General features: G+C 42.6%; 4 protein-coding genes across 8 annotated transcripts in view; all 4 read left to right on the plus strand.

Annotated features, from left to right (window-relative positions):
• The first annotated feature begins 3,953 nt into the window (after positions 1-3,953).
• Positions 3,954-9,882, plus strand: LOC311149849 (aerolysin-like protein). Its single transcript, XM_084187090.1, has 4 exons — positions 3,954-4,114; positions 5,776-5,806; positions 8,257-8,768; positions 9,139-9,882. Exons 3-4 carry the CDS (start codon positions 8,286-8,288, stop codon positions 9,586-9,588), a joined length of 933 nt encoding a protein of 310 aa, XP_084043216.1. The 5' UTR covers positions 3,954-4,114; positions 5,776-5,806; positions 8,257-8,285; the 3' UTR covers positions 9,589-9,882.
• Positions 9,883-29,367: 19,485 nt separating this feature from the next.
• On the plus strand, positions 29,368-32,312 carry LOC311149847 (aerolysin-like protein). Its single transcript, XM_084187088.1, has 2 exons — positions 29,368-29,933; positions 30,300-32,312. The coding sequence occupies exons 1-2, from the start codon at positions 29,451-29,453 to the stop codon at positions 30,747-30,749; spliced, it is 933 nt and encodes a 310-aa protein (XP_084043214.1). The 5' UTR covers positions 29,368-29,450; the 3' UTR covers positions 30,750-32,312.
• A 9,096-nt stretch (positions 32,313-41,408) lies between these two features.
• On the plus strand, positions 41,409-59,819 carry LOC311149846 (aerolysin-like protein). Of its 5 annotated transcripts, XM_084187084.1 has the most exons (6): positions 41,412-41,579; positions 43,049-43,079; positions 49,829-49,874; positions 50,046-50,181; positions 57,127-57,638; positions 58,012-59,819. In XM_084187084.1, the coding sequence occupies exons 5-6, from the start codon at positions 57,156-57,158 to the stop codon at positions 58,459-58,461; spliced, it is 933 nt and encodes a 310-aa protein (XP_084043210.1). In that variant the 5' UTR covers positions 41,412-41,579; positions 43,049-43,079; positions 49,829-49,874; positions 50,046-50,181; positions 57,127-57,155; the 3' UTR covers positions 58,462-59,819. The 5 variants fall into 5 exon arrangements, with proteins under 5 accessions (XP_084043213.1, XP_084043209.1, XP_084043210.1 ...); XM_084187087.1 differs by lacking the exon at positions 50,046-50,181 and having other exon boundaries at positions 41,409-41,575; XM_084187086.1 differs by lacking the exon at positions 50,046-50,181.
• Positions 59,820-70,389: 10,570 nt separating this feature from the next.
• The window catches only part of LOC311149850 (aerolysin-like protein), a 5,143-nt gene continuing 3,443 nt past the window's right edge, over positions 70,390-72,089 (plus strand). Inside the window, exons 1-2 of the mRNA XM_084187091.1 lie at positions 70,390-70,559; positions 72,035-72,089. The exon at positions 72,035-72,089 is cut by the window's right edge and continues 1,288 nt beyond it. The gene's annotated coding sequence lies outside the window, so the exon portion shown is untranslated. The remainder of the gene's footprint in view (positions 70,560-72,034) is intronic.

A 72,089-nucleotide genomic window follows, 5' to 3' on the forward strand; every position in this document is an offset into this window, starting at 1 on the left:
TGTGCAAAGCTCTTAGAGACTTACCCAAAAAGACTCACAGCTGTAATCACTGCCAAAGTATTGACTCAGGCGTGTGAATACTTATGAGATATTTCTGTATTTCATTTCCAATAAATATGTTAAAAATGTCTTCAAACATGTTTTCACTTTGTCATTATGGGGTATTGTGTGTAGATGGCTGAGAAAAAAATAATATTTAATCCATTTTGAATTCAGGCTGTAACACAACAAAATGTGGAATAACTCAAGGAGTATGCATACTTTCTGAAGGCAGGAGGTCATTAAGAGGTCATTAAGAGGTCAGCAAAAAGGAAGAGCTCAGCAATCATCCATCAAACACATCAATCATCCATCAAACGCATCAAATCATCCATCAAACGCATCAATCATCCATCAAACGCATCAATTATCCATCAAATGCATCAATCATCCTATTTTGCCCCTGCAATCTACTGTATACTCTCTTAAGTCATTCTAGATTCTGTGTTATCTGAGAAAATGGAGTGTTACTTTCACCCCGTGTTACTTTTGGCCCGGCTCTCCCCTACATTGATCCAACAGGTGGAGTAGGCTATAGTAATTTATGACAGTATGGAGTATGAGTGTGTATGAGTACTATGAGTATGGAACGTTTTACTCACTCCCAGCCCAATTTGACAGCATTTCTCTTCCCCGTGAAAATGTCCCTCCATCTCAAAGTGATTAGGGCGTGGGTCTCCTCTTAACATTAGCCTACACATTAGATTTTATGATGGATTTTCAGCTTGCATATCCATGTAATACACAGACGTGAACAGTATGAGTTACAGCCATAGGCCTAAGTGTTTGAAATAAATTGGAGCAAAATATGTAAATTATATTGATTTGTGATTACACTATCACAGCTTATTCTGACTATTAGGCAAAGCCGTGATCCACTTTACATGTGATTATCAGCCATGATACAACAAGGGTCCTTCCTTCAGCATCTCTGGTCATCTTCTGAATTAACTTTCCTTCTGGACTGTTGCTTCAATGTGACTAGGGATAAGTGGAGTTATGCTTTAAGCTTACGGGATCCTTTGCTGTACAAAACTCTGTAGCTCAGTTGGTAGAGCATGGCGTTTGCAACGCCAGGGTTGTGGGTTCGATTCCCACGGGGGGCCAGTGTTACGTTCCCCAGTTTCTATGTTGTGGTTTGTGTATTTTCATGTAGGTATTTCAGGAAATGGGTTCCTGAAATTCCCCAACAAGCAGCTGATTGATTTGAAAGACATTGATGATTGGAGAGCTGACCCCTCGTCAGGACGCAGCTGTCTCCAATTTACCAACTCCTCCTGAAGCTATATAAGCCCCAGTTGCTCAGAAAAGGCAGGAAAAGGGGGAACCAGAATTGCTGAGAGTTACAGCATGTTGGTTGTATGCTAAGAGTTTGGTACGTACTGTGTTGTTGTTGCTCTGAGAACCAATTGTGTTAGTTTGTGGCTCAGAGTTTCTTTAATGTCCTGAGTTAGTTTTTTTTCTCAGGTTTTGTTGTTGAACCAGTTTGTGCTATTTTTGTAACAGCCAGTATGAAATTTTTTTTTATGTATGCACTCACTAACTGTAAGTCGCTCTGGATAAGAGCGTCTGCTAAATGACAAAAAAAAACAAAAAAACTATAGTATGAGTAGAGAAAGGTGTTGTTGCATATTGGTGAGCATGTTTGGGCAAGTGACTGGAAACCCCAGATATGCTCTCTGGCTCAATAGCAAGAAGAGGAAGTGGTGGCCAAGAGTGGTTGAAACTTTTGACACACATTTGTCATTTTCAGGCTGTCCTAACTTCAAATTCCTAAAAACGTATATCAACTATAACTATATAAATATCTGTAGCTTATATTAAGTTGCATACATTTGCATTAAATAACTTGAACCATTCATGTTTCTGTTGATTTGAATAATTAATGCTACAGGTCGAAATGTATGAAAGTGAACCATGTGTCAACATCGCAATGTTGCGCAACCACAATATTTTACCTTACAATATTAAAAATCAGACTAAAATGGATCACACAATAGCTATATTAAACATAATTCTCATCTTACTTTAAATGGGAAAGTTTATTTATTAATTTAACCTTTGTTTTATCGGGGAGTCGTAGGAAATGTTTTTCACCATTTTTAATGACTATTCATGCTTAGCCCAACCAATCAGGTGCGATCCAGCTGCCCTTGTCATGCGCGCTCCTCGTACCTTGATTCTCTTCGTATAAACGGACAAGTCAAAATGCTTACAAGTTTCCATGACTTCACATAAGGTCATTGACCACCAGAATCATAAAGATATTTTTAACCACTAACCTGTAAATAAAAGCTTATGTAAGAAGCTGATCCATCAAGTCAATTGATTAAGGCATAATTCTAATGGATGTATAATTTACATTCAGTCACTGGTTGATATTTTGCTAACATTATGAAAGCAATATGAACAAGAGGAGACAATGGCCTGTGTTTAAACGTTTACTTTATTTTATTCCAGGTCATCAGTTTCTATTGTGTTACTTTCGCCCCGTGTTACTTTTGGCCCGGCTCTCCCCCACAGTGATCCAACAGGTGGAGTAGGCTATAGTAATTTATGACAGTATGGAGTATGAGTGTGTATGAGTACTATGAGTATGGAACGTTTTACTCACTCCCAGCCCAATTTGACAGCATTTCTCTTCCCCGTGAAAATGTCCCTCCATCTCAAAGTGATTAGGGCGTGGGTCTCCTCTTAACATTAGCCTACACATTAGATTTTATGATGGATTTTCAGCTTGCATATCCATGTAATACACAGACGTGAACAGTATGAGTTACAGCCATAGGCCTAAGTGTTTGAAATAAATTGGAGCAAAATATGTAAATTATATTGATTTATGATTACACTATCACAGCTTATTCTGACTATTGGGCAAAGCCGTGATCCACTTTACATGTATGTGATTATCAGCCATGATACAACAAGGGTCCTTCCTTCAGCATCTCTGGTCATCTTCTGAATTAACTTTCCTTCTGGACTGTTTCGGCAAACTTCGATTATTATCTGATATTGGCTGTAATTCATTGTGATGGAACATTTCTCTAAACGCTTCCGCAAAAGGATACATCCATGTAGCCTCGGTAAAAGGTGGTAGGAAAGGATGACTGAAGCTCCGTTCCTTAATGCCTTTTACAATTTGAATGGTCCTTTCCTCGCTGCTGCTCAGAATCTTCCGGGTCAACTAGCAAGGAAGGAAGGTTCCTTCAGTTCACGAGACTATTCAAACACAGCCAGAGTGTTCACAGGAAATAAGAGAAAGGAAGGTCTCCATGTCAGCCATTTTCTTAACTTGTCATAAAAGTTTTGAAAGATTGTAAATTAATTGCTTTAGTGTGATAGGATATGTGGAGTTAGGCTTTAATCTTATGGGATGTTTTGATGTACAAAACCACACTCTTAGAAAAAAGGATTCCAAAAGTGTTCTTCGTCTGTCCCCATAGGAGAAACCTTTATGGTTCCAAGTAGAACCCTTTTGGATTTCATATAGAACCCTCTGTGTAGACGTTTCTTCATGGAACTCAAACGGGTTCTACCTGGAACCAAAAGGGTTCTACCTGGAACGAAAAATGGTTCTTCAAAGGGTTATCCTATGGGGAAAGCCAAATAACCATTTTAGGTTCTAGATAGCACCTTTTTTCCCCCTAAGAGTGGGGAAATGTGTTGTAGCATATTAGTGAGCATGTTTGTGAAGTGACTGGAAACCCCAGATATGCTCTCTGGCTCAACAGCAAGAAGAGGAAGTGGAGACTAAGAGTGGTTGAAACATATGTCATGATCAGCACAATACAATGTCTTTATCAGGGTGTAACGGTCGGTTTCAATGTAATAGCAAACTACTTATGACATATCATTGTATGGGCGTGGGGGGAGTTTTGCTGCTTTATAAGAGAGTGCTGCTCCACTCCAGAGACACGTATTCCGCTGTTGCGTCTTTGGTGTTAAACAAATGAACTGAGTCTTGACTCTTTTCTGGTAAACAAGTTTATTGCATATCGAAATCAGACCTATCAGTTTACTTCAATCAAGATCTTCTATAGTCATCCTTAACACTGAGGCCTGCACAGAATTGTATGTAAGTACAAGATGTTCCTAAACTGATCTTGCTATATGAGGAAATATTTCAGAGCTACATTTTTATTTTGACCAATTAATGAACAAAACATTTCAGGGAACAAATGCTTCCTATATTCTGAAACAGTTGCTTAAAATCAGTTATAGTCTAGCTGAACAAGCATGGTATGGGTTTGTTGTCACACACAATGAAATTGGGGAGGGGACTACGGAGCGGTCTCTGTCAGTCCATTCGTTCATACATTTGTTTGTACGTTAGTCACACACAATGTCTCAGACAGGACGATTTTGACAAAACTTGCTGAATGATTCATCTTGCCGTAGAGTTCCGGCATTTATAAAAATTACACTGATTGGCCTAAGGTGGGAGCCATGGTAATTAACTGCAATTGGTTAGTCACACGCAATATCTCAATTGGCCCAAGGCGGGGTGCTGCATCATTCGTTGGGGACGACATGTTTACTGTTGCCTTGTTTTCACATGGTTGACTTTGGCCTCCTATTGTTAGGTTTGAATGCAAAAGTATCATGTCAGTATGATGTTTAATGTGAGTAGACTGTTGAGTCTAGTGCTTTACAACAAGCTGTGTCTTCATCTTGATTACACTGATTGACACATCTAGTGTTGGGTACTGAAATGTCAGGTTCCAAATTCTTGAACTAATTGTTATAATTCATCACGTATATTTCTGTTTAAATCCAATTATTTGTACACATTAGTCAGGTACTTCCGTATTAGGGACACGATTGGCTGGAACGATTTTTCAGGGAGCGATGGCATAGTGAGAGGGAAGTCATAGAAGCTGGATCTTCTCTCAGAAGCATTTTACATACTGATAGCTGACAGTGTGTGATGACAATTTCACCAAATTGTTTCATAAAAATCTTACCTAATGCAGCTTTAACATGAAAGCTTTCTTATATCAGATAATCTATATCCATCTTTGAAACTGAGGCCTGCATAAGCATTTAACAACTCATCTTGCTATGTGAACAAAATATCTAATGTTGATTTTATTACTAATTAACTGGACAGATACTTTAAAAGGTTGACAGACCCTGTTCTATATTAGACAGTGTCATAATATATTAATGCATACCTGTGAATACTGCAGCCTGTCTTAAATAATATTGTTCTATATTATGATATAGTAATACATACTTGTGAATACTGCAGTCTCTGTCTTTGTGACGAGTACTGAGGATACAAAGACGCAGGAATCAACAATGTAAAGGTTTACTGAACACTGAGCAAGAGAACAACAAAGAGTGACGACACGACACTAACAATCACACACAACACAACACTGAACAGCCCATGGCTATATAGGGGTGGTGATGAGATGATGAGGTGCAGGTGCGCTGGAGGTGATCAGGGTGCGTTGGGTTTCCATTCCGGTGTTGCCGAGGTTGTGCGCTCAGACCGGTGGCTCAGTAGACCGGCGAATCAGAGCGCTGGAGGGGAGCAATGGGAGGAGACGTGACAGTCTTAAAGAATATTGTCCTATATTATAATATATTAATACATAACTGTGAATACTGCAGCTTGTCTTAAAGAATAATGTTCTATATTATAATTTATTAATGCATACCTGTGTATACTGCAGCCTGTCTTAAAGAATATTGTTATATATTAATTCAATTCAATCTTTATTCTTTCAGATATTTCAAAGCAACACCTTTGTTTGGAGAAGTGAGTTTCAGCACCATAAACACCTCATATTCTGAAATGGTATCTATAACTTTCATACTCATCATTATAGGGCAGATTATCATATTCTGACATGGTATCTATAACTTTCATACACATCATTATAGGGCAGATTATCATATTCTGATGTGGCATCTGTAACATTCATACTCATCATTTTAGGGCAGATTATCATATTCTGATGTGGCATCTTTAACATTTGTACTCATCATTATTCATGATTATTCGTCATTGTAGCAACATCAGAGTACATTTTAGAAGTGCATAGAGACGTGCTCACTTACACAACAATATGTTTATAGACATCATTACACATAAGTCACCATGTTGATCAGGAAGAAGCAGCAGGAGTTACAGTGGGGATGTGCTGGGAGTAGGAGAGGGACTCCATGGTGACTCTGAGGTTCCTAGCTGAGTGGGTGTGATAGATTCCAGATGAATAGAGATCAGAGGAGGGTGGAGGATGAGGAGGAGTTTAAGGAGCAATTTATGAATGTGTCATTTCTTAGTGACCTGAGGATTGTGGTGCGATTTCGTCACCCTAGACCAGAGCTACCGTCCTGTAGGTTTTCGCTCCAATCCCAATCTAGTCCACCTAATTTTAATAATGAACTGGTTGATAAGCTGAATCAGGTTATTTACAACTGGGGTTGGTGTGAAAACCTACAGGAGTGTAGCTCTCCAGGAACAGGGTTGGAGAGCCCTACCCTTGACTGATGTGTTGCTCGACCTCTAGTTCTTACCATGATAAAATACACTGCTCAAAAAAATAAAGGGAACACTTAAACAACACATCCTAGATCTGAATGAATTAAATAATCTTATTAAATACTTTTTTCTTTACATAGTTGAATGTGCTGACAACACAATCACACAAAAATTATCAATGGAAATCAAATGTATCAACCCATGGAGGTCTGGATTTGGAGTCACCCTCAAAATTAAAGTGGAAAACCACACTACAGACTGATCCAACTTTGATGTAATGTCCTTAAAACAAGTCAAAATGATGCTTAGTAGTGTGTGTGGCCTCCACGTGCCTGTATGACCTCCCTACAACGCCTGGGCATGCTCCTGATGAGGTGGCGGATGGTCTCCTTAGGGATCTCCTCCCAGACCTGGACTAAAGCATCCGCCAACTCCTGGACAGTCTGTTGGTGGATGGAGCGAGACATGATGTCCCAGATGTGCTCAATTGGATTCAGGTCTGGGGAACGGGCAGGCCAGTCCATAGCATCAATGCCTTCCTCTTGCAGGAACTGCTGACACACTCCAGCCACATGAGGTCTAGAATTGTCTTGCATTAGGAGGAACCCAGGGCCAACCGCACCAGCATATGGTCTCACAAGGGGTCTGAGGATCTCATCTCGGTACCTAATGGCAGTCAGGCTACCTCTGGCAAGCACATGGAGGGCTGTGCAGCCCCCCAAAGAAATGCCACCCCACACCATGACTGACCCACCGCCAAACCGGTCATGCTGGAGGATGTTGCAGGCAGTAGAACGTTCTCCACAGCGTCTCCAGACTCTGTCACGTCTGTCACGTGCTCAGTGTGAACCTGCTTTCATCTGTGAAGAGCACAGGGCGCCAGTGGCGAATTTGCCAATCTTGGTGTTCTCTGGCAAATGCCAAACGTCCTGCACGGTATTGGGCTGTAAGCACAACCCCCACCTGTGGACGTCGGGCCCTCATACCACCCTCATGGAGTCTGTTTCTGACCATTTGAGCAGACACATTTGTGGCCTGCTGGAGGTCATTTTGCAGGGCTCTGGCAGTGCTCCTCCTGCTCCTCCTTGCACAAAGGCAGAGGTAGCGGTCCTGCTGCTGGGTTGTTGCCCTACTACGGCCTCCTCCACGTCTCCTGATGTACTGGCCTGTCTCCTGGTAGCGCCTCCATGCTCTGGACACTATGCTGACAGACACAGCATACCTTCTTGCCACAGCTCGCATTGATGTGCCATCCTGGATGAGCTGCACTACCTGAGCCACTTGTGTGGGTTGTAGACTCCGTCTCATGCTACCACTAGAGTGAAAGCACCGCCAGCATTCAAAAGTGACCAAAACATCAACCAGGAAGCTAGGAACTGAGAAGTGGTCTGTGGTCACCACCTGAAGAACCACTTCTTTATTGGGGGTGTCTTGCTAATTGCCTATAATTTCCACCTGTTGTCTATTCCATTTGCACAACAGCATGTGACATTTATTGTCAATCAGTGTTGCTTCCTAAGTGGACAGTTTGATTTCACAGAAGTGTGATTGACTTGGAGTTACATTGTGTTGTTTAAGTGAATTTTGAGCAGTGTATATCCCTTGGTTATCGATTTCTCCTTTAATCTTGTTCCTTGATTTTCTTTTGGTTCTTTGAATGTCTGAATCAGTTCTCCTTTGAGTTGGAGTCTGCATACATTTATCTGTGCAAATTTCTATTTGAGGTTACGGGACTTACGCACACACACTCCACATGGCAACCAGACTGTACATTATCGGTGGTGGAGGAGGCGCACCATTTGAATTCCACGGCATGAACAACGGTGCCACCCTCAAGAAGATCGGAGTGGCGGTGGAAGGCTGGCAGATCAAAGCAGTGCGGGCAGAGCTGACCGACGGGCGCGTGGCAACCTTTGGAAATGCGCACACTTTCAATGAGTTTGAGTTCGACCTCGGCGAGCACATCACCAAGCTGTCACTGTGGGGTAACGGCGCTGGCACACGTCTGGGTGCCATCAAGTTCACGACGAGTAAGAACCGGCAGTTCTTTGAAAAAATGACTAGCTGGTCCCTGAAGACTGAGTACACCATAGATGTGGGGTCCGGAATCTGCCTGGGGCTGGAGGGGAGGTCTGGCTCGGATATCGACTGCATGGGATTCCTCTTCATCAACCCCATCAAGTCGTCCGTGCTGACCGACATGGAGTATCCCACCCTGTCCCTCCTCAAACCCCAGGTGAGCTCTGCTATAGACGTGTGTAGATGGCTAAGGAAAACTCTACCGATGCTCAAACTTTAAGGGGGCTGTCCACTTTAAAACATGTAATCCAATACGGGGGTCGACATTCTTTGGTGCATCAGGCATCTCATTTCTAGGACAGTTATGTATTTTGTTTAAAATAGCCTCAACACCCAAATGTTTTTTTATACCATATGCATTTTTAAAATCAGGCCAAGACTGCACACACACACATATTAGTTATTATCATTGGCCTTCTAAAAATCAATTGATCAGTTCCTCACTGATGATTAGTTCTTAAATTGTCTTTGTCTTGTTTGAACAATTTCTATCTGTGTGTGTGTGTGTGTGTGTGTGTTGATTTTAGGTGACCCCAGAATATGTGAAGTCCGTGTCTCACCAAAACGACACGTCCTTGGTTCAAGAAGAGTCCATTACATACAGCAAGACCCTGACTAAGACTTCCTCCTGGTCGGTCAGCAACAAGATAGAGACCACCTTGAACGTGTCGGTCAAAGCGGGGATCCCGGATCTGGTCGAGGTGTCATCAGGGTTCAGCTTGACCGTGGGAGTGGAGCATTCCACCAGTCTGGTGAAGACAGAGACCATAACAGAAGCGGATACAATCCAACTGAAGATCCCGCCGTGGAAGACCTTGGATGTTGATATCACAGTGGGGAGAGCAAATATCGACCTCGACTACAGGGCCACAGTGAAAGTCACCTGCATGAATGGCAGCCAGCTGGTCTTCCCATCCAACGGGACCTACAATGGTGTGACTTACACTTCAGCGAAGGTATCCATAAAGGAGAGATGAGTCAAGTGTATGACATCATGAATAATAAGCACAGTGATAGAATGTGACACCATTGCTGATTCTTTGTGTGCCTTTTGTGTCCCATGACATGTTAACACATATTTTGTATGAATTATTGAACAACATTCATTACAAAAATGTTTATTATATGGTTAGTCCCCCATTTACCATAAGAAACAATGTTATGTAACTATAACTTCATTTCATGAATAATAAACCATTTGTCTTGTGTGTCAGTAATCTATCGCCATGTCCCCAGTTAAAGTTGATTGAACTTCCATTGGATATACATTCATAAAATGCACAAATCTTCAAATATTTTAATTATCATTACATTGAGTTGTTCTCTTTCTAACAAATTGTTTATCATGATTAATTTATTATTTAATATATGAATCATCCAATGTGTTTGTAAGCACACACACACATTAATACACATTCATGACACAAACATCACAACTGCTGCTAACATACTCTTATTGTGATTGCTAAATACTGCACAATTTGAACAATCCCCACTTCCACAAAAGACGTGTAAATATTGGACTATAAATTGTGGAGTCTATCAGCAGCATCTCAGCTGCATATCAGTTACAATTTAACAGCATATTTGTTGTAATTCTAGTAACTATCTGTAGATATGCTTTGGGACTATCCAAATAAAGGGAAACACAAGTTGAGCTTAGTTGACATCTACAGACTATCTACTTCACATTCAACTATGTATCAACTGATGAGCACGTTCAGTGCATTTACAGTACTAACACTAGTAACCCTCTGTAGATCTGCATTGGGACTATCTAAATGAAGTGAAAGACTGGTTAAATTAATATGCAATAATCACTCAACACATCCAAATGTGCAACTGTTGGGATGACTGAAATTACCTTTTGACAGTGGAGCACCTGGGGGAATATACTGAACCAAAATATAAACGCTACATGTAAAGTGTTGGTCCCATGTTTCATGAGCTGAAATAAAAGATCCCAGAAATGTTCCATATGCACAAAAAGCTTATTTCTCTAAAATGTTGTGCACAAATTTGTTTAAATCGCTGTTAAATGAGCATTTCTTCTTTGCCAAGATAATCCATCCACCTGACAGGTGTGGCATATCAAGAAGCTGATTAAACAGCATGATCATTACACAGGTGCACCTTGTGCTGGGGACAATAAAAGGCCACTAAAATGTGCAGTTTTGACACACAACAAAATACCACAGATGTCTCAAGTTTGAAGGAGAGTGCAATTGGCATGCTGACTGCAGGAATGTCCACCAGAGCAATTGCCAGAGAATTGAATGTTCATTTCTTTACTATAAGCCGCCTCCAACGTGGATTTAGAGAATTTGGCAGTACCTCCAACCGGCCTCACAACCGCAGACCGCATGTATGGCTTCGTATGGGTGAGTGGTTTGCTGATGTTAACATTGTAAACAGAGTGCCCCATGGTGGTGGGGTTATGGTATGGGCAGGCATAAGCTACAGACAACGAACACAATTGCATTTTATCAATGGCAATTTGAATGCACAGAGATACCGTGATGAGATGCTGAGGCCCATTGTCGTGCCATTCATCCGCCGCCATCACCTCATGTTTCAGCATGATAATGCACGGCCCCATGTCGCAAGGATCTGTACAAAATTCCTGGAAGCTGAAAATGTCCCAGTTTATCCATGGCCTGCATACTCATCAGACATGTCACCATTGAGCGTGTTTGAGATGCTCTGGATCAACGTGTACAACAGAGTGTTCCAGTTCCCGCCAATATCATCTCCCGAGTGGCGTAGTGGTCTAAGGCACTGCATCGCAGTGCTAGCTGTGCCACTAGAGATCCTGGTTCGAATCCAGGCTTTGTCATAGCCGGCCGCGACCGGGAGACACATGGGGCAGTGCACAATTGGTCCAGGTTAGGGGAGGGAATGGCCGGCAGGGATGTAGCTCAGTTGGTAGAGCATGGCGTTTGCAACGCCAGGATTGTGGGTTCGATTCCCACGGGGGGCCAGTATGAAAAAAATTATAATGTATGCACTCTCTAACTGTAAGTCGCTCTGGATAAGAGTGTCTGCTAAATGACCAAAAATGTAATATCCAACAACCTTGCACAGCCATTGAAGAGGAGTGGGACAACATTCCACAGGCCACAATCAACAGCCTGATCAACTCTATACGAAGGATATGTGTCGTGCTGCATGAAGCAAATGGTGGTCACACCAGATACTGACTGGTTTTCTGATCCACGACCCTACCTTTTTTTTAAGGTATCTGTGACCAACAGATGCATATCTGTATTCCCAGTCATGTGAAATCCATAAATTAGGGACTAATGAATTTATTTCAATTGTCTTTGCTGTTGCTGATGAAGAAACGAATCAATCAATCAATCAATCAATCAATTTTATTTTATATAGCCCTTCGTACATCAGCTGATATCTCGAAGTGCTGTACAGAAACCCAGCCTAAAACCCCAAACAGCTAGTAATGCAGGTGTAGAAGCACGGTGGCTAGGAAAAACTCCCTAGAAAGGCCAAAACCTAGGAAGAAACCTAGAGAGGAACCAGGCTATGAGGGGTGGCCAGTCCTCTTCTGGCTGTGCCGGGTGGAGATTATAACAGAACCATGCTAAGATGTTCAAAAATGTTCATAAGTGACAAGCATGGTCAAATAATAATCAGGAATAAATCTCAGTTGGCTTTTCATAGCCGATCATTAAGAGTTGAAAACAGCAGGTCTGGGACAGGTAGGGGTTCCATAACCGCAGGCAGAACAGTTGAAACTGGAATAGCAGCAAGGCCAGGCGGACTGGGGACAGCAAGGAGTCACCACGGCCGGTAGTCCCGACGTATGGTCCTAGGGCTCAGGTCTCTCAGTTGGCTTTTCATAGCCGATCATTAAGATTTGAAAACAGCAGGTCTGGGACAGGTAGGGGTTTCGTAACCGCAGGCAGAACAGTTGAAACTGGAATAGCAGCAAGGCCAGGCGGACTGGGGACAGCAAGGTGTCAGCATGCCCGGTAGTCCTGACGTATGGTCCTAGGGCTCAGGTTCTCAGAGAGAAAGAGAGAACGAGAGAATTAGAGAGAGCATACTTAAATTCACACATGACACTGGATAAGACAGGAGAAGTACTCCAGGTATAACCAACTAACCCCAGCCCCCCGACACATAAACTACTGCAGCATAAATACTGGAGGCTGAGACAGGAGCGGTCCGGAGACACTGTGGCCCCATCCGAAGAAACCCCCGGACAGGGCCAAACAGGAAGGATATAACCCCACCCACTCTGCCAAAGCACAGCCCCCGCACCACTAGAGGGATATCCTCAACCACCAACTTACAATCCTGAGACAAGGCCGAGTATAGCCCACAGAGGTCTCCACCACAGCACAAACCAAGGGGGGGCGCCAACCAGAGGCATAATGAATCAGAGGCATAATGTTAAAATCTTTTCATTAACAAAAATCACAACTTTGTCTGTCAAGATTTTTGGCCTAATGGCTACAGGCTGCCAGTGCAAATCGGGGTGAGAGAGAGTGAGTGAGTGACTGAGTGAGTGACTAAGTGAGTGATTAAGTGAGTGAGTGAATGAGTGAGAGAGAGAGAGGGGGACCAGTATGAAAATGTATGCACTCACTAACTGTAAGTCGCTCTGGATAAGAGCGTCTGCTAAATTAGTAAAATGTATAAGAGAGAGAGAGAGAGAGAGAGAGAGAGAGAGAGAGAGAGAGAGAGAGAGAGAGAGAGAGAGAGAGAGACAGAGAGTGAGAGAGAGAGAGAGAGTGAGAGAGGGAGAGAGTGAGAGAGAGAGAGTGAGAGAGAGAGAGATTGCAGCACCAATGTAATGTAGTTTAATTCAACCAACCCAAAGTTGTTGTATCCATTGTAAACGTTACCCTGACAAGTGTGTGTGCCTCCACCACGTGCATCTTATACCCAAACTTCTATAGTATCACAGTACCATAATTGGCACACGAGACGCTGTAATGGGACATTTTAATTGTATGTGTCCACATAATTGAGCATGTGACTAACCTTGTGAAACTGTGTGAAACTGTCCTATAATGATGTCCTGTTCTTGGGAGTATCTGTGTTGCAAACCAGCTTTCAAATGCGTCCTTGAATAAATAAAGTCCCGACCCAAGAACAGGAAACTATAAAGATATGTGCTCATCACCCAATGCTTCTGAATTCAGACTGTCTACACTGTGCTGTGTGACTCTGTTTCCTCTGAGCTCAGAAATAAAGAATCTTAGTTTGACTTGGACTCCAGCAAATGCTTATTTGATAATATCCACCACAATGCACACAAACACACACAAGGACGCACGTTTTAGACAGAACACAGGGTGCAGTCACTCAAACCTGCTCCAACTTTGCTGAACCTGATAAAGGGTTACGAAAATCTCATGTTGAACATTTTGTCAAATTGTGGTATACACAATACTAGTAAAGTTTCAGTATACAGTAAACACTACAGTAAACACTACAGTAAACACTACATGCCCCACTACAGTAAACACTACAGTAAACACTACAGTAAACACTACAGTAAACACCACATGCCCCACTACAGTAAACACTACAGTAAACACTACGTGCCCCACTACAGTAAACACTACAGTAAACACTACATGCCCCACTACAGTAAACACTACAGTAAACACTACGTGCCCCACTACAGTAAACACCACAGTAAACACCACAGTAAACACTACGTGCCCCACTACAGTAAAGACTACAGTAAACACTACGTGCCACACTACAGTAAACACTACGTGCCCTACTACAGTAAAAACTACAGTAAACACCACAGTAAACACTACATTAAACACCACAGTAAACACTACGTGCCCCACTACAGTAAACACTACAGTAAACACCACACTAACACCACAGTAAACACTACATGCCCTACTTTAATAAACACTATGTGCCCCACTACAGTAAACACTACAGTAAACACTACGTGCCCCACTACAGTAAACACTACGTGCCCTACTACAGTAAACACTACAGTGAACACTACGTGCCCCACTACAGTAAACACTACAGTAAACACTACGTGCCCCACTACAGTAAACACTACGTGCCCTACTACAGTAAACACTGCAGTAAACACTACAGTAAACATTACAGTAAACACTACAGTAAACAATACAGTAAACACCACAGTAAACACTACATTAAACACCACAGTAAACACTACGTGCCCAACTACAGTTAACACTATGTGCCCCACTACGATAACACTACATGCCCCAGTACAGTAAACACTACGTGCACTACTACAGTAAACACTATGTGCCCCACTACAGTAAAAACCACAGTAAACACTAGGTGCCCTACTACAGTAAACACTAAAGTAAACACTACGTGCCCCACTACAGTACACACTACAGTAAACACCACAGTAAACACCATAGTAAACACTATGTGCCCCACTACAGTAAACACTACGTGCCCTACTAGAGTAAACACTATGTGCCCCACTACAGTAAACACTATGTGCCCTACTACAGTAAACACTATGTGCCCTACTACAGTAAACACTACAGTAAACACTACGTGCCCCACTACAGTAAACATTACAGTAAACACTACGTGCCCCACTACAGTAAACACCACAGTAAACACCACAGTAAACACCACAGTAAACACTACGTGCCCCACTACAGTAAACACTACGTGATCCTACTACAGTAAACACTACGTTCCCTACTACAGTAAACACTACAGTAAACACCATGTGCCCCACTACTGTAAACTCTACAGTAAACACTACATGCCCCACTACAGTAAACACCACAGTAAACACTACAGTAAACACTACAGTAAATACTGCGTGCCCCACTACAGTAAACACTACGTGCCCTACTACAGTAAACACTACGTGCCCTACTACAGTAAACACTATGTGCCCTACTACAGTAAACACTACAGTAAACACTACGTGCCCTACTACAGTAAACACTACTGTAAACACCACAGTAAACACTACATGCCACACTACAGTAAACACTACAGTAAACACCATGTGCCCCACTACTGTAAACTCTACAGTAAACACTACATGCCCCACTACAGTAAACACCACAGTAAACACTACAGTAAACACTACAGTAAATACTGCGTGCCCCACTACAGTAAACACTACGTGCCCTACTACAGTAAACACTACGTGCCCTACTACAGTAAACACTATGTGCCCTACTACAGTAAACACTACAGTAAACACTACAGTAAACACTACGTGCCCTACTACAGTAAACACTACTGTAAACACCACAGTAAACACTACATGCCACACTACAGTAAACACTATGTTCCCCACTACAGTAAACACTGCAGTAAACACTACGTGCCCCACTACAGTAAACACTACATGCCCTGCTACAGTAAACACTATGTGCCCCACTACAATAAACACTACAGTAAACACTACGTGCACCACTACAGTAAACACTAGAGTAAACACTACAGTAAACACTACATGCCCCACTACAGTAAACACTACGTGCCCTGCTACAGTAAACACTATGTGCCCCACTACAATAAACACTACAATAAACACTACGTGCACCACTACAGTAAACACTACAGTAAACACCACAGTAAACACTACAGTAAATATTACGTGCCCCACTACAGTAAACACTACGTGCCCTACTACAGTAAACACTATGTGCCCTACTACAGTAAACACTATGTGCCCCACTACTGTGAACACCACAGTAAACTCTACATGCCCCACTACAGTAAACACCACAGTAAACACCACAGTAAACACCACAGTAAACACTACATGCCCCACTACAGTAAACACTACGTGCTCTACTACAGTAAACACTATGTTCAACACTACAGTAAACACTACAGTAAACACTACGTGCCCCACAGTAAACACTACATGCCCTGCTACAGTAAACACTATGTGCCCCACTACAATAAACACTACAGTAAACACTACGTGCACCACAACAGTAAACACTACAGTAAACACTACATGCCCCACTACAGTAAACACTACAGTAAACACTACGTGCCCCACTACAGTACACACTACAGTAAACACCACAGTAAACACCATAGTAAACACTACGTGCCCCACTACAGTAAACACTACGTGCCCTACTAGAGTAAACACTATGTGCCCCACTACCGTAAACACTACGTGCCCTACTACAGTAAACACTATGTGCCCCACTACAGTAAAAACTACAGTAAACACTACGTGCCCCACTACAGTAAACATTACAGTAAACACTACGTGCCCCACTACAGTAAACACCACAGTAAACACCACAGTAAACACCACAGTAAACACTACAGTAAATACTACATGCCCCACTAGAGTAAACACTACGTGACCTACTACGGTAAACACTACGTGCCCTACTACAGTAAACACTATGTGCCCCACTACTGTAAACACCACAGTAAACACTACATGCCCCACTACAGTAAACACTACAGTAAACACCATGTGCCCCACTACTGTAAACACTACAGTAAACACTACATGCCCCACTACAGTAAACACCACAGTAAACACTACAGTAAACACTACAGTAAATACTGCGTGCCCAACTACAGTAAACACTACGTGCCCTACTATAGTAAACACTACGTGCCCTACTACAGTAAACACTATGTGCCCCAATACTGTAAACACCACAGTAAACACTACATGCCACACTACAGTAAACACTATGTTCCCCACTACAGTAAACACTGCAGTAAACACTACGTGCCCCACTACAGTAAACACTACGTGCCCTACTACAGTAAACACTATGTGCCCCAATACAGTAAACACTACATGCCCTGCTACAGTAAACACTATGTGCCCCACTACAATAAACACTACAGTAAACACTACGTGCACCACTACAGTAAACACTAGAGTAAACACTACAGTAAGCACTACATGCCCCACTACAGTAAACACTACGTGCCCTGCTACAGTAAACACTATGTGCCCCACTACAATACACACTACAGTAAACACTACGTGCACCACTACAGTAAACACTACAGTAAACACCACAGTAAACACTACAGTAAATACTACGTGCCCCACTACAGTAAACACTACATGCTCTACTACAGTAAACACTATGTTCCCCACTACAGTAAACACTACAGTAAACACTACGTGCCCCACTACAGTAAACACTACATGCCCTGCTACAGTAAACACTATGTGCCCCACTACAATAAACACTACAGTAAACACTACGTGCACCACTACAGTAAACACTACAGAAAACACTACAGTAAACACTACATGCCCCACTACAGTAAACACTACGTGCCCAACTACAGTAAACAATACAGTAAACACTACAGTAAACACTACATGCCCCACTACAGTAAACACTACAGTAAACACTACGTGCCCCACTACAGTTAACAATACAGTAAACACTACAGTAAACACCACAGTAAACACTACATGCCCCACTACAGTAAACACCACAGTAAACACTACATGCCCCACTACAGTAAACACCACAGTAAACACCACAGTAAACTCCACAGTAAACACTACATGCCCCACTACAGTAAACACTACGCGCCCTACTACAGTAAACACTATGTGCCCCACTACAGTAAACAACACAGTAAACACTACAGTAAACACTACAGTAAAAACTACGTGCCCCACTGCAGTAAACACTACAGTTAACACCACAGTTAACAGCACAGTAAACACCACAGTAAACACTACGTGCCCTACTACAGTAAACACTATGTGCCCCACTACAGTAAACACTACGTGCCCCACTACAGTAAACAATACAGTAAACACTACAGTAAACACCACAGTAAACACTACATGCCCCACTACAGTAAACACCACAGTAAACACTACATGCCCCACTACAGTAAAGACTACATGCCCCACGACAGTAAACACCACAGTAAACACTACGTGCCCCACTACAGTAAACACTACGTGCCCTACTACAATAAAAACTACGTGCCCCACTACAGTAAACACTACAGTAAACACTACGTGCCCCACTACAGTAAACACCACTGTAAACACTACAGTAAACACTATGTGCCCCACTAAAGTAAACACTACAGTAAACACCACAGTAAATACTATGTTCCCCACTACAGTAAACACCACAGTAAACACCACAGTAAACACCACAGTAAACACTACAGTAAACACTACGTGCCCCACTACAGTAAACACTACGTGCCCTACTACAGTAAACACTACGTGCCCTACTACAGTAAACACTACGTGCCCTACTACAGTAAACACTATGTGCCCAACTACAGTTAACATTACAGTAAACACTACGTGCCCTGATACAGTAAACACTATGTGCCCCACTACAATAAACACTACAGTAAACACTACATGCCCCACTACAGTAAACACAACATGCCCCACTACAGTAATCACCACAGTAAACACCACAGTGAACACTAAATGCCCCACTACAGTAAACACTACAGTAAACACTACATGCCCCACTACAGTAAACACTAAATGCCCCACTACAGTAACCACTACAGAAAACAGTACAGTAAACACTACACAAAACACTACAGTAAACACTACGTGCCCCACTACAGTAAACACTACAGTAAACACCACAGTAAACACCACAGTAAACACCACAGTAAACACTACATGCCCTACGACAGTAAACACTACGTGCCCTACTACAGTAAACACTATGTGCCCCACTACAGTAAACACTACAGTAAACACTACAGTAAATACTAAGTGCCCCACTGCAGTAAACACTACAGTAAACACCACAGTAAACACCACAGTAAACACTACATGCCCCACTACAGTAAACACTACGCGCCCCACTACAGTAAACACTACGTGCCCCACTACAGTAAACACTACAGTAAATAGTACAGTAAACACCACAGTAAACACTACATGCCCCACTACAGTATACACTACACTTAAAACAACAGTTAACAGCACAGTAAACCCCACAATAAACACTACGTGCCCTACTACAGTAAACACTATGTGCCCCACTACAGTAAACACCACAGTAAACACTACGTGCCCCACTACAGTAAACACTACAGTAAACACTAAATGCCCCACTACAGTAAACACTACAGTAAACACTATGTGCCCCACTAAAGTAAACACTACAGTAAACACCACAGTAAATACTATGTTCCCCACTACAGTAAACACCACAGTAAACACCACAGTAAACACCACAGTAAACACTACAGTAAACACTACGTGCCCCACTACAGTAAACACTACGTGCCCTACTACAGTAAACACTACGTGCCCTACTACAGTAAACACTACGTGCCCTACTACAGTAAACACTATGTGCCCAACTACAGTTAACATTACAGTAAACACTACGTGCCCTGATACAGTAAACACTATGTGCCCCACTACAATAAACACTACAGTAAACACTAAATGCCCCACTACAGTAAACACAACATGCCCCACTACAGTAATCACCACAGTAAACACCACAGTGAACACTAAATGCCCCACTACAGTAAACACTACAGTAAACACTACATGCCCCACTACAGTAAACACTAAATGCCCCACTACAGTAACCACTACAGAAAACAGTACAGTAAACACTACACAAAACACTACAGTAAACACTACGTGCCCCACTACAGTAAACACTACAGTAAACACCACAGTAAACACCACAGTAAACACCACAGTAAACACTACATGCCCTACGACAGTAAACACTACGTGCCCTACTACAGTAAACACTATGTGCCCCACTACAGTAAACACTACAGTAAACACTACAGTAAATACTAAGTGCCCCACTGCAGTAAACACTACAGTAAACACCACAGTAAACACTACATGCCCCACTACAGTAAACACTACGCGCCCCACTACAGTAAACACTACGTGCCCCACTACAGTAAACACTACAGTAAATAGTACAGTAAACACCACAGTAAACACTACATGCCCCACTACAGTATACACTACACTTAAAACAACAGTTAACAGCACAGTAAACCCCACAATAAACACTACGTGCCCTACTACAGTAAACACTATGTGCCCCACTACAGTAAACACCACAGTAAACACTACGTGCCCCACTACAGTAAACACTACAGTAAACACTAAATGCCCCACTACAGTAAACACTACAGTAAACACCACAGTAAACACCACAGTAAACACTACAGTAAACACTACATGCCCCAGTACAGTAAACACTACAGTAAACACAACATGCCCCACTAGAGTAATCACCACAGTAAACACCACAGTAAACACTAAATGCCCCACTACAGTAAACACTACATGCCCCACTACAGTAAACACTACAGTAAACACTAAATGCCTTACTACAGTAACCACTACAGAAAACACTACAGTAAACACTACAGAAAACACTACAGTAAACACTACGTGCCCCACTACAGTAAACACCACAGTAAACACCACAGTAAACACTACATGCCCCACTACAGTAAACACTACGCGCCCTACTACAGTAAACACTATGTGCCGCACTACAGTAAACACTACAGTAAACACTACAGTAAATACTACATGCCCCACTACAGTATACACTACAGTTAAAACTACTGTTAACAGCACAATAAACCCCACAGTAAACACTACGTGCCCTACTACAGTAAACACCAAGTGCCCCACTAAAGTAAACAATACAGTAAACACATCAGTAAACACCACAATAAACTCCACAGTAAACACTACAATAAACACTACATGCCCCACTACAGCAAACAATACAGTAAACACTACAGTAAACACCACAGTAAACACTACATGCCCCACTACAGTAAAGACTACATGCCCTACTACAGTAAACACCACAGTAAACACCAAAGTAAACACTATAGTAAACACTACGTGCCCCACTACAGTAAACACTACGTGCCCTACTACAATAAACACTACGTGCCCCACTACAGTCAACACCACAGTAAACACTACGTGCCCTACTACAGTAAACACTATATGCCCCACTACAGTAAACACTACAGTAAACACTACATACCCCACTACAGTAAACACTACAGTAAACACTACGTGCCCCACTACAGTAAACACCACAGTAAACACTACGTGCCCTACTACAGTAAACATTATGTGCCCCACTACAGTAAACACTACAGTAAACACTACGTGCCCCACTATAGTAAACACTACAGTAAACATTATGTGCCCCACTACAGTAAACACTACAGTAAACATTATGTGCCCCACTACAGTAAACACTACAGTAAACATTATGTGCCCCACTACAGTAAACACTACAGTAAACACTACGTGCCCCACTATAGTAAACACTACGTGCCCTACTACAGTAAACACTATGTGCGCCACTACAGTAAACACCACTGTAAACACCACAGTAAACACTACTGTAAACACTACAGTAAACACTACGTGCCCCACTACAGTAAACACTACAGTAAACACCACAGTAAATACTATGTGCCCCACTACAGTAAACACTACAGTAAACACCACAGTAAACACTACGTGCCCCACTAGAGTAAACACTACGTGCCCTACTACAGTAAACACTACGTGCCCTACTACAGTGAACAGTACATGCCCTACTACAGTAAACACTATGTGCCCCACTACAATAAACACTACAGTAAACACTACATGCCCCACTACAGTAAACACTACAGTAAACACTAAATGCCCCACTACAGTAAACACTACAGTAAACACCACAGTAAACACCACAGTAATCACAACAGTAAACAGTACATGCCCCACTACAGTAAACACAACTTGCCCAACTACAGTAATCACCACAGTAAACACCACAGTAAACACTAAATGCCCCACTACAGTAAACACTACAGTGAACACTACATGCCCCACTACAGTAAACACTATAGTAAACACTAAATGACCCACTACAGTAACCACTACAGAAAACACTACAGGAAACACTACACAAAACACTACAGTAAACACTACGTGCCCCACTACAGTAAACACCACAGTAAACACCACAGTAAACACCACAGTAAACACTACATGCCCCACTACAGTAAACACTACGCGCCCTACTACAGTAAACACTATGTGCCCTACTACAGTAAACACTACAGTAAACACTACAGTAAATACTACGTGCCCCACTGCAGTAAACACTACAGTAAACACCACAGTAAACACCACAGTAAACACCACAGTAAACTCTACATGCCCCACTAAAGTAAACACTACGCGCCCCACTACAGTAAACACTACGTGCCCCACTACAGTAAACACTACAGTAAACACTACAGTAAATACTACGTGCCCCACTGCAGTAAACACTACAGTAAACACTACAGTAAACACCACAGTAAACACTACATGCCCCATTACAGCATACACTTAAAACTACAGTTAACAGCACAGTAAACCCCACAGTAAACACTACGTGCCCTACTACAGTAAACACTATGTGCCCCACTACAGTAAACACCACAGTAAACACTACGTGCCCCACTACAGTAAACACTACAGTAAACACTAAATGCCCCACTACAGTAAACACTACAGTGAACACCACAGTAAACACTATGTGCCCCACTACAGTAAACACCACAGTAAACACTACGTGCCCCACTACAGTAAACACTACAGTAAACACTAAATGCCCTACTACAGTAAACACTACTGTAAACACCACAGTAAACACTATGTGCCCCACTACAGTAAACACTACAGTAAACACTATGTGCCCCACTACAGTAAACACTACAGTAAACACTACATGCCCCACTACAGTATACACTACAGTTAAAACTACAGTTAACAGCACAGTAAACCCCACAGTAAACACTACGTGCCCTACTACAGTAAACACTATGTGCCCCACTACAGTAAACATTACAGTAAACACTACGTGCCCTGATACAGTAAACACTACGTAACCTACTACAGTAAACACTATGTGCCCCACTACAGTAAACACCACAGTAAACACTACGTGCCCCACTACAGTAAACACTACAGTAAACACTAAATGCCCCACTACAGTAAACACTACAGTAAACACCACAGTAAACACCACAGTAAACACTACAGTAAACACTACATGCCCCACTACAGTAAACACTACAGTAAACACAACATGCCCCACTACAGTAATCACCACAGTAAACACCACAGTAAACACTAAATGCCCCACTACAGTAAACACTACATGCCCCACTACAGTAAACACTAAATGCCTTACTACAGTAACCACTACAGAAAACACTACAGTAAACACTACAGAAAACACTACAGTAATCACTAAGTGCCCCACTACAGTAAACACCACAGTAAACACCACAGTAAACACTACATGCCCCTCTACAGTAAACACTACGCGCCCTACTACAGTAAACACTATGTGCCCCACTACAGTAAACACTACAGTAAATACTACGTGCCCCACTGCAGTAAACACTACAGTAAACACTACATGCCCCACTACAGTATACACTACAGTTAAAACTACAGTTAACAGCACAGTAAACCCCACAGTAAACACTACGTGCCCTACTACAGTAAACACTATGTGTCCCACTACAGTAAACACCACAGTAAACACTACGTGCCCCACTACAGTAAACACCACAGTAAACACTACGTTCCCCACTACAGTAAACACTACAGTAAACACCACAGTAAACACCACAGTAAACACTACAGTAAACACTACATGCCCCACTACAGTAAACACTACAGTAAACACAACATGCCCCACTACAGTAATCACCACAGTAAACACCACAGTAAACACTACATGCCCCACTACAGTAAACACTACGCGCCCTACTACAGTAAACACTATGTGCCCCACTACAGTAAACACTACAGTAAACACTACAGTAAATACTACGTGCCCCACTGCAGTAAACACTACAGTAAACACTACATGCCCCACTACAGTATACACTACAGTTAAAACTACAGTTAACAGCACAGTAAACCCCACAGTAAACACTACGTGCCCTACTACAGTAAACACTATGTGCCCCACTAAAGTAAACAATACAGTAACCAATACAGTAAACTCCACAGTAAACACTACAGTAAACACTACATGCCCCACTACAGTAAACACCACAGTAAACACTACATGCCCTACTACAGTAAACACCACAGTAAACACCACAGTAAACACTACATTAAACACCACAGTAAACACTACATTAAACACTACGTGCCTCACTACAGTAAACACCACAGTAAACACTACGTGCCCCTGAAAATGTGTTTGCCTCCTCCACACACAAATGTCCAATATATATATATATATATATATATATATTTTACCATTACTATTGAATGTAACAAGGTACTGTTGTCCTGCAACAAGAAAAACATGTTCATCCACTTGTCTTAGTTGGAAGGTAAGTAACTTCCCCTTCCTCTTCATCTCTGTGACCTTTACTTGAATATCACCCACCATCTTTTCTGTTGCCAGGGATGAGTTCAGTTTGACAGAATGGTGTGCAACGTTTAATTCAAAGGAAACAGTACTGAACGACCAGTTGAAGAACAGTGTGATCACGGTGACCCAGAGAGCGATTGTGTATGTGTACGTTTGGAACAACCAAGACTCTTCCTATAGCTGGCCGCCTGGTCAAACTGAGCAGTATGCATACTTTCTGAAGGCAGGAGGTCATTAAGAGGTCATTAAGAGGTCAGCAAAAAGGAAGAGCTCAGCAATCATCCATCAAACACAATCATCCATCAAACGCATCAATCATCCATCAAACGCATCAATCATCCTATTTTGCCCCTGCAATCTACTGTATACTCTCTTAAGTCATTCTAGATTCTGTGTTATCTGAGAAAATGGAGTGTTACTTTCACCCCGTGTTACTTTTGGCCCGGCTCTCCCCTACATTGATCCAACAGGTGGAGTAGGCTATAGTACTTTATGACAGTATGGAGTATGAGTGTGTATGAGTACTATGAGTATGGAACGTTTTACTCACTCCCAGCCCAATTTGACAGCATTTCTCTTCCCCGTGAAAATGTCCCTCCATCTCAAAGTGATTAGGGCGTGGGTCTCCTCTTAACATTAGCCTACACATTAGATTTTATGATGGATTTTCAGCTTGCATATCCATGTAATACACAGACGTGAACAGTATGAGTTACAGCCATAGGCCTAAGTGTTTGAAATAAATTGGAGCAAAATATGTAAATTATATTGATTTGTGATTACACTATCACAGCTTATTCTGACTATTAGGCAAAGCCGTGATCCACTTTGCATGTGATTATCAGCCATGATACAACAAGGGTCCTTCCTTCAGCATCTCTGGTCATCTTCTGAATTAACTTTCCTTCTGGACTGTTTCGGCAAACTTCGATAATTATCGGATATTGGCTGTAATTCATTGTGATGGAACATTTCCCTAAACGCTTCCGCAAAAGGTTACATCCATGTAGCCTCGGTAAAAGGTGGTAGGAAAGGATGACTGAAGCTCCGTTCCTTAATGCCTTTCACAATTTGAATGGTCCTTTCCTCGCTGCTGCTTAGAATCTTCCGGGTCAACTAGCAAGGAAGGAAGGTTCCTTCAGTTCACGAGACTATTCAAACACAGCCAGAATGTTCACAGGAAATAAGAGAAAGGAAGGTCTCCATGTCAGCCATTTTCTTAACTTGTCATAAAAGTTTTGAAAGATTGTAAATTAATTGCTTTAGTGTGATAGGATATGTGGAGTTAGGCTTTAATCTTATGGGTTGTTTTGATGTACAAAACCACACTTAGAAAAAAGGATTCCAAAAGTGTTCTTCGTCTGTCCCCATAGGAGAAACCTTTATGGTTCCAAGTAGAACCCTTTTGGATTTCATATAGAACCCTCTGGGTAGACGTTTCTTCATGGAACTCAAACGGGTTCTACCTGGAACGAAAAATGGTTCTTCAAAGGGTTATCCTATGGGGAAAGCCAAAGAACCATTTTAGGTTCTAGATAGCACCTTTTTTCCCCTAAGAGTGGTGAAATGTGTTGTTGCATATTAGTGAGTATCTTTGTGAAGTGACTGGAAACACCAGATATGCTCTCTGGCTCAACAGCAAGAAGAGGAAGTGGTGACTAAGAGTGGTTGAAACATGTCATGATCAGCACAATACAATGTCTTTATCAGGGTGTAACGGTCTGTTTCAATTTAATAGCAAACTACTTATGACATATCATTGTATGGGCGTGGGGGTTGTTTTGCTGCTTTATAAGAGAGTGCTGCTCCACTCCAGAGACACGCATTCCGCTGTTGCGTCTTTGGTGTTAAACAAATTAACTTCACTCTGAGTCTTGACTCTTTTCTGGTAAACACGTTTATTGCATATTGAATCAGACCTATCAGTTTACTTCAATCAAGATCTTCTATAGTCATCCTTAACACTGAGGCCTGCACAGAACTGTATGTAAGTACAAGATGTTCCTAAACTAATCTTGCTATATGAGGAAATATTTGAGAGCTACATTTTTATTTTGACCAATTAATGAAGAAAACATTTCAGGGAACAAATGCTTCCTATATTCTGAAACAGTTGCTTAAAATCAGTTATAAAGTCTAGCTGAACAAGCATGGTATGGGTTTGTTGTCCCACACAATGAAATTGGGGAGGGGACTACGGAGTGGGCTCTGTCCGTCTGTTCGTACGTTAGTCACATACAATATCTCAGACAGGACAATTTTGACAAAACTTGCTGAATGATTCATCTTGCCGTAGAGAGCCGGCATTTACTAAATTACACTGATTGGCCTAAGGTGGGAGCTATGGTAATTAACTGCAATTGGTTAGTCACACGCAATATCTCAATTGGCCCAAGGCGGGGTGCTGCATCATTCGTGGGGGATGACATGTTTACTGTTGCCTTGTTTTCACATGGTTGACTTTGGCCTCCTATTGTTCGGTTTGAATGCAAAAGAATTATGTCAGTATGATGTTTAATGTGAGTAGACTGTTGAGTCTAGTGCTTTACAACAAGCTGTGTCTTCATCTTGATTACACTGATTGACACATCTAGTGTTGGGTACTGAAATGTCAGGTTCCAAATTCTTGAACTGCAGCAAAGGTGAACTGAGACAGGAAGTTCTTCATGCCAGCCATTTTGTTCCGTTAAAGCTGCAGTAGGTAAGTCTGTAGAAAGCAGACTTTGCTAGCAATCGTGCAAAAAAGTTAGCTGGAAAGTTGGCGATTGTCAACATAGGTGACTGGTGCTATCTTGGCAAAAAAAACATGTATCTGGCTCCAACTTCTGCTCGTTTGAGTTGAGTCCCTCGCGAGCTGAGAAGGAGGCGAGGGACTCAACTCTCTCACGTCATAATATATTAATGCATACCTGTGAATACTGCAGCCTGTCTTAAATAATATTGTTCTATATTATGATATATTAATACATACTTGTGAATACTGCAGTCTTTGTGATGAGTACTGAGGATACGAAGACGCAGGAATCAACAATGTAAAGGTTTACTTAACACTGAGCAAGAGCACAACAAAGAGCGCGTACATGACACTAACAATCACACACAACACAACACTGAACAGTCCAGGGCTATATAGGGGTGGTGATGAGATGATGAGGTGCAGGTACGCTGGAGGTGATTAGGGTGCGTTGGGTTTCCATTCCGGTGTTGCCGAGGTTGTGCGCTCAGACCGGTGGCTTAGTAGACCGGCGAATCAGAGCGCTGGAAGGAAGCAATGGGAGGAGACGTGACAGTCTTAAAGAATATTGTCCTATATTATAATATATTAATACATAACTGTGAATACTGCAGCTTGTCTTAAAGAATAATCTTCTATATTATAATTGATTAATGCATACCTGTGTATACTGCAGCCTGTCTTAAAGAATATTGTTATATATTAATTCAATTCAATCTTTATTCTTTCAGATATTTCAAAGCAACACCTTTGTTTGGAGAAGTGAGTTTCAGCACCATAAACACCTCATATTCTGACATGGTATCTATAACTTTCATACTCATCATTATTAGGGCAGATTATCATATTCTGACATGGTATCTATAACTTTCATACTCATCATTATAGGGCAGATTATCATATTCTGACATGGTATCTATAACTTTCATACACATCATTATAGGGCAGATTATCATGTTCTGATGTGGCATCTGTAACATTTGTACTCATCATTATTCATGATTATTCGTCATTGTAGCAACATCAGAATACATTTTAGAAGTGCATAGAGACGTGCTCACTTACACAACAATATGTTTATAGACATCATTACACATAAGTCACCATGTTGATCAGGAAGAAGCAGCAGGAGTTACAGTGGGGATGTGCTGGGAGTAGGAGAGGGACTCCATGGTGACTCTGAGGTTCCTAGCTGAGTGGGTGTGATAGATTCCAGATGAATAGAGATCAGAGGAGGGTGGAGGATGAGGAGGAGTTTAAGGAGCAATTTATGAATGTGTCATTTCTTAGTGACCTGAGGATTGTGGTGCGATTTCGTCACCCTAGACCAGAGCTACCGTCCTGTAGGTTTTCGCTCCAATCCCAATCTAGTCCACCTAATTCTAATAATGAACTGCTTAATAAGCTGAATCAGGTTAGTTACAACTGGGGTTGGTGTGAAAACCTACAGGAGTGTAGCTCTCCAGGAACAGGGTTGGAGAGCCCTACCCTTGACTGATGTGTTGCTCGACCTCTAGTTCTTACCATGATAAAATATATCCCTTGGTTATTGTTTTCTCCTTTAATCTTGTTCCTTGATTTCCTTTTGGTTCTTTGAATGTCTGAATCAGTTCTCCTTTGAGTTGGAGGCTGCATACATTTATCTGTGCAAATTTCTATTTTTGGTTACGGGACTTACGCACACACACTCCACATGGCAACCAGACTGTACATTATCGGTGGTGGAGGAGGCGCACCATTTGAATTCCACGGCAGGAACAACGGTGCCACCCTCAAGAAGATCGGTGTGGCGGTGAAAGGCTGGCAGGTCAAAGCTGTGCGTGCGGAGCTGACCGACGGGCGCGTGGCAACCTTTGGAAATGCACACACTTTCAATGAGTTTGAGTTCGACCTCGGCGAGCACATCACCAAGCTGTCACTGTGGGGTAACGGCGCTGGCACACATCTGGGTGCCATCAAGTTCACGACGAGTAAGAACCGGCAGTTCTTTGAAAAAATGACTAGCTGGCCCCTGAAGACTGAGTACACCATAGATGTGGGGTCCGGAATCTGCCTGGGGCTGGAGGGGAGTTCTGGCTCGGATATCGACTGCATAGGCTTCCTCTTCATCAACCCCATCAAGTCGTCCATGCTGACCGACATGGAGTATCCCACCCTGTCCCTCCTCAAACCCCAGGTGAGCTCTGCTATAGACGTGTGTAGATGGCTAAGGAAAACTCTACCGATGCTCAAACTTTAAGGGGGCTGTCCACTTTAAAACATGTAATCCAATACGGGGGTCGACATTCTTTGGTGCATCAGGCATCTCATTTCTAGGACAGTTATGTATTTTGTTTAAAATAGCCTCAACACCCAAATGTTTTTTTATACCATATGCATTTTTAAAATCAGGCCAAGACGGCACACACACACATATTAGTTATTATTAATGGCCTTCTAAAAATCAATTGATCAGTTCCTCACTGATGATTAGTTCTTAAATTGTCTTTGTCTTGTTTGAACAATTTCTATCTGTGTGTGTGTGTGTGTGTGTTGATTTTAGGTGACCCCAGAATATGTGAGGTCCGTGTCTCACCAAAATGACACGTCCTTGGTTCAAGAAGAGTCCATTACATACAGCAAGACCCTGACTAAGACTTCCTCCTGGTCGGTCAGCAACAAGATAGAGACCACCTTGAACGTGTCGGTCAAAGCGGGGATCCCGGATCTGGTCGAGGTGTCATCAGGGTTCAGCTTGACCGTGGGAGTGGAGCATTCCACCAGTCTGCAGAAGACAGAGACCATAACAGAAGCGGATACCATCCAACTGAAGGTCCCGCCATGGAAGACCTTGGATGTTGTCGTCACAGTGGGGAGAGCAAATATCGACCTCGACTACAGGGCCACAGTGAAAGTCACCTGCATGAATGGCAGCCAGCTGGTCTTCCCATCCAACGGCACCTACAATGGTGTGACTTACACTTCAGCGAAGGTATCCATAAAGGAGAGATGAGTCAAGTGTATGACATCATGAATAATAAGCACAGTGATATAATTTGACACCATTGCTGATTCTTTGTGTGCTCTTTCTGTTATTATGATCATCTTTGAGTGATTCTGATTGAACCCAGTTGACTCAGCTCTTTCTGTTATTATGATCATCTTTGAGTGATTCTGATTGAACCCAGTTGACTCAGCTCTTTCTGTTATTATGATAATCTTTGAGTGATTCTGATTGAACCCAGTTGACTCAGCTCTTTCTGTTATTATGATCATCTTTGAGTGATTCTGATTGAACCCAGTTGACTCAGCACTTTCTTTCTTTCTCAGCAGAGGGTATAACAACGGGTGGGTCATTCCTACAATCCGGTGCCTTTTGTGTCCCATGACATGTTAACACATATTTTGTATGAATTATTGAACCAAATTCATTACAAAAATGTTTATTATACGGTTAGTCCCCCATTTACCATAAGAAACAATGTTATGTAACTATAACTTTATTTAATGAATAATAAACCATTTGTCTTGTGTGTCAGTAAGCTTTCGCCATGTCCCCAGTTACCTAGGTTACCAGTTACCTAGGTGTCTGGTTAGACTGTAAACTCAACTTCCAGACTCACATAAAGAATCTCCAATCCAAAGTTAAATCTAGAATCGGCTTCCTATTTCGCAACAAAGCCTCCTTCACTCATGCTGCCAAACATGCCCTCGTAAAACTGACTATCCTACCGATCCTTGACTTCGGCGATGTCATTTACAAAATAGCCTCCAACACTCTACTCATCAAATTGGATGTAGTCTATCACAGTGCCATCCGTTTTGTCTCCAAAGCCCCATACACTACCCACCACTGTGACCTGTACGCTCTTGTTGGCTGGTCCTCACTACATGTTCGTCGTCAAACCCACTGGCTCCAGGCCATCTATAAATCACTGCTAGGCAAATCCCCGCCTTATCTTAGCTCATTGGTCACCATAGCAGCACCCACCCGTAGTCTGCGCTCCAGCAGGTATATCTCACTGGTCACTCCCAAAGCCAACACCTCTTTTGGCCGCCATTCCTTCCAGTTCTCTGCTGCCAATGACTGGAACGAATTGCAAAAATCTCTGAAGCTGGAGACTCTTATCTCCCTCAATAACTTTAAGCATCAGTTGTCAGAGCACCTTACCGATCACTGCACCTGTACACAGCCCATCTGAAATTAGCCCACCCAACTACCTCATCCCTATATTGTTATTTATTTTGCTCTTTTGCACCCCAGTATCTCTATTTGCACATAATCTCTTGCACATCTAGCATTCCAGTGTTAATACTATTGTAATTATTCTGCACTATAGCCTATTTACTGCCTTACCTCCATAACTTGCTACATTTGCACACACTGTATATATATTTTCTGTTGTATTTCTGACTTTATGTTTTTTACCCCATATGTAACTCTGTGTTGTTGTTTTTTATTGCACTACTATGCTTTATCTTGGCCAGGTCGCAGTTGTAAATGAGAACCTGTTCTCAACTGGCTTACCTGGTTAAATAAAGGTGAAATAAAAAAATAAATAAAAAAGTTTATTGAACTTCCATTGGATATACTTTCATAAAATGCACAAATCTTCAAATATTTTAATTATCATTACATTGAGTTGTTCATCATGATTAATGTATTATTTAATATATGAATCATCCAATGTGTTTATTAGCACACACACACATTAATACACATTCATGCTAAACACATCACAACTGCTGCTAACATACTCCTATTGTTATTGCTAAATACTGGACAATTTAAACACTGCACAATTTAAACAGTCCCCACTTCCCCAAAAGACGTGTAAATATTGGACTATAAATTGTGGAGTCTATCAGCAGCATCTCAGCTGCATATCAGTTACAATTTAACAGCATATTTGTTGTAATTCTAGTAACTATCTGTAGATATGCTTTGGGACTATCCAAATAAAGGGAAACACAAGTTGAGCTTAGTTGACATCTACAGACTATCTACTTCACATTCAACTATGTATCAACTGATGAGCACGTTCAGTGCATTTACAGTACTAACACTAGTAACCCTCTGTAGATCTGCATTGGAACTATCTAAATGAAGTGAAAGACTGGTTAAATTAATATGCAATAATCACTCAACACATCCAAATGTGCAACTGTTGGGATGACTGAAATTACCTTTTGACAGTGGAGCACCTGGGGGAATATACTGAACCAAAATATAAACGCAACATGTAAAGTGTTGGTCCCATGTTTCATGAGCTGAAATAAAAGATCCCAGAAATGTTCCATATGCACAAAAAGCTTATTTCTCTAAAATGTTGTGCACAAATTTGTTTACATCGCTGTTAAATGAGCATTTCTCCTTTGCCAAGATAATCCATCCACCTGACAGGTGTGGCATATCAAGAAGCTGATTAAACAGCATGATCATTACACAGGTGCACCTTGTGCTGGGGACAATAAAAGGCCACTAAAATGTGCAGTTGACACACAACAAAATACCACAGATTTGAAGTTTTGAAGGAGCGTGCAATCGGCATGCTGACTGCAGGAATGTCCACCAGAGCAATTGCCAGAGAATTGAATGTTCATTTCTTTACTATAAGCCGCCTCCAACGTGGTTTTAGAGAATTTGGCAGTACCTCCAACCGGCCTCACAACCGCAGACCGCATGTATGGCTTCGTATGGGTGAGTGGTTTGCTGATGTTAACATTGTAAACAGAGTGCCCCATGGTGGTGGGGTTATGGTATGGGCAGGCATAAGCTACAGACAACGAACACAATTGCATTTTATCAATGGCAATTTGAATGCACAGAGATACCGTGATGAGATGCTGAGGCCCATTGTCGTGCCATTCATCCGCCGCCATCACCTCATGTTTTAACATGATAATGCACGGCCCCATGTCGCAAGGATCTGTACAAAATTCCTGGAAGCTGAAAACTTCCCAGTTCTTCCATGGCCTGCATACTCATCAGACATGTCACCCATTGAGCGTGTTTGAGATGCTCTGGATCAACGTGTACAACAGAGTGTTCCAGTTCCCGCCAACATTTTAATTGTATGTGTCCACATAATTGAGCATGTGACTAACCTTGTGAAACTGTGTGAAACTGTCCTATAATGATCTCCTGTTCTTGGGAGTATCATTCTGTGTTGCAAACCAGCTTGCACATGCGTCCTTGAATAAATAAAGTCCCGACCCAAGAACAGGAAACTATAAAGATATGTGCTCATCACCCAATGCTTCTGAATTCAGACTGTCTACACTGTGCTGTGTGACTCTGTTTCCTCTGAGCTCAGAAATAAAGAATCTTAGTTTGACTTGGACTCCAGCAAATGCTTATTTGATAATATCCACCACAATGCACACAAACACACACAAGGACACACGTTTTAGACAGAACACAGGGTGCAGTCACTGAAACCTGCTCCAACCTTGCTGAACCTGATAAAGGGTTACGAAAATCTCATGTTGAACATTTTGTCAAATTGTGGTATCACAATACTAGTAAAGTTTCAGTATACAGTAAACACTCCAGTATACACTCCAGTAAACACTGTGCCCTACTACAGTCAACACTACAGTAAACACTATGTGCCCCACTAGAGTAAACACTACGTGCCCTACTACAGTAAACACTACGTGCCCTACTACAGTAAACACTACGTGCCCTACTACAGTAAACACTACGTGCCCTACTACAGTAAACACTATGTGCCACACTACAGTAAACACTACAGTAAACACTATGTGCCCCACTACAGTAAACACTACAATAAACACTATGTGCCCAACTAGAGTAAACACTACGTGCCCTACTACAGTAAACACTACAGTAAACACTATGTGCCCCACTACAGTAAACACTACGTGCCCCACTACAGTAAACACTACAGTAAACACCACAGTAAATACTACGTGCCCCACTACAGTAAACACTACAGTAAACACTACGTGCCCTACTACAGTAAACACTATGTGCCCCACTACAGTAAACACCACAGTAAACACTATGTGCCCTACTACAGTAAACACTATGTGCCCCACTACAGTAAACACTACAGTAAACACTACGTGCCCCACTACAGTAAACACTACAGTAAATACTACAGTAAACACTATGTGCCCCACTACAGTAAACACTACAGTAACACCACAGTAAACACCACAGTAAACACTACAGTAAACACTACGTGCCCCACTACAGTAAACACTACAGTAAACACTACAGTAAACACTACATACCCCACTACAGTAAACACTACATGCCCCACTACAGTAAACACGACAGTAAACACCACAGTAAACACTATGTGCCCCACTACAGTAAACACTACAGTAACACCACAGTAAACACTACAGTAAACACTACGTGCCCCACTACAGTAAACACTACATGCCCCACTACAGTAAACACGACAGTAAACACTACATGCCCCACTACAGTAAACACTACGTGCCCTACTACAGTAAACACTATGTGCCCCACTACAGTAAACACTACAGTAAACACGACAGTAAACACTACATGCCCCACTACAGTAAACACTACAGTAAACACTACATGCCAAACTACAGTAAACCCTACAGTAAACACTACAGTAAACACTACGTGCCCTGCTACAGTAAACACTATGTGCCCCACTACTATAAACACTACAGTAAACACTACGTGCACAACTACAGTAAACACTACAGTAAACACTACATGCCCCACTACAGTAAACACTACATGCCCCACTAAAGTAAACACTACAGTAAACACTACATGCCCCACTACAGTAATCACTACATGCCCCACTACAGTAAACACTACAGTAAACACAACATGCCCCACTGCAGTAAACACTACAGAAAACACTACGTGCCCCACTACAGTAAACACCACAGTAAACACCACAGTAAACACTACATGCCCCACTACAGTAAACACTACGCGCCCTACTACAGTAAACACTATGTGCCCCACTAAAAGTAAACACTACAGTAAACACTACAGTAAGCACTACGTGCCCTACTACAGTAAACACTATGTGCCCCACTACAGTAAACACTATGTGCCCCACTACAGTAAACACTATGTGCCCCACTAAAAGTAAACACTACAGTAAACACTTCGCGCCCTACTACAGTAAACACTATGTGCCCCACTAAAAGTAAACACTACAGTAAACACTACGTGCCCCACTACAGTAAACACTACGCGCCCTACTACAGTAAACACTATGTGCCCCACTAAATGTAAACACTACAGTAAACACTACGTGCCCTACTACATGTAAACACTATGTGCCCCACTACAGTAAACACTATGTGCCCCACTACAGTAAAAACTATGTGCCCCACTACAGTAAACACTATGTGCCCCACTAAAAGTAAACACTACAGTAAACACTACGTGCCCTACTACAGTAAACACTACAGTATACACTACAGTAAACACCACAGTAAACAATACATGCCCCACTACAGTAAACACCACAGTAAACACTACGTGCCCCACTACAGTAAACACTACGTGCCCTACCACAGTAAACACCACAGTAAACACTACAGTAAACACTACATGCCCCACTACAGTAAACACCACAGTAAACACTAAACACTACAGTAAACACTACAGTAAACACTACGTGCCCTACTACAGTAAACACTACAGTAAACACTACGTGCCAGACTACAGTAAACACTACGTGCACCACTACAGTAAACACCACAGTAAACACCACAGTAAACACTACGTGCCACACTACAGTAAACACTCCAGTAAACACTACGTGCCACACTACAGTAAACACTACAGTAAACACTACATGCCACACTACAGTAAACACTACAGTAAACACCACAGTAAACACCACAGTAAACACTACGTGCCACACTACAGTAAACACTACAGTAAACACTACATGCCACACTACAGTAAACACTACAGTAAACACCACAGTAAACACCACAGTAAACACTACGTGCCACACTACAGTAAACACTCCAGTAAACACTACGTGCCACACTACAGTAAACACTACAGTAAACACTAGATGCCACACTACAGTAAACACTACGTTCCCCTGAAAGTGTGTTTGCCTCCTCCACACACAAATGTTCAATATATATATATATATTTTTTACCATTACTATCGAATGTAACAAGGTACTGTTGTCCTGCAACAAGAAAAACATGTTCATCCACTTGTCTTAGTTGGAAGGTAAGTAACTCCCCCTTCCTCTTCATCTCTGTGACCTTTACTTGAATTTCACCCACCATCTTTTCTGTTGCCAGGGATGAGTTCAGTTTGACAGAATGGTGTGCAACGTTTAATTCAAAGGAAACAGTACTGAACGACCAGTTGAAGAACAGTGTGATCACGGTGACCCAGAGAGCGATTGTGTATGTGTATGGTGTGTGCGATTTGTGTTTCAATGTCACAACCATATACAGTTCCTTTTTCCACAATCTGTTACGTTACATCCTTATTCTAAAATTGACAAAATAAAAAAATGTCCACATCAATCTACACACAATACCTCATAATGACAAAGCAAAATCAAGTTTTTAGAAATTAGCGCAAATGTATTAGAAATAGACAAACAGAAATACCTTATTTACATAAGTATTCAGACCCTTTGCTATGAGACTCGAAATTGAGCTCAGGTGCATCCTGTTCCATTGATCATCCTTGAGATGTTTCTACAACTTGATTGGAGTCCACCTGTGGTAAATTCAATTGATTGGACATGATTTGGAAAGGCACACACCTGTCTATATAAGGTCCCACAGTTGACAGCACATATCAGAGCAAAAACCAAGCCATGAGGTCAAAGGAATTGTCCGTAGAGCTCAGAGACAGGATTGTATCGAGGCAAAGATCTGGGAAAGGGTACCAAAAAATGTCTGCAGCATTGAAGGTCCCCAAGAACACAGTGGCCTCCATCATTCTTAAATGGAACACATTGGTCTCCTGCCCCACCTGTATGTCCAGTCTATGAAGCAGAGTTAAGTCTTTAGGGACTTCTCTGATCAGTTTACACGCAGACGCCACACTCCTTCTTATAAGTCTGCCACACCCATTCGATATTCGGAATGTGTTAGCCATACGCAACTGCTTGGCATCCGACCGCAAGGGCGCTACAGAGGGTAGTGCGTATGGCCCAGTACATCACTGAGTTGCCCGCCATCCAGGACCTCTATACCAGACGGTGTCAAAGGAAGGCCCAAAAAATTGTCAAAGACTCCAGCCACCCAAGTCATAGACTGTTCTCTCTGCTACCACACGGCAAGCGGTACCAGAGAGCCAAGACTGGGACCAATATGCTCCTGAACAGCTTCTACCCCCAAGCCATAAGACTGCTGAATAGTTAATCAAATGGCTAGACAGACTATTTGCATTGACCCCCTTATTTTATTTATATTTATTCTTATTTTTTGCACTGACTCTCTTGCACAGGCTCGATGTTCACTCAGTGGACTCTAACCACACACACACACACACACACGCACGCACACGCACACGCACGTTCCTTCACACTCTTCACATATGCTGCTGGTACTCACTTTACCCCTACCTACATGTACATATTAGGTCAATTACCTCGACTAACCCGTACCCCTGCACATTGATTCGGTTATTGTGTTACTATTTTTCCATTAGATTATTTAGCACATTTGTCTTACTTACTTTTTAAAAACTGAACTGCATTGTTGGTTAAGCACTCACGAGTAAGCATTTTACAGTAAGGTCGTCAACTGTATTGTATTTTATTTGAACATCAAGAGAACATCCTGTCACGACGTCTTTAGAGTTAAGCAGGGTGGACACTACACGACTTTCAAAATCCTAACATCGCTGAGCCTCTCACATTAAACGACCGTCTTTCCTGTAGTTTGTTTCATGTTGCCAGCGTAGTGGTGAGCACACTAAACGATGTGGCACAGACGGTGGTCACACACTACAACATTCTTCAATGTGGTTAGATTTAACATAGCTACGAGCTGTGGCTCAAAGCAGACTCATAAACGTTCAGTCAGACATTCACGCTTGCCATACAGAGTTGAAATATCTAGCCAACATTTTGAATTGAATAACATTTCTTGTGAACTTCAGACCTGTAACGACTTGACACCTTGACTCTGGTTTAAGGAAAGTACAAACGCATACTAGTAGTAGTCATCCCTCCTTCTCGAGTCTACACATTCTGGGTGACGCGAAACAACGTCATCATCTCACTGACTTCTTCTCTGGCGAGCTCTCAGTGTTGCCAACTTAGCGACTTTGTCGCTATATTTAGCGAGTATTCAGACCCCACTAGCGACACATTTTCAAAAAATCGACTAGCGACAAATCTAGTGTTAGAAATTGCGTAATTCAAATCTGGTATTGGAATAAGAATCAAGAGATCTTCAATCCAAGCTAAATTTATTATATGCAAAATGTATGTATGATAAGTATGTTGGTTCGTATACGGGCTCACTGAAATACCTCGCAGGGCAGACAGAGAACTAAATCCATTGTTACATGTTCTTCCTCAAATACTCTGACAGAGAGAGAGTTCCCACCTCTCTGCTGGCCAATCAGAGTAGATGCTGAGCGTGGTTTAGACAAACTCAGCCTATCCGTTGACGCACCCCTGTTGCCAGGCATAAGTCCTTATCATAACAACCTGTCTTGGTGAGAAGAGCCAGCTCCCCTAGACACCATTCCTACGTCCAAGGATGGTTCACAGATCACAAAGAACCAGTATAGTCTAGTATTTGGAGACACAAATTATTAACTTATCTCCTAAAACAGCTCTTCACATCAATCACAGCTTGCCAGGTGACACAACCTACATTAGCCCAGTCAAGAATAGAATGAAGAATGCATTCTTTCTAAGTTAGTCATCCCATCATTTATGAGAATAATAAATCTCCCACAGCAGACAGAGAACTAATCCATTGTTACAGGTTCTTCTTCAAATACTCTGACAGTTTTTAGTTACCGCTCTCTGCGAACATTTCCCTAAACGCTTCCGCAAAAGGTTACATCCATGAATTAACTTTCCTTCTGGACTGTTTCGGCAACCTTAGATAATTATTGGATATTGACTGTAATTCATTGGATCAGCTGGTAGAGCACGGCGCTTGTAACGCCAAGGTAGTGGGTTCGATCCCCGGGACCACCCATACACAAAAATGTATGCACGCATGACTATAAGTCGCTTTGGATAAAAGCGTCTGCTAAATGGCATATTATTATTATTATATATTAAACGCTTCCGCAAAAGGTTACATCCATGTAGCCTCGGTAAAAGGTGGAAGGAAAGGATGACTGAAGCTGCGTTCCTTAATGCCTTTCACAATTTGAATAATCCTTTCCTCGCTGCTGCTCAGAATCTTCCGGGTCAACTAGCAAGGAAGGAAGGTTCCTTCAGTTCACGAGACTATTCAAACACAGCCAGAGTGTTCACAGGAAATAAGAGAAAGGAAGGTCTCCATGTCAGCCATTTTCTTAACTTGTCATAAAAGTTTTGAAAGATTGTAAATTAATTGCTTTAGTGTGATAGGATATGTGGAGTTAGGCTTTAATCTTATGGGATGTTTTGATGTACAAAACCACACTCTTAGAAAAAAGGATTCCAAAAGTGTTCTTCGTCTGTCCCCATAGGAGAAACCTTTATGGTTCCAAGTAGAACCCTTTTGGATTTCACATTGTTGGGTTCTATTTTTCTCATAATTGGATCTGTATGTGATGAATAGCTTGGAAGGAATGCATTAATGAACTGTACTGATATAAATTGTTTCACATAACAGGCTGTTGTTATTCATGTAAGGAACGTTAGGGGTAGGACAGATAAGACTTGTATTTCTTACAGATACGAACACTCTCTCTTTGTAGTCTGTGAAACTGTCCTTGAACATGGAGTACAGTGGAATGGTGTCTTTTGGGTGCTGACTCCGCAGGTTATTATCATAGCAACTATGCCTGGCAACAAATGGAGTGCCGAGGAGTTGGGACCAACCCCTGCGCCAACGGATTGGCTGAATGGAGTCTGGACCACACTCAGTCCTTTGCTCTGGTTGGCCAACAGAAGAGGTGGAGGCTTTCTGTCAGAGTATTTGAGAAAGAATCTGTAAACAATAATTCTAGTTCTCTGTCTGCCCTGCGTGGTTTTTCAGTGAGCCCGTATACGAACCTTCATACTTATCATACATACATTTTGCATATAATAAATTAAGCTTGGATTGAAGATCTCTTGATTCTTATTCCAATACCAGATTTGAATTACGCAATTTCTAACAATATAGAACCCTCTGTGTAGACGTTTCTTCATGGAACTGGTTCTTCAAAGGGTTATCCTATGGGGAAAGCCAAAGAACCATTTTAGGTTCTAGATAGCACCTTTTTTTCCCTAAGAGTGGTGAAATGTGTTGTTGCATATTAGTGAGCATGTTTGTGAAGTGACTGGAAACCCCAGATATGCTCTCTGGCTCAACAGCAAGAAGAGGAAGTGGTGACTAAGAGTGGTTGAAACAAGTCATGATCAGCACAATACAATGTCTTTATCAGGGTGTAACGGTCTGTTTCAATTTAATTGCAAACTACTTATGACATATCATTGTATGGGCGTGGGGGTTGTTTTGCTGCTTTATAAGAGAGTGCTGCTCCACTCCAGAGACACGCATTCCGCTGTTGCGTCTTTGGTGTTAAACAAATTAACTTCACTCTGAGTCTTGACTCTTTGCTGGTAAACAAGTTTATTGCATATCGAAATCAGACCTATCAGTTTACTTCAATCAAGATCCTCTATAGTCATCTTTAACACTGAGGCCTGCACAGAATTGTATGTAAGTACAAGATGTTCCTAAACTAATCTTGCTATATGAGGAAATATTTGAGAGCTACATTTTTATTTTGACCAAGTAATGAAGAAAACATTTCAGGGAACAAATGCTATATTCTGAAACAGTTGCTTAAAATCAGTTATAAAGTCTAGCTGAACAAGCATGGTATGGGTTTGTTGTCCCACACAATGAAATTGGGGAGGGGACTACGGAGCGGGCTCAGTCCGTCTGTTCGTACGTTAGTCACACACAATATCTCAGACAGGACGTTTTTGACAAAACTTGCTGAATGATTCATCTTGCCGTAGAGAGCCGGCATTTACTAAATTACACTGATTGGCCTAAGGTGGGAGCTATGGTAATTAACTGCAATTGGTTAGTCACACGCAACATCTCAATTGGCCCAAGGCGGGGTGCTGCATCATTCGTGGGGGACGACATGTTTACTGTTGCCTTGTTTTCACATGGTTGACTTTGGCCTCCTATTGTTCGGTTTGAATGCAAAAGTATTACGTCAGTATGATGTTTAATGTGAGTAGACTGTTGAGTCTAGTACTTTACATCAAGCTGTGTCTTCATCTTGATTACAAATCTAGTGTTGGGTACTGAAATGTCAGGTTCCAAATTCTTGAACTGCAGCAAAGGTGAACTGAGACAGGAAGTTCTTCATGCCAGCCATTTTGTTCCGTTAAAGCTGCAGTACGTAAGTCTGTAGAAAGCTGACTTTGCTAGCAATCGTGCAAAAAAGTTAGCTGGAAAGTTGGCGATTGTCAACATAGGTGACTGGTGCTATCTTGGCAAAAAAAACATGTATCTGGCTCCAACTTCTGTTCGTTTGAGTTGAGTCCCTCGCCAGCTGAGAAGGAGGCGAGGGACTCAACTCTCTCACGTCATAATATATTAATGCATACCTGTGAATACTGCAGCCTGTCTTAAATAATATTGTTCTATATTATGATATATTAATACATACTTGTGAATACTGCAGTCTTTGTGATGAGTACCGAGGATACGAAGACGCAGGAATCAACAATGTAAAGGTTTACTTAACACTGAGCAAGAGAACAACAAAGAGCACGTACACGACATGACACTAACAATCACACACAACACAACACTGAACAGTCCTGGGCTATATAGGGGTGGTGATGAGATGATGAGACGCAGGTGCGCTGGAGGTGATTAGGGTGCGTTGGGTTTCCATTCCGGTGTTGCCGAGATTGTGCGCTCAGACCGGTGGCTCAGTAGACCGGCGAATCAGAGCGCTGGAAGGAAGCAATGGGAGGAGACGTGACAGTCTTAAAGAATATTGTCCTATATTATAATATATTAATACATAACTGTGAATACTGCAGCTTGTCTTAAAGAATAATGTTCTATATTATAATTTATTAATGCATACCTGTGTATACTGCAGCCTGTCTTAAAGAATATTGTTATATATTAATTCAATTCAATCTTTATTCTTTCAGATATTTCAAAGCAACACCTTTGTTTGGAGAAGTGAGTTTCAGCACCATAAACACCTCATATTCTGACATGGTATCTATAACTTTCATACTCATCATTATAGGGCAGATTATCATATTCTGACATGGTATCTATAACTTTCATACACATCATTATAGGGCAGATTATCATATTCTGATGTGGCATCTGTAACATTCATACTCATCATTTTAGGGCAGATTATCATATTCTGATGTGGCATCTTTAACATTTGTACTCATCATTATTCATGATTATTCGTCATTGTAGCAACATCAGAGTACATTTTAGAAGTGCATAGAGACGTGCTCACTTACACAACAATATGTTTATAGACATCATTACACATAAGTCACCATGTTGATCAGGAAGAAGCAGCAGGAGTTACAGTGGGGATGTGCTGGGAGTAGGAGAGAGACTCCACGGTGACTCTGAGGTTCCTAGCTGAGTGGGTGTGATAGATTCCCGATGAATAGAGATCAGAGGAGGGTGGAGGATGAGGAGGAGTTTAAGGAGCAATTTATGAATGTGTCATTTCTTAGTGACCTGAGGATTGTGGTGCGATTTCGTCACCCTAGACCAGAGCTACCGTCCTATAGGTTTTCGCTCCAATCCCAATCTAGTCCACCTAATTATAATAATGAACTGCTTGATAAGCTGAATCAGGTTATTTACAACTGGGGTTGGTGTGAAAACCTACAGGAGTGTAGCTCTCCAGGAACAGGGTTGGAGTGGAAACCTACAGGAGTGTAGCTCTCCAGGAACAGGGTTGGAGTGGAAACCTACAGGAGTGTAGCTCTCCAGGAACAGGGTTGGAGTGGAAACCTACAGGAGTGTAGCTCTCCAGGAACAGGGTTGGAGTGGAAACCTACAGGAGTGTAGCTCTCCAGGAACAGGGTTGGAGTGGAAACCTACAGGAGTGTAGCTCTCCAGGAACAGGGTTGGAGTGGAAACCTACAGGAGTGTAGCTCTCCAGGAACAGGGTTGGAGTGGAAACCTACAGGAGTGTAGCTCTCCAGGAACAGGGTTGGAGTGGAAACCTACAGGAGTGTAGCTCTCCAGGAACAGGGTAGGAGTGGAAACCTACAGGAGTGTAGCTCTCCAGGAACAGGGTTGGAGTGGAAACCTACAGGAGTGTAGCTCTCCAGGAACAGGGTTGGAGTGGAAACCTACAGGAGTGTAGCTCTCCAGGAACAGGGTTGGAGAGCCCTACCCTTGACTGATGTGTTGCTCGACCTCTAGTTCTTACCATGATAAAATACACTGCTCAAAAAAATTAAGGGAACACTTAAACAACACATCCTAGATCTGAATGAATTAAATAATCTTATTAAATACTTTTTTCTTTACATAGTTGAATGTGCTGACAACACAATCACACAAAAATTATCAATGGAAATCAAATGTATCAACCCATGGAGGTCTGGATTTGGAGTCACCCTCAAAATTAAAGTGGAAAACCACACTACAGACTGATCCAACTTTGATGTAATGTCCTTAAAACAAGTCAAAATGATGCTTAGTAGTGTGTGTGGCCTCCACGTGCCTGTATTACCTCCCTACAACGCCTGGGCATGCTCCTGATGAGGTGGCGGATGGTCTCCTTAGGGATCTCCTCCCAGACCTGGACTAAAGCATCCGCCAACTCCTGGACAGTCAGTGGTGCAACGTGGCGTTGGTGGATGGAGCGAGACATGATGTCCCAGATGTGCTCAATTGGATTCAGGTCTGGGGAACGGGCAGGCCAGTCCATAGCATCAATGCCTTCCTCTTGCAGGAACTGCTGACACACTCCAGCCACATGAGGTCTAGAATTGTGTTGATAAAACAAGTTTACTGGAGAACGGAGACCAAGTAGAGACTTTCGGACAAGGTGGATGATTGTATAATATAAGGCAGTTTATTCAGAGGTAAAGATATCTGAAAATAGCGTGCACGGACGCGTTCGTCAACCTCGTAGTGAGATATCTGAGAGCGCGCCCCTAAACATTGTGTGCTGACATTTTATACAATAAAATAAAGTAGGTTGATTCTAGTAGTTCTGATCTCCCCATTGGTCCTGATGAGTTGGTCGAGGTCATCTCCATTTCATTGGCTCTGAGTCGGGTTCTCTGTCTCCAGCCTAAGAGAAGGGGTTGTTTGTGTGTGTGTGCTTAACAATGATGATGTGTGTGTATGTGTGTGTATGTGTGTGTAAGTGTATGTGTGTGTATGTGTGTGTGTAAGTGTATGTGTGTGTATGTGTGTGTGTATGTGTGTGTGTGTGTATGTGTATGTGTGTGTGTGTGTGTGTGTATGTGTGTGTGTGTGTATGTGTGTGTGCTTAACAATGATGATGTGTGTGTGTGTGTGGGGGGGTGTGGGTATGTCCTCAGGGCAATAACTCGTGAGTTTGGGAGGACTTGAGAGACCTATGGCGTGGGTGTTCCCCATGGCCACCTGCTGATAAGGCCAACAAGCTAGAAGTCTTTGTGCATTGTATTAAGTCCCAAGGCCCCAACACAAGATGGGTTATGCACAAGATTTTAGTCAGACCAAGCTTTAACATAATATATTTACCACGACAAATCCCTCTCTTCACGTCTCCCCAGAGACGTGACCAAGTAACAGTAGAGAAGGAAAACTTAAGACGTGACACAAGCTAACAGTGTAATTGGCAAAATAGGGAAAACTTTATCAGAAGATAAAGTTTTAATTCCCCCTCTTCACGTCTCACAAGAGACGTGACATAAAGCTTAAATGCTGCAATTTGGCAAAATAGGGAAAACTTTATCAGAAGATAAAGTTTTACATTCCCCCTCTTCACGTCTCACAAGAGACGTGACAAAAAGCTTAAATGCTATTCATCATCCAGATATCCTTGGTCAGCATCGTCAATAGCAAGCAAAGGAAACATCTGACCGTTATCTGCAGGATGTGGATCAATAGCGGTGGTTATAATCCTGGTTGTCAGCGTCCGTATGCATGGAATGCAACAGCATCCACAAAGCACTAGAATTGCAGCAAAAACAGAGATGGATACAAGTATAGAAGAAACAAGCGTTTTATATTTACCAAACGCATCCATCCAAGAGTCCCACATTGAAGTATCCACCCCTGAGTGGCTCTTCATTTTGCCCTTAAGAGTTCGTAACCCTTCCAGGGCGACAGTCAAGCTGCCATCTGTGGCTGTATTGTTGGGAATAAAGGTACAACATTGTTCACCAAACATAGCACATACTCCTCCTTTTTCAGCCAGGAGCATGTCGACAGCAATACGATTTTGGAAAGCCATGAGAGAGGTCGCAGCCAACTGGCCATGCACCGCCTCAAAACCTTGTTGTGTCCAATTGCCTAATTTTTGAACATTAAAATGGACATAATTGATTCTGTCAACATTTTTATTAATTGTGCACCACCAGCAAAATGAAGATTCAAAACCTGCGGCTACTTGGTCAATCAATTTATACTCATCTGGTACCCCCCTAGGGACCCCAATTGCATCAATGTAGGTTGGGTCCCCATGAGTAGGGCCCACAGCGCGCCTGGTCCTGGTAGGAATTAAGTCAGACACATGGGTCACCAGCTCCTGAACACCTGTTGGATGCACAGAAATTGGTAGCAAAAGAGAGACTAGTGCACAGGTGCCTGTGGCATTTCCAGGCAGTCCATCAAACAGATGAACGCCTCCACACCACCACCAGACATCAGCCCTGGAAACAGGTTTAAACTCAGCATTAGACGTATAGATAAACCGACACCATCCAACAGGTACCATACCCAACAATGGTAGACCTTTCGTGAGATTAACACAGGTAAAGTTAGCTCTAGCCACCTGATAGGAAAAAATTGGTTTCTTAGTTGCTTTAGTAACCAAGGGATGAACTACGTCCCATAGTGTACAATTGGCGGAAGGGTTGTCATATTTCATGACAGACAGGAAGCATTCTGGCGTAATGGCGGCAGGGATAATGCGAAGCAATGGCCGTGCCCCCATACAAACCACACAACTCTGATGAGTCACCTTTGCCGCTTCCTCAGTCAACAAGAGCCAGTTGTTAGAAAGGCCAGAGACACCTGTAGCGGTCAGGATTGCATCATCCAAAGTAGGTGGAGTGGTAAGTAAAATAATAGAATTATTCTTATTACCATTTTCATTAATAGCATGTGCTTTTGTGTTATTAATATGACAAATTCGAACCTTCCAATAGACTGGTGCAGTGGTACAGCTTACATAAGGAGCAAGTCTAAAGTCCTGGCAGCCTAATGCAATACCAGGATAGATAGTAAATTTGAGTCCTTTAGAGTTTTTTGTCAAAGTCAAGAGTTTCCTCCATTGTTTTCCTAATGTAGTAGAGGTGCAACTGGACCAGTCATAATTAGTCTCACATACCAAGTTTGTCCAAGTCCAATCGCTATGGGTGACCCCCACTGTCATATACCAGTCCCAGTCACGGTAGTAGGTAAGTTCTCTGAAGTCTACCCACGGCACTGTCGCAGTAGTGGTAACATTAAAGGGTATACATAATGTGGTGCTTCTATACAATTGTCTGGGCCTACAGGAAAGGGTGTTAGAGACAACTTGTCGTTTATTTACGTGGTGGCTGTGGCTTACATTCTGATCTGGGCTCAATGTGTCGGAGTGCAGGTTGGTCGGACGTATGGTTGTGGCATTGAATGTGTCGTTAGGTTTACTAGTGGGTGTAATGGGTGTCTGTGTCATGTGCTGTACTGACCAGAGTATGATTCCTAGAGTAACCCCAATAGTTACAATCAGCAAAACAAGGAGTGGAGCAGAGCACCCCAGTCTCTCCCATGGTGGTCTGTCCCTCCTCTGTCTTTCCCCTCCAGTATCTGAAGATGGGAGTCTCCTCCACATATTCAGATAGTGTTGGTGTCAAGAATTTGATCCGAATTTAATGTGATTAAATCACTTCTGACTTCAGTCAGGGTTCTGGAAGGAGTTGGTGCTGGTGTACAATGTGTCAAGTGGTGCCAAGGTGCGCCTGATTTACCTTTGACCTGGACTGAGTGTGAAGTAACCTCCTTCACTTCGTACGGTCCAGTCCACCTGGGATCTTGCCACTTTCTCTTGTGAACCTTGATCCTTACCCAGTCGCCAACTTTTACCTTCAGCAGCGCCGGATCTCCCGTCAGCTCCCCCTCTTGGACCTTGTGAATCTGTTTGGAGAGAGCTGCAGAGAGTTCCGTTAGTTTTCTCACATATTCAGACATTACAATTTGTTGTACATCAAGGGCGGGCATATGACCTCCCTCCCTTGGTGGACCAGGCATGACTCTACCAGTCATAATCTCATGTGGAGAGAGATGGGTGCCTGCTCCTGGAGAGGCTCTCATGGCCATCAACGCCAGGGGCAGAGCTTCAACCCACGTCAACTTTGAACCTGCACATACCTTGGCTATCTTAGCCTTCAAAGTTTGATTGGCGCGTTCCACGAGGCCCTGAGATTGCGGCCGGTACACAGACCCAAACTTGTGCACAATGCCGAACCTCTCCTCCACCTGTCTCAGGTGTTGGTTACTGAAATGGGACCCGTTGTCGGATCGAATTTGTCTTGGAACCCCATACCTTGGTATGAGTTCAGTCTGCAGCCACTTAATAACTGACCTAGCATCCTCACGTGCTGTTGGTATTGCCTCAACCCATTTGGAGAATCGATCTACCATTACCAATAAGTACCTTTTCCCATTAGTTACATTATCAGCCCCCATGTCAGTGTAATCTATGCTAATGTCCTGAAAACATGCATTAGGTACTGGGTATGAACCCATGGGTGTTTGGAAAGGTTTCTTTGGGTTGTGGCTGCCACAAATGCTGCACTCATCACAAAACAAGTCTGTCATGTCCTTAATGTGTGGGTGCCACCAAATATGGGAAACCTTCTGTAAAGTTTTGAGTTTCCCTTCATGGGTGGGCCCATGAGCCTCCCGTATCAGCTCGGGGCAGAGATTAGCTGGGGCCACCAACCTGCCGTCATGGCATCTCCAAAGTTCATCAGGTCCTTTGGTGGCTCCCATCTGTCCCCATACCGAGTGCTCATACGGGCCCGCTGTGAATTGTAGTTCCTTTATGTGTTGGTCTGTGAGTTCTGTTCTAGCTGGTTGAGTCTGCAGCACCATCTGTCTTGGAGTGTAGCCCCCAGCTTTCTTGGCTGCTTTGTCAGCTGCATCATTTCCCTCGCTGACTTTGTTCTTGAGTTGCTGATGTCCTTTGCACTTCATGATGGCCACCTGCTCAGGTAGTGAGACTGCTTTTATCAGTCTCTCCATTTGTGCCTTGTGTTTGATCGGAAGGTTTCCTGTTGTGGTGAAGTTACGTCTGACCCATTGTGGTCCATCTGTATGGACTGCTCCATGAGCATATGCTGAGTCAGTGTAGATGTTCACAGTCTTTCCTTCAGCCTTTTCCAGGGCTTGAGTCAAACCAATGATCTCAGCTAGTTGGGCTGAGGCAGGTTGTGGGATGATGTCTGATTCCAGGGTCACGTGTGACCCGTCTGGAAGCTGCTGTACCACTGCATATGCTGCTATGTTCCCTTCTTCTCCTCTATAGCAGCATCCATCGGTGTACAACCATAGATCAGGATTGGTAAGGGGTTCGTTTCCCAAGTCTGGTCTCAGTTTCAGTTCCTGTGCCGCCCTCTCTTCGCAGGAGTGTGCCAACCCTTCTTCTGCATTGAGTGCGTCTGCCATGTTTTTGTCGGTGTTGACAAAAGTAATGTGTGATTGGGTGCATTTATTCTGGATTTTGTTCTTTCTTTCAGCGCTGAACGTGAATTCCTTGCTCATCAGATATGCTGCAACCCCATGGTGCGTATGGATTTCCAATTTGTGGCACATTACCAGGTGGGCGGTTTTTTCAATAGCTTTTGCCACTGCAGCCACGTACCTGGAACATGTTGTCTGACCTGCTTCAATATGGTCCAACTTAGAGGAATGATACATCAGTACTCTTCTCTCCCCCTCTTGTTTCTGAAAAAGGATGGAAGAAGTGAACCCCTCCTTTTCAGAAACATCAAGATGAAATTTGTTTTTGTAGTCGGGTGCTGTCAGAGCTGCTGCCACCGAGAGATCGGTTTTTAGGAGAGCAAATGCTGTTGATGCTTCAGGTGTCCAGGTAAGTGAGGAGTGTAAGTTTCTTGGTCCTGCTTCCTGGAGTTTGGGTGGGTTCCCACTGGAGTTTGGATGCTCTTCTGATCATAGGCCCAAGGCTCCTTGCTTCAAAACCGTTTCCAACTGCCAGTGTAACATGGGGAGCAGATTCTTCACCCAGTAGGTACCAGTATTTCAAATGGGAAGGTAGGATAACCGGAGCAGCCACTCCTTCCTGTCCACACACTATGGTACAACATCTGATTGTTGGTGTCAGGTGCATCATGTTTTCATCCCAGTCATCGGTATATGGGTTGACATCATTATCAGTCACATTAAGTGTACAGTGGATTTCAGCTTGAGGAGTCTTGTATGGGTGAAATGTGTAAATGAGTTGTCTCAGCTGGTTGAACTTGAATTGAACCTCAGGGGTTCCTTGGCCGGATTCGATGCACTTCAACCAGTATATTTCTTGGGTCAGGGAGAGCACTGGGGTTGGGATGATGGGTAGCATCAGCACACTAACTGGATGAACTGGTGTGGAGGTAATAGGATCAATGGAAACCTCCACACCCTTTTCGGTAAGGTAGATTGAACATTTCAGTTTGCACAATAGGTCCCTTCCCAATAGGTTGATTGGACAGTTGGGACAATATAGGAATTGATGCTTCAAATTGGAAGGGCCCCATTGGAAGAACAATGGTATGGTCTTGTTTTGTGCTTCGGGTGTTCCTGATACCCCCACCACCTGTATTGATTCCGAAGAGAGTGGTTGACGAGATCTTATGGCAGAGTACGTACATCCTGTATCTACCAAAAATTGGTGGGTAACTCCCTCCACTTCACACATGACAGTTGGTTCAGTATGAAGTGGAAAATGCTGACCCCCATTCCCGTTCTGTGGTGGTGGGCAGCTTCAGGGCCAGGGAGGATATTCGTCTGACATGCCCTGGAAGGTAGGAGCTGGCTGCTGGTTAGGCTGTTGGTTTGGGTCTTGTTGTGGGTGGTTATATGCTGGTAGGGCAGCATGTGGCTGGTACATCGGTCTTGGGCCTCCTCTTGATCTGAAGGCATAACCTCTACCCCTGTTTGCCAGCCAGTGTTGCTGTTGCGGACTAGGTGGTAATGGACACCATCTGACAGAGTGGCCATATTGATGACAATTGTAACAGGCCCCCCTATTACCTTGTGGCCTTGGCTGTCCCCATTGAGTCTGGTATGGTGCCACCGGTGGCTGATATGGTGGAGTTGGTGCTTGATAGTATGGCTGAGGCACCATTGCGATCGTTGGGAGTGTTGTTGGAGGCGGCTGTTGTGTTTGTATCATTTGTGAGACAGTTTTTTCAATTATTTGAGAAATGTCAGGTTGGTCTTCAGCCACCATCTGTTTCTTTGGCTTATCTCCCTTCTGTGCCTCTTTCAGTTGTAGCTTGAGCAGCTGCACCTGCAGGGATTGGACATGTGTTTCCGCCCCTCCCTTGTCTTTATTGTATTGAGTGATGTGATGATGGACATGGGAGTTAAACTGCGCCCTAGGGAGTGCCATTAATCCCACAGTTCCCCTTAGTTTGGTTCGAACGTCACTTGGGGTCCCGCTCACCACCATCTCTTTCCACATGCTGCACGTGGTGTCGGAGTGATCATATGGTTCGTCATGGACTGTTCTCCAAGTGGTTTTGGCCCTGTCCAGGTAGGCAGCTGGCTGTTCCCCAGGGCCGATGGTAAAAGAGGTCAGTGTTGCATGGTTTCGTTCTGTAGGATATGCCCTCCTCAGAACTTCCCACAACACAGTTCTATAGACTTCCGGTGGCGTCACACCTCCGCTCTTTTCCAGACCTGCCTCTCTTGTCAGTACCGTCATGGTGGTGTGATCTGTGGCCCTGGCCAAGAGTGCCTTCATGTCTGCCAGAGCAAGCCTAAACCCAGATGTAAGGGTTTGAAGTTGCAACAGCCAAGCAGACGCTCCACCATGGAGGCTGGGCATCTGATCCATCAGGGCGGTCAGGTCAGTCATCTTCCAGGGTTGGTATTCTTCATGTTGTTGGTCTGCTGTTGGTCTAAGTGGCATTTGGGAGTTCAATCCCCTTTCTCTAAGTCTGGCAGATTTTCTGATGGGTTCATGCAAGTCAACAACTTCCCCCACCATCACCCCTTTCAAGGCCCAGGTCTTCCCCTTCTCTGCTTCTTCTATTATGGTTGTGTTATGTGACGCCTGTCCCTGACACGCATCCCACTCAGCCTCATAGGTTTTTTCTTCCTTCCTTTGTTCTCCTTCATCATCCTCACTTGGTGGGTTCCCGATTGAGACCCCCCGTGAGCTTCTTAATGAGCCAGACCCTATCGACCCCCAAAGCTCATTGTCCCCTGCACCCCCTTCTGTCATGGATTGGGTACTTCCCCTTTCTCTTTCGACAAACCATTCTGAGAGTCTGGGTTTAGGCTGATTGGGTGCAGCTGCTTGTCTTAGGCCAGATGCTCCCCCTTTCCTGTATAGATCTGATGGTTGGTTTGGAGTCATCATTACCAGGGACTCTGGGTTGGAACCCCCTCTTGTGGGACTGGGTCTGGGTTGGGTTCCGCTGGCCGGGTGTGGCTCCTCTCGTCCTTGTGGCTCGCTGTTGGCTCGGACTTCCAGACAGTGAAGTACTCCTTGCCCTACGCTTAGTGCCATGTTCCCCTCTAGGTGTCCTCCTTGCACCACGAACACAGGCGCTTGTACCACTGCAGGACTTAGGAATGGGTTATAAGGGTTAGTTGGAGGAGTGTGTGTGTATGCGGGTGGTGTGCTCTTCGCTTCCTGTGGCAGGGTCGGATACAGTGGTGCTGAGGGCGCTGGTATGTCACTCATGGACTGTGTCCCCACTATTGGTGTTGTCTCAGTTGTGGGTTCAATCACCACACCCATCATGTCTGGTTTCTTGTATGGGTGTGCTCGTCGTATTTCCTCAATTGCCCACGTACCTATCCTTAGCTCAGCCTCTGCTCTCTCTCTGTGTTTAGTCCCTTCCTTCTTGAATAAGTGAGACTTATTCCTTACCAATTCACTTTCCGTTCCTTCCCTCACTGCCTCCCCTAGCTCTTTCTCCATAGAGGTGAGTTGCCCTTTAGACGGGGCACCCCCGCTAAAGTAACCTGCATGTGTCCATTTGAGTTTCACTCCCTCCCACACTTTTTTCACTGTCTTATACTGTTCTTTCCCTCCCGCTCTATCCTGTATTTTTTGATCTAGATATTCATTAAACTTGAGTTTTGGGACGGTAGTGGTTGCCATGGTTATACAGTTTTTTTTTTTTTTTTTGACTATCTTGGTGCACTTAGCCCGTCACTGGCCGAAACCAGCAATGTATTCTTGGCGCTGACTCAGACTTATCTCTGATGTCCCACCCTCGTACATAAAGAATGTTCAATGCTTTATTATTAGGAATTATTTTGCAAAAGGTACTATTGTTTTTCAGTTATTCGAGTTATTGTATATCTTCCCAAAAGGTATCAGAATCGCCCTTTTGGAACAATACATTTAACAAACTCGAGCGCTCCCAAAATAATTATCAATTCAATTTTAGGAATTATTTAGCAAAAGTTATTATTGTTTTTCAATTATTCGAATCATTATATATTTTCCCAAAAGGTATCAGAATCGCCCTTTTGGAGGAATACATTAACAAACCCAAGCGCTCCTAAAATAATTATCAATCTAATTTTGGGAATTATTTTGCAAAAGTTATTATTGTTTTTCAGGTATTCGAGTTATTATATACTTTCCCAAAAGGTATCAGAATCGCCCTTTTGGAAGAATATATTAGCAAACTCGAGCGCTCCTAAAATAATTACCAATTTAATTTTGGGAATTATTTTGCAAAAGTTATTATTGTTTTTCAGTTATTCGAGTTATTATATATTTTCCCAAAAGGTATCAGAATCGCCCTTTTGGAAGAATATATTAGCAAACTCGAGCGCTCCTAAAATAATTACCAATCCAATTTTAGGAACTAAGGAAATACCAACTTCCACAAGAGGGAAAAAGTTCAAGTCAGCTTTTAGCGCAGCGGCTACATAACAAGCAAAATAGGACTCCGTGGTCCTCTTGAAAGTTATCAACTAGTTAGTCTCATGAAACGGCCAATCTTACACAACATTCAGGTTATCATTTCAACAATTACATTTTCATTACATATCAGCATCAACACACGAATTCAGTTTAAGTTCCTCACAGTACATATAGTTGAGTGCCACGTCAACCAAATTGCCCGACTATCTGAACTTGTATTTTTTTTTATTATTTTTTCGATTCTCCTCAAGGAGACTCCCAGTCGTTTAAACCATTCAACTGGCGTCTAGTCGGGAGAACCTTTTCTGGACTTGGATTCTCACGGAATTAACTCAACCCGACTATCTGAATCTTTTTATCAAGTCACCAGATCCTTCTCTTGTGGATCAAATAAAAGAGTCCATCGCTTGTGGACCAAAACCTCTGTAATAGGCTCCTCACTAGAAAGCCACATTTCAACAGGAAAAAAAAACACTGTAACTAGACTTCTTCTCTTAGAGTCACATTTCAACAGTAAAAACCTAAGATTTCAGATATCAACAGCAAAAAATAAAAGGGTTCATTTCTAGTGAACCAAACCTCTGTAAATAGACTCCTCACTAGAGAATCACAATTCAACAGGAAATAAAAGTCGGTCCATCTCTTGTGAACCCCTGTAACTAGACTGCTCTCTAGACAGTCACATTTCAACAGGAAAAAGACTAAAAAATTCAGATATCTTTACATATGTGCCTTTGAGTCATAATAGATATGTTATAAATGTCACAGTAATCCATACTCACGCCCAGTACTACTGATCGAAATTTGGGTTTATCCTACAATACAATATGCAGATTTTGTTTTAACAGGTTCTGCTTACCTTTGTATTGACGGCCGTCTAGATCAGTTTCCTGAGGCGAGCTGGATTCCCGGCTGCTCCTGCGGACAGGTCACCCGTCCTTTCAGATCCGTCTCTTACTTGTCTCCTGTCTCTATCAACTTGTATGGACCGAATTCAGAGTTAGAAAACCATCCTCTGCTACCAAGTTTGTTGATAAAACAAGTTTACTGGAGAACGGAGACCAAGTAGAGACTTTCGGACAAGGTGGATGATTGTATAATATAAGGCAGTTTATTCAGAGGTAAAGATATCTGAAAATAGCGTGCACGGACGCGTTCGTCAACCTCGTAGTGAGATATCTGAGAGCGCGCCCCTAAACATTGTGTGCTGACATTTTATACAATAAAATAAAGTAGGTTGATTCTAGTAGTTCTGATCTCCCCATTGGTCCTGATGAGTTGGTCGAGGTCATCTCCATTTCATTGGCTCTGAGTCGGGTTCTCTGTCTCCAGCCTAAGAGAAGGGGTTGTTTGTGTGTGTGTGCTTAACAATGATGATGTGTGTGTATGTGTGTGTATGTGTGTGTAAGTGTATGTGTGTGTATGTGTGTGTGTAAGTGTATGTGTGTGTATGTGTGTGTGTATGTGTGTGTGTGTGTATGTGTATGTGTGTGTGTGTGTGTGTGTATGTGTGTGTGTGTGTATGTGTGTGTGCTTAACAATGATGATGTGTGTGTGTGTGGGGGGGTGTGGGTATGTCCTCAGGGCAATAACTCGTGAGTTTGGGAGGACTTGAGAGACCTATGGCGTGGGTGTTCCCCATGGCCACCTGCTGATAAGGCCAACAAGCTAGAAGTCTTTGTGCATTGTATTAAGTCCCAAGGCCCCAACACAAGATGGGTTATGCACAAGATTTTAGTCAGACCAAGCTTTAACATAATATATTTACCACGACAATTGTCTTGCATTAGGAGGAACCCAGGGCCAACCGCACCAGCATATGGTCTCACAAGGGGTCTGAGGATCTCATCTCGGTACCTAATGGCAGTCAGGCTACCTCTGGCAAGCACATGGAGGGCTGTGCAGCCCCCCAAAGAAATGCCACCCCACACCATGACTGACCCACCGCCAAACCGGTCATGCTGGAGGATGTTGCAGGCAGCAGAACGTTCTCCACGGCGTCTCCAGACTCTGTCACGTCTGTCACGTGCTCAGTGTGAACCTGCTTTCATCTGTGAAGAGCACAGGGCGCCAGTGGCGAATTTGCCAATCTTGGTGTTCTCTGGCAAATGCCAAACGTCCTGCACGGTGTTGGGCTGTAAGCACAACCCCCACCTGTGGACGTCGGGCCCTCATACCACCCTCATGGAGTCTGTTTCTGACCATTTGAGCAGACACATGCACATTTGTGGCCTGCTGGAGGTCATTTTGCAGGGCTCTGGCAGTGCTCCTCCTGCTCCTCCTTGCACAAAGGCGGAGGTAGCGGTCCTGCTGCTGGGTTGTTGCCCTCCTACGGCCTCCTCCACGTCTCCTGATGTACTGGCCTGTCTCCTGGTAGCGCCTCCATGCTCTGGACACTATGCTGACAGACACAGCATACCTTCTTGCCACAGCTCGCATTGATGTGCCATCCTGGATGAGCTGCACTACCTGAGCCACTTGTGTGGGTTGTAGACTCCGTCTCATGCTACCACTAGAGTGAAAGCACCGCCAGCATTCAAAAGTGACCAAAACATCAACCAGGAAGCATAGGAACTGAGAAGTGGTCTGTGGTCACCACCTGCAGAACCACTTCTTTATTGGGGGTGTCTTGCTAATTGCCTATAATTTCCACCTGTTGTCTATTCCATTTGCACAACAGCATGTGACATTTATTGTCAATCAGTGTTGCTTCCTAAGTGGACAGTTTGATTTCACAGAAGTGTGATTGACTTGGAGTTACATTGTGTTGTTTAAGTGTATTTTGAGCAGTGTATATCCCTTGGTTATCGATTTCTCCTTTAATCTTGTTCCTTGATTTTCTTTTGGTTCTTTGAATGTCTGAATCAGTTCTCCTTTGAGTTGGAGTCTGCATACATTTATCTGTGCAAATTTCTATTTGAGGTTACGGGACGCACGCACACACACTCCACATGGCAACCGGACTGTACATTATCGGTGGTGGAGGAGGCGCACCATTTGAATTCCACGGCATGAACAACGGTGCCACCCTCAAGAAGATCGGAGTGGCGGTGGAAGGCTGGCAGATCAAAGCGGTGCGGGCAGAGCTGACCGACGGGCGCGTGGCAACCTTTGGAAATGCGCACACTTTCAATGAGTTTGAGTTCGACCTCGGCGAGCACATCACCAATCTGTCACTGTGGGGTAACGGCGCTGGCACACGTCTGGGTGCCATAGCGTTCACGACGAGTAAGAACCGGCAGTTCTTTGAAAAAATGACTAGCTGGTCCCTGAAGACTGAGTACACCATAGATGTGGGGTCCGGAATCTGCCTGGGGCTGGAGGGGAGTTCTGGCTCGGATATCGACTGCATGGGCTTCCTCTTCATCAACCCCATCAAGTCGTCCATGCTGACCGACATGGAGTATCCCACCCTGTCCTTCCTCAAACCCCAGGTGAGCTCTGCTATAGACGTGTGTAGATGGCTAAGGAAAACTCTACCGATGCTCAAACTTTAAGGGGGCTGTCCACTTTAAAACATGTAATCCAATACGGGGGTCGACATTCTTTGGTGCATCAGGCATCTCATTTCTAGGACAGTTATGTATTTTGTTTAAAATAGCCTCAACACCCAAATGTTTTTTTATACCATATGCATTTTTTTAAATCAGGCCAAGACGGCACACACACACATATTAGTTATTATTAATGGCCTTCTAAAAATCAATTGATCAGTTCCTCACTGATGATTAGTTCTTAAATTGTCTTTGTCTTGTTTGAACAATTTCTATCTGTGTGTGTGTGTGTGTGTGTGTGTGTTGATTTTAGGTGACCCCAGAATATGTGAGGTCCGTGTCTCACCAAAATGACACGTCCTTGGTTCAAGAAGAGTCCATTACATACAGCAAGACCCTGACTAAGACTTCCTCCTGGTCGGTCAGCAACAAGATAGAGACCACCTTGAACGTGTCGGTCAAAGCGGGGATCCCGGATCTGGTCGAGGTGTCATCAGGGTTCAGCTTGACCGTGGGAGTGGAGCATTCCACCAGTCTGCAGAAGACAGAGACCATAACAGAAGCGGATACCATCCAACTGAAGGTCCCGCCATGGAAGACCTTGGATGTTGTCGTCACAGTGGGGAGAGCAAATATCGACCTCGACTACAGGGCCACAGTGAAAGTCACCTGCATGAATGGCAGCCAGCTGGTCTTCCCATCCAACGGCACCTACAATGGTGTGACTTACACTTCAGCGAAGGTATCCATAAAGGAGAGATGAGTCAAGTGTATGACATCATGATTAATAAGCACAGTGATAGAATGTGACACCATTGCTGATTCTTTGTGTGCTCTTTCTGTTATTATGATCATCTTTGAGTGATTCTGATTGAACCCAGTTGACTCAGCTCTTTCTGTTATTATGATCATCTTTGAGTGATTCTGATTGAACCCAGTTGACTCAGCTCTTTCTGTTATTATGATCATCTTTGAGGGATTCTGATTGAACCCAGTTGACTCAGCTCTTTCTGTTATTATGATCATCTTTGAGTGATTCTGATTGAACCCAGTTGACTCAGCTCTTTCTGTTATTATGATAATATTTGAGTGATTCTGATTGAACCCAGTTGACTCAGCACTTTCTTTCTTTCTCAGCAGAGGGTATAACAATGGGTGGGTCATTCCTACAATCCGGTGCCTTTTGTGTCCCATGACCCATGACAATGTAAATGTTAACACATATTTTGTATGAATTATTGAACCAAATTCATTACAAAAAAATGTATTACATGGTTAGTCCCCCATTTACCATAAGAAACAATGTTATGTAACTATAACTTCATTTCATGAATAATAAACCATTTGTCTTGTGTGTCAGTAAGCTTTCGCCATGTCCCCAGTTAAAGTTTATTGAACTTCCATTGGATATACTTTAATAAAATGCACAAATCTTCAAATATTTTAATTATCATTACATTGAGTTGTTCTCTTTCTAACAAATTGTTTATCATGATTAATGTATTATTTAATGTATGAATCATCCAATGTGTTTGTTAGCACACAAACACATTAATACACATTCATGCTAAACACATCACAACTGCTGCTAACATACTGTTATTGTGATTGCTAAATACTGCACAATTTAAACAATCCCCACTTCCCCAAAAGACGTGCAAATATTGGACTATAAATTGTGGAGTCTATCAGCAGCATCTCAGCTGCATATCAGTTACAATTTAACAGCATATTTGTTGTAATTCTAGTAACTATCTGTAGATATGCTTTGGGACTATCCAAATAAAGGGAAACACAAGTTGAGCTTAGTTGACATCTACAGACTATCTACTTCACATTCAACTATGTATCAACTGATGAGCACGTTCAGTGCATTTACAGTACTAACACTAGTAACCCTCTGTAGATCTGCATTGGGACTATCTAAATGAAGTGAAAGACTGGTTAAATTAATATGCAATAATCACTCAACACATCCAAATGTGCAACTGTTGGGATGACTGAAATTACCTTTTGACAGTGGAGCACCTGGGGGAATATACTGAACCAAAATATAAACGCTACATGTAAAGTGTTGGTCCCATGTTTCATGAGCTGAAATAAAAGATCCCAGAAATGTTCCATATGCACAAAAAGCTTATTTCTCTAAAATGTTGTGCACAAATTTGTTTACGTCGCTGTTAATGAGCATTTCTCCTTTTCCAAGATAATCCATCCACCTGACAGGTGTGGCATATCAAGAAGCTGATTAAACAGCGTGATCATTACACAGGTGCACCTTGTGCTGGGGACAATAAAAGGCCACTAAAATGTGCAGTTTTGACACACAACAAAATACCACAGATGTCTCAAGTTTTGAAGGAGAGTGCAATTGGCATGCTGACTGCAGGAATGTCCACCAGAGCAATTGCCAGAGAATTGAATGTTCATTTCTTTACTATAAGCCGTCTCCAACGTGGTTTTAGAGAATTTGGCAGTTCCTCCAACCGGCCTCACAACCGCAGACCGCATGTATGGCTTCGTATGGGTGAGTGGTTTGCTGATGTTAACATTGTAAACAGAGTGCCCCATGGTGGTGGGGTTATGGTATGGGCAGGCATAAGCTACAGACAACGAACACAATTGCATTTTATCAATGGCAATTTGAATGCACAGAGATACCGTGATGAGATGCTGGCTGAGGCCCATTGTCGTGCCATTCATCCGCCGCCATCACCTCATGTTTCAGCATGATAATGCACGGCCCCATGTCGCAAGGATCTGTACAAAATTCCTGGAAGCTGAAAATGTCCCAGTTTATCCATGGCCTGCATACTCATCAGACATGTCACCATTGAGCATGTTTGAGATGCTCTGGATCAACGTGTACAACAGCGTGTTCCAGTTCCCGCCAATATCATCTCCCGAGTGGTGTAGTGGTCTAAGGCACTGCATCGCAGTGCTAGCTGTGCCACTAGAGATCCTGGTTTGAATCCAGGCTTTGTCGTAGCTGGCCGCGACCGGGAGACTCATGGGGCAGTGCACAATTGGTCCAGGGTAGGGGAGGGAATGGCCGGCAGGGATGTAGCTCAGTTGGTAGAGCATGGTGTTTGCAACGCCAGGATTGTGGGTTCGATTCCCACGTGGGGCCAGTATGAAATTAGGGCCTAATTAATTTATTTCAATTGTCTTTGCTGTTGGTGATGAAGAAACAAATCAGAGGCATAATGTTAAATTATTTTAATTAACAAAAATCACAACTTTGTTTGTCAAGATTTTTGGCCTAATGGCTACAGGCTGCCAGTGCAAGTCGGGGTGAGAGAGAGTGAGAGTCAGTGAGTGAGTGAGCGATAGAGAGAGGGAGAGAGTGAGAGAGAGATTGCAGCCCCAATGTACTGTAGTTTAATTCAACCAACACAAAGTTGCTGTATCCATTGTAAACGTGACCCTGACCAGTGTGTGTGCCTCCACCACGTGCATCTTATACCCAAACATCTATAGTATCACAGTACCATAATTGGCACACGAGACGCTGTAATGGGACATTTTAATTGTGTGTGTCCACATAATTGAGCATGTGACTAACCTTGTGAAACTGTGTGAAACTGTCCTATAATGATCTCCTGTTCTTGGGAGTACCATTCTGTGTTGCAAACCAGCTTGCAAATGCGTCCTTGAATAAATAAAGTCGCGACCCAAGAACAGGAAACTATAAAGATATGTGCTCATCACCCAATGCTTCTGAATTCAGACTGTCTACACTGCGCTGTGTGACTCTGTTTCCTCTGAGCTCAGAAATAAAGAATCTTAGCTTGACTTGGACTCCAGCAAATGCTTATTTGATAATATCCACCACAATGCACACAAACACACACAAGGACGCACGTTTTAGACAGAACACAGGGTGCAGTCACTCAAACCTGCTCCAACCTTGCTGAACTTGATAAAGGGCTACGAAAATCTCATGTTGAACATTTTGTCAAATTGTGGTATTCACAATACTTGTAAAGTTTCAGTATACAGTAAACACTACAGTAAACACGACATGCCCCACTACAGTAAACACTACAGTACACACCACAGTAAACACCACAGTAAACACTACGTGCCCTACTATAATAAACACTATGTGCCCCACTACAGTAAACACTACAGTAAACACTACGTGCACCACTACAGTAAACACTACAGTAAAAACTACGTACCCCACTACAGTAAAAACTACGTGCCCTACTACAGTAAACACTACAGTAAACACTACGTGCCCAACTACAGTAAACACTACAGTAAACATTACGTGCCCCACTACAGTAAACACTATGTGCCCTACTACAGTAAACACTACAGTAAACACTACAGTAAACACTACAGTAAACACCACAGTAAACACTACGTGCCCTACTACAGTAAACACTACGTGCCCCACTACAGTAAACACTACAGTAAACACCACAGGTAACACCACAGTAAACACTACAGTAAACACTACGTGCCCCACTACAGTAAACACAACAATAAACACTACGTGCCCCACTACAGTAAACACTACGTGTCCTACTACAGTAAACACTATGTGCCCCACTACTGTAAACACTACAGTAAACACTACGTGCCCTACTACAGTAAACACTACAGTAAACACTACAGTAAACACTACAGTAAACACCACAGTAAACACTACGTGCCCTACTACAGTAAACACTACGTGCCCCACTAGAGTAAACACTATGTGCCCCACTACAGTAAACACTACAGTAAACACTACAGTAAACACTACAGTAAACACTACAGTAAACACTACGTGCCCTACTACAGTAAACACTATGTGCCCCACTACAGTAAACACTACATTAAACACCACAGTAAACACTACGTGCCCTACTAGAGTAAACACTATTTGCCCCACTACAGTAAAAACCACAGTAAACACTACGTGCCCCACTACAGTAAACACTACAGTAATCACCACAGTAAACACCATAGTAAATACTACATGCCCCACTACAGTAAACACTACGTGCCCTATTACAGTAAACACTTTGTGCCCCACTACAGTACACACTACAGTAAACACCATAGTAAACACTACATGCCCTACTACAGTAAACACTATGTGCCCCACTACAGTAAACATTACGTGCCCTACTACAGTAAACAATATGTGCCCCACTACAGTAAACACTACAGTAAACACTACGTGCCCCACTACAGTAAACACTACAGTAAACACTATGTGCCCCACTACAGTAAACACCACAGTAAACACCACAGTAAACACTACAGTAAATACTACGTGCCCCACTACAGTAAACACTACGTGCCCTACTACAGTAAACACTACGTGCCCTACTACAGTAAACACTACGTGTCCTACTACAGTAAACACTTTGTGCCCCACTACTGTAAACACCACAGTAAACACTACATGCCCCACTACAGTAAACACAACAGTAAACACTATGTGCCCCACTACTGTAAACACTACAGTAAACACTACATGCCCCACTACAGTAAACACCACAGTAAACACTACAGTAAACACTAAAGTAAATACTACGTGCCCCACTACAGTAAACACTACGTGCACTACTACAGTAAACACTACGTGTCCTACTACAGTAAACACTATGTGCCCCACTACTGTAAACACTACAGTAAACACTACGTGCCCCACTAAAGTAAACACTACGTGCCCTGCTACAGTTAACACTATGTGCCCCACTACAATAAACACTACAGTAAACACTACGTGCACCACTACAGTAAACACTACAGTAAACACTACATGCCCCACTACAGTAAACACTACGTGCCCTGCTACAGTAAACACTATGTGCCCCACTACAATAAAAACTACAATAAACACTACGTGCACCACCACAGTAAACACTACAGTAAACACTACAGTAAATACTACGTGCCCCACTACAGTAAACACTACGTGCCCTACTACAGTAAACACTATGTGCCCCACTACTGTAAACACCACAGTAAACACTACATGCCCCACTACAGTAAACACCACAGTAAACCACAGTAAACACCACAGTAAACACTACATGCCCCACTACAGTAAACACTACGTGCTCTACTACAGTAAACACTATGTTCCCCACTACAGTAAACACTACAGTAAACACTACGTGCCCCACTACAGTAAACACTACATGCCCTGCTACAGTAAACACTATGTGCCCCACTACAATAAACACTACAGTAAACACTACGTGCCCCACTACAGTAAACAATACAGTAAACACTACAGTAAACACCACAGTAAACACTACATGCCCCACTACAGAAAACACAACAGTAAACACTACATGCCCCACTACAGTAAACACCACAGTAAACTTCACAGTAAACACTACATGCCCCACTACAGTAAACTCTACGCGCCCTACTACAGTAAATACTATGTGCCCCACTACAGTAAACACTACAGTAAACACTACGTGCCCTACTACAGTAAACACTATGTGCCCCACTACAGTAAACACCACAGTAAACACTACATGCCCTACTACAGTAAACACTATGTGCCCCACTACAGTAAACACTACAGTAAACACTACATGCCCCACTACAGTAAACAATACAGTAAACACTACAGTAAACACTACATGCCCCACTACAGTAAACACCACAGTAAACACTACATTCCCCACTACAGTAAAGACTACATGCCCTACTACAGTAAACACCACAGTAAACACTAGAGTAAACATTACAGTAAACACCACAGTAAACACTACAGTAAACACTACGTGCCCCACTACAGTAAACACTACGTGCCCTACTACAATAAACACTACGTGCCCCACTACAGTCAACACCACAGTAAACACTACGTGCCCTACTACAGTAAACACTCTGTGCCCCACTACAGTAAACACTACAGTAAACACTACATGCCCCACTACAGTAAACACTACGTGCCCTACTACATTAAACACTATGTGCCCCACTACAGTAAACACCACTGTAAACACCACAGTAAACACTACTGTAAACACTACGTGCCCCACTACAGTAAACACTACGTGCCCCACTACAGTAAACACTATGTGCCCCACTACAGTAAACACTACAGTAAACACTACGTGCCCCACTACAGTAAACACTACAGTAAACACTACAGTAAACACTACATGCCCCACTACAGTAAACACTACGTGCCCTGATACAGTAAACACTATGTGCCCCACTACAATAAACACTACAGTAAACACTACATGCCCCACTACAGTAAACACTACAGTAAACACTAAATGCCCCACTACAGTAAACACTACAGTAAACACTACAGTAAAAACTACATGCCACACTACAGTAAACACTACAGTAAACACAACATGCCCCACTACAGTAATCACCACAGTAAACACTACGTGCCCTACTACAGTAAACACTATGTGCCCCACTACAGTAAACACTACAGTAAACACTACATGCCCCACTACAGTAAACACTACTTGCCCTACTACAGTAAACACCACAGTAAACACCACAGTAAACACTACATTAAACACTACATTAAACACTACATTAAACACTATGTGCCCCACTACAGTAAACACTACATGCCCTGCTACAGTAAACACCACAGTAAACACTAAATGCCCCACTACAGTAAACACTAAATGCCCCACTACAGTAACCACTACATGCCCCACTACAGTAAACACTACAGTAAATACTACGTGCCCCACTACAGTAAACACTACAGTAAACACTACATGCCCCACTACAGTAAACACTACGTGCCCTGATACAGTAAACACTATGTGCCCCACTACAATAAACACTACAGTAAACACTACATGCCCCACTACAGTAAACACTACAGTAAACACTAAATGCCCCACTACAGTAAACACTACAGTAAACACCACAGTAAACACTACATGCCACACTACAGTAAACACTACAGTAAACACAACATGCCCCACTACAGTAATCACCACAGTAAACACCACAGTAAACACTAAATGCCCCACTACAGTAACCACTACATGCCCCACTACAGTAAACACTACAGTAAATACTACGTGCCCCACTGCAGTAAACACTACAGTAAACACCACAGTAAACACCACAGTAAACACTACATGCCCCACTACAGTAAAAAATACGCGCCCTACTACAGTAAACACTATGTGCCCCATTACAGTAAACACTACAGTAAACACTACAGTAAATACTACGTGCCCCACTGCAGTAAACACTACAGTAAACACTACAGTAAACACCACTGTAAACACTACATGCCCCACTACAGTATACACTACAGTTAAAACTAAAGTTAACAGCACAGTAAACCCCACAGTAAACACTACGTGCCCTACTACAGTAAACACTACAGTAAACACTACATTCCCCACTACAGTAAACACCACAGTAAACACAACAGTAAAAACTACAGTAAACACTACATTAAAAACTACATTAAACACTACAGTAAACACTACAGTAAACACTACGTGCCCCACTAAGTAAACAATACAGTAAACACTACAGTAAACACCACAGTAAACACTACAGTAAACACTACAGTAAACACTACAGTAAACACTACATGCCCCACTACTGTAAACACTACGTGCCCTACTACAGTAAAATCCACAGTAAACACTACAGTACACACTACAGTACACACTACAGTAAACACTACAGTAAACACTACATTAAACACTACGTGCCCTGATACAGTAAACAATATGTGCCCCACTACAGTAAACACTACATTTCCCACTACAGTAAACACTACAGTAAACACTAAATGCCCCACTACAGTAAACACTACAGTAAACACTACAGTAAACACCACAGTAAAAACTACATGCCCCACTAAAGTAAACACTACAGTAAACACAACATGCCCCACTACAGTAATCACCACAGTAAACACCACAGTAAACACTAAATGCCCCACTACAGTAAACACTACAGTAAAGACTACATGCCCCACTACAGTAAACACTACAGTAAGCACTAAATGCCCCACTACAGTAACCACTACAGAAAACACTACAGTAAACACTACAGAAAACACTACGCGCCCTACTACAGTAAACACTATGTGCCCCACTACAGTAAACACTACAGTAAACACTACAGTAAATACTACGTGCCCCACTGCAGTAAACACTACAGTAAACACCACAGTAAACACCACAGCAAACACTACATGCCCCACTACAGTAAACACTACGCGCCCCACTACAGTAAACACTATGTGCCCCACTGCAGTAAACACTACAGTAAACACTACAGTAAACACCACAGTAAACACCACAGTAAACACTACATGCCCCACTACAGTATACACTACAGTTAACAGCACAGTAAACCCCACAGTAAACACTACTACAGTAAACACTATGTGCCCCACTACAGTAAACACCATAGTAAACACTGCGTGCCCCACTACAGTAAACACTAAATGTCCGACTACAGTAAACACTACAGTAAACACTACAGTAAACACTACGTGCCCTACTACAGTAAACACTATGTGCCCCACTACAGTAAACACCATAGTAAACACTGCGTGCCCCACTACAGTAAACACTAAATGTCCGACTACAGTAAACACTACAGTAAACACCACAGTAAACACTACAGTAAACACTACATGCCCCACTCCAGTAAACACTACAGTAAACACAACATGCCCCACTACAGTAATCACCACAGTAAACACCACAGTAAACACTAAATGCCCCACTACAGTAAACACTACAGTAAACACTACATGCCCCACTACAGTAAACACTACAGTAAACACTACAGTAAACACTACGTGCCCCACTACAGTAAACTCTACAGTAAACACCACAGTAAACACTACATGCCCCACTACAGTAAACACTACGCGCCCTACTACACTAAACACTACGTGCCCCACTACAGTAAACACTACAGTAAACACTACAGTAAACACTACAGTAAACACTATGTGCCCCACTACAGTAAACACTACAGAAAATACTACGTGCCCCACTGCAGTAAACACTACAGTAAACACCACAGTAAACACCACAGTAAACACCACATGCCCCACTACAGTAAACACTACGCGCCCTACTACAGTAAACACTATGTGCCCCACTACAGTAAACACTACAGTAAACACTACAGTAAATACTACATGCCCCACTGCAGTAAACACTACAGTAAACACTACATGCCCCACTACAGTATACACTACAGTTAAAACTACAGTTAACAGCACAGTAAACCCCACAGTAAACACTACGTGCCCTACTACAGTAAACACTATGTGCCCCACTACAGTAAACACCACAGTAAACACTACGTGCCCTACTACAGTAAACACTATGTGCCCCACTACAGTAAACACTACAGTAAACACTACATGCCCCACTACAGTAAACACTACTTGCCCTACTACAGTAAACACTACATTAAACACTACATTAAACACTACAGTAAACACTATGTGCCCCACTACAGTAAACACTACATGCCCTGCTACAGTAAACACCACAGTAAACACTACATGCCCTACTACAGCAAACAGCACAGCAAACACCACATTAAACACCACATTAAACACCACATTAAACACCACATTAAACACCACATTAAACACCACATTAAACACCACATTAAACACTACATTAAACACTACATTAAACACTACATTAAACACTACATTAAACACTACATTAAACACTACGTTCCTCACCACAGTAAACACCACAGTAAACACTACAGTAAACACTACGTGCCCCTGAAAATGTGTTTGCCTCCTCCACACACAAATATTCAATATATATATATATATATATTTTTTTTACCATTACTATTGAATGTAACAAGGTACTGTTGTCCTGCAACAAGAAAAACATGTTTATCCACTTGTCTTAGTTGGAAGGTAAGTAACTCCCCCTTCCTCTTCATCTCTGTGACCTTTACTTGAATATCACCCACCATCTTTTCTGTTGCCAGGGATGAGTTCAGTTTGACAGAATGGTGTGCAACGTTTAATTCAAAGGAAACAGTACTGAACGACCAGTTGAAGAACAGTGTGATCACGGTGACCCAGAGAGCGATTGTGTATGTGTACGTTTGGAACCACCAAGATTCTTCCTATAGCTGGCCGCCCGGTCAAACTGAGCAGTATGCATACTTTCTGAAGGCAGGAGGTCATTAAGAGGTCATTAAGAGGTCAGCAAAAAGGAAGAGCTCAGCAATCATCCATCAAACACATCAATCATCCATCAAACGCATCAAATCATCCATCAAACACATCAATCATCCTATTTTGCCCCTGCAATCTACTGTATACTCTCTTAAGTCATTCTAGATTCTGTGTTATCTGAGAAAATTGAGTGTTACTTTCTCCCCGTGTTACTTTTGGCCCGGCTCTCCCCCTACATTGATCCAACAGGTGGAGTAGGCTATAGTAATTTATGACAGTATGGAGTATGAGTGTGTATGAGTATTTATTAGTATTGTGTATGGAACGTTTTACTCACTCCCAGCCCAATTTGACAGCATTTCTCTTCCCCGTGAAAATGTCCCTCCATCTCAACGTGATTAGGGCGTGTGTCTCCTCTTAACATTAGCCTACACAGTAGATTTGATGATGGATTTTCAGCTTGCATATCCATGTAATACACAGACGTGAACAGTATGAGGTACAGACATAGGCCTAAGGGTTTGAAATAAATTGGAGCAAAATATGTAAATTATATTGATTTATGATTACACTATCACAGCTTATTCTGACTATTAGGCAAAGCCGTGATCCACTTTACATGTGATTATCAGCCATGATACAACAAGGGTCCTTCCTTCAGTATCTCTGGTCATCTTCTGAATTAACTTTCCTTCTGGACTGTTTCGGCAAACTTCGATAATTATCGGATATTGGCTGTAATTCATTGTGATGGAACATTTCTCTAAACGCTTCCGCAAAAGGATACATCCATGTAGCCTCGGTAAAAGGTGGTAGGAAAGGATGACTGAAGCTCCGTTCCTTAATGCCTTTTACAATTTGAATGGTCCTTTCCTCGCTGCTGCTTAGAATCTTCTGGGTCAACTAGCAAGGAAGGACGGAAGGTTCCTTCAGTTCACGAGACTATTCAAACACAGCCAGAGTGTTCACAGGAAATAAGAGAAAGGAAGGTCTCCATGTCAGCCATTTTCTTAACTTGTCATAAAAGTTTTGAAAAATTGTAAATTAATTGCTTTAGTGTGATAGGATATGTGGAGTTAGGCTTTAATCTTATGGGATGTTTTGATGTACAAAACCACACTCTTAGAAAAAAGGATTCCAAAAGTGTTCTTCGTCTGTCCCCATAGGAGAAACCTTTTGGATTTCATATAGAACCCTCTGTGTAGACGTTTCTTCATGGAACTCAAACAAGTTCTACCTGGAACCAAAAGGGTTCTACCTGGAACCAAAAGGGTTCTACCTGGAACCAAAAGGGTTCTACCTGGAACGAAAAATGGTTCTTCAAAGGGTTATCCTATGGGGAAAGCCAAATAACCATTTTAGGTTCTAGATAGGAAATGGTGACTAAGAGTGGTTGAAACAAGTCATGATCAGCACAATACAATGTCTTTATCAGGGTGTAACGGTCTGTTTCAATTTAATAGCAAACTACTTATGACATATCATTGTATGGGCGTGGGGGTTGTTTTGCTGCTTTATAAGAGAGTGCTGCTCCACTCCAGAGACACGCATTCCGCTGTTGCGTCTTTGGTGTTAAACAAATGAACTTCACTCTGAGTCTTGACTCTTTTCTGATAAACAAGTTTATTGCATATTGAATCAGACCTATCAGTTTACTTCAACCAAGATCTTCTATAGTCATCTTTAACACTGAGGCCTGCACATAATTGTATGTAAGTACAAGACGTTCCTAAACTAATCTTGCTATATGAGGAAATATTTGAGAGCTACATTTTTATTTTGACCAATTAATGAAGAAAACATTTCAGGGAACAAATGCTTCCTATATTCTGAAACAGTTGCTTAAATCAGTTATAAAGTCTAGCTGAACAAGCATGGTATGGGTTTGTTGTCCCACACAATGAAATTTGGGAGGGGACTACGGAGCGGGCTCGGTCCGTCTGTTCGTACGTTAGTCACACACAATATCTCAGACAGGACGTTTTTGACCAAACTTGCTGAATGATTCATCTTGCCGTAGAGAGCCGGCATTTACTAAATTACACTGATTGGCCTAAGGTGGGAGCTATGGTAATTAACTGCAATTGGTTAGTCACACGCAATATCTCAATTGGCCCAAGGCGGGGTGCTGCATCATTCGTGGGGGATGACATGTTTACTGTTGCCTTGTTTTCACATGGTTGACTTTGGCCTCCTATTGTTCAGTTTGAATGCAAAAGAATTATGTCAGTATGATGTTTAATGTGAGTAGACTGTTGAGTCTAGTGCTTTACAACAAGCTGTGTCTTCATCTTGATTACACTGATTGACACATCTAGTGTTGGGTACTGAAATGTCAGGTTCCAAATTCTTGAACTGCAGCAAAGGTGAACTGAGACAGGAAGTTCTTCATGCCAGCCATTTTGTTCCGTTAAAGCTGCAGTAGGTAAGTCTGTAGAAAGCTGACTTTGCTAGCAATCGTGCAAAAAAGTTAGCTGGAAATTTGGCGATTGTCAACATAGGTGACTGGTGCTATCTTGGCAAAAAAAACATGTATCTGGCTCCAACTTCTGCTCGTTTGAGTTGAGTCCCTCGCGAGCTGAGAAGGAGGCGAGGGACTCAACTCTCTCACGTCATAATATATTAATGCATATCTGTGAATACTGCAGCCTGTCTTAAATAATATTGTTCTATATTATGATATATTAATACATACTTGTGAATACTGCAGTCTTTGTGATGAGTACTGAGGATACGAAGACGCAGGAATCAACAATGTAAAGGTTTACTGAGCAAGAGCACAACAAAGAGCGCGTACACGACATGACACTAACAATCACACACAACACAACACTGAACAGTCCAGGGCTATATAGGGGTGGTGATGAGATGATGAGGTGCAGGTGCGCTGGAGGTGATTAGGGTGCGTTGGGTTTCCATTCCGGTGTTGCCGAGGTTGTGCGCTCAGACCGGTGGCTCAGTAGACCGGCGAATCAGAGCGCTGGAAGGAAGCAATGGGAGGAGACGTGACAGTCTTAAAGAATATTGTCCTATATTATAATATATTAATACATAACTGTGAATACTGCAGCTTGTCTTAAAGAATAATCTTCTATATTATAATTGATTAATGCATACCTGTGTATACTGCAGCCTGTCTTAAAGAATATTGTTATATATTAATTCAATTCAATCTTTATTCTTTCAGATATTTCAAAGCAACACCTTTGTTTGGAGAAGTGAGTTTCAGCACCATAAACACC

The sequence above is a fragment of the Coregonus lavaretus genome (genome assembly GCF_964263955.1).
Source record: "Coregonus lavaretus genome assembly, chromosome: 22".
Taxonomy (NCBI): Eukaryota; Metazoa; Chordata; class Actinopteri; order Salmoniformes; family Salmonidae; genus Coregonus; species Coregonus lavaretus.

Bases quoted from the DNA above. Each gene is read 5' to 3' on its own strand.
- LOC311149849 (XM_084187090.1), top strand. From the start codon at position 8,286: ATGGCAACCAGACTGTACATTATCGGTGGTGGAGGAGGCGCACCATTT. The intron at 8,769-9,138 runs GTGAGCTCTGCT...TGTTGATTTTAG, and splicing joins TGTCCCTCCTCAAACCCCAG to GTGACCCCAGAATATGTGAA.
- LOC311149846 (XM_084187087.1), top strand. The intron at 57,639-58,011 runs GTGAGCTCTGCT...TGTTGATTTTAG, and splicing joins TGTCCTTCCTCAAACCCCAG to GTGACCCCAGAATATGTGAG.
- LOC311149847 (XM_084187088.1), top strand. From the start codon at position 29,451: ATGGCAACCAGACTGTACATTATCGGTGGTGGAGGAGGCGCACCATTT. The intron at 29,934-30,299 runs GTGAGCTCTGCT...TGTTGATTTTAG, and splicing joins TGTCCCTCCTCAAACCCCAG to GTGACCCCAGAATATGTGAG.